Source organism: Parasteatoda tepidariorum, chromosome 6 (genome assembly GCF_982258835.1).
Source record: "Parasteatoda tepidariorum strain Cologne lab strain chromosome 6, Ptep-v5.0, whole genome shotgun sequence".
NCBI classification, from domain to species: domain Eukaryota; kingdom Metazoa; phylum Arthropoda; class Arachnida; order Araneae; family Theridiidae; genus Parasteatoda; species Parasteatoda tepidariorum.
This window is the reverse complement of record NC_141760.1, coordinates 72,824,189-72,896,277: the sequence shown is the minus strand read 5'-3', so window position 1 is coordinate 72,896,277 and position 72,089 is coordinate 72,824,189. Positions and strand designations below refer to the sequence as shown.

Sequence of the window (72,089 nt, the reverse complement as noted above, 5' to 3'; positions counted from 1 at the left end):
TCCATGGGAAAAGAAAAACGATGTCGATAAGCTTATGATAAGATATTAACTTTGATTAAACTGTTATATTTTTTTATTTCTCAAAGTTAATGGAGATGAAATCATGAGAACCAGACGTCTCAAATGTGTGTTTCGCTTTGACATTAATGGCAATAACTCCCAAAACTCCTATATAGTTATTGCCTTAAAAAGTAAATACTCAAATGCACGATTTAAATTTTCTATATTGTTCGAAATACATTGTGTTATTTCAGAACCGTGTTGAACAGAAAATTAACTTTTTTTACTTTTCAAGAGAAAAATCCTTCGTATTAGCTCCGTAATGTTCTGCGACAATGTCATTCCGATTCTGCCATGGGGCTACTGGTCTTAAGATAATTGATACAATTGCAGAAAAAAAAAATTGCAAAACAGAATTTTTACAGCGTTTTAGAAAATATTTGTTTCACATACAAAGATATTGTAATACTACTTTAATGAATTTGAATAACAACTTTAAAATGTAAATGAAACATTAAATAGAAAAATGCCATGTTCCTAAGAAAAAATTTTGTTTTTAGAATCTCAGCGTTAGTTATTAATAACAATAGATATCAACCAGTATTTTTAAAGAATTAACAAACTATATTAAACATAATTTAAAATACTCAAGTTTAAAAAAGACAAATTTTAGTTAAATAATTAGAAATGAAGACATTTCGTTTTGCAAATCCAGCAGGAGAACGTCCAGTAATAATTTTTTGGTATTCTGGTATCTTTAGTTGCTTTAGAAATTTTTCTATCTCTAGGTCCATAGGTGGCCCTTCATCACCTATAGCAAAATAAATTAAAAAGGTTAAGTAACTAAAATTTTTCTTCTTTAATATCTTGCTATCGGCTTTTTGATTCACATTTTCATGGTAAATCTATTGTGACAACTATTTACATCTACAACATATAACATTTTATTTAACATTATAACAGTCATTAAACAGCCGGCCAATTCTTTTGTTTACAATATTCAACTCTGCAACCTTGTAGTCTTGAACCCAGTCCAGAAGACAAGGAAACACCTGGATCAAATAATGGAAAACACATATCAAATATGAAAAGAACAGTTTATCTATTGTATAGAGTTATTCAATAAGTAAAATATTTAATTTTAAATGTAGAAAAAATAGTGCACTCTCTTTTTTTGTAGGGAACACAGCATAAGTTACAAAATATTTAAATATGCTGGCTTGCATTCGCATATAATTTTTACCCCCTTTAAAATCTTAGTAATTTTAAGCATTATAATTTTTAATCAATTATTAATAGGTAAATATAAACCTAAATTTAACAGCCAATTTAAATTAATATATTAAGTATTATTGTTTAGATATCATCAAATCACAAATTAATATAGTATTGCAACTTACTTAAAAATTACTACAAATGATTTTTTTTCATCTCTTTTTCTAAAGTTGCTCAATTTTTGAAAACATTAATTGATTACAAAGTCATTAAAATGATTGAAGTTTAGTAAGGTACTCACCTAAATTTAAAGCAATGTTATGAAATACGCAACATGCAACTATTATAGCTGAAACATTATCGATGTGGCATGACATGCCCAGGCTGAGGGAGTCTTCTTTTTAAAATGCCATAGCTTCGCTCTATAGAATTTCTTGTCAATATATGTGCCTTGTTATATCTGAAACAAAATACCAACCAGCCTAATTATTTTACAGTTTTTATATGTTTTGGATAGCTTCAGGTTAAAGTTACTTGACTCTGGGTTAAATTAACTCGCAGTTACGTATACGGTGGAATGAGATTTTTAACTCTAACCTGGAGTTGCTCTCACAAAACCTGTTTTGAACTCTGACCGAGGGTTTTGGTCAATGGTGAATACCGGCATAAGTGCTTAAGTCTACCCTGATTGTTATTATTGGACAATTATTATTGCCTCAGACCGTGGATAGACTTTCCAAGATTGCAAACTCTTCCGGAGTGATCATCAAAACCGTCGGATTGTGTCATGTAGATAGTTTCTGTCAAATTACCTTTAAAAAACGCAGTTTTTACTTTAAGAACTCGTACAAAAAGGGTTCGTAGTAAGATAAGAATGAATAGCATGCGTAGCTAATTACAGGGGCAAATGTCTCCTTGCAATCAATGCCTTGTTTTTGCTGAAAACCCCGGGCGACAAGGCGGGCTTTAAACGTTCCATTTCCCTTTTTCTTTAGTACCCATCTGCTGGAAAGAGGTTTTACGTTGAGGGGAAGTTCTTCCAACTTGCTCACTTCATTTTTCTTCATAGAGTTGATCTCTTCTGTAATTGCTTGCATCCAGAGTAATTGTTCAGGTGTGGTTAGAGAGCAAAGTTCATTGAGTTTCTTCAGCTGACATCATTGCGGAAGTATATACTTCCGGATCGGGAAACCTGACGGGTATCTTTTGTGATTGGGAAGTTTTCTTCTTGGTTTTTCTCCCTTCTCTGATTCTTGTAATATAGGAACAATTTCTAAATAAAATAGTTACTTTCAAAAATAGTTACTTACCCTTGTTAAGTTATTAATATAAAAAAATATTACAGTTTATTAAAAATAAGTATGGGTCAACATGTGGAATTTAATGTTCATCATGGAGATTGGTAAAATTATGTGATTAATAAGTTGTTTGACTGAGGATGATTAAGTGATAATAATAGACCCTAATCTGGGAAAACAAAAGTAATAGGATGAGAGAATGAATATAAATAACGGTATAGATAGAGTAATTGAATAAGATTAGGTAAGAATTGATTGATTACGGAATGACCAAATAGTATTAGATTACGGCCAGTAAACATATTTTGCTTGTATATACGTGGTGCAGCGGTAGTCGTTTGCCTTATGATTATGTCTAGGGGTCTCCAATCTATTCTGCTCGTTCCACTTATTGACGTAATAGCAGTTATAACAAAGACAGGACTGGGTGTTCTTGCAACTGTGGGTGTGGTGACCACGTGCACAATGCATGCAAATGGGCTTGCAATTACAGTTAGCCTCTCTGTGGGTTAAATTTTGACAATTGTTGCATTGAGTGATGTTAACGTATTTAGATACTCTTGATTTGCTTAAGTCGAAAAAAAGAAACCCTTGTTTACAAAGGATATTTGCTGATGCCTTAGTTACTGAAACGACCCAATGTTGCAGGTTTGGGTTCGTCCTGTGTTTGGGAAGTGTGTTTGAGTTGTATTTAGTGTTTGATGTATGTTATTTGTTAGTTGGTCTTGATTTATGTAGACAGGTACATTCGTTACAATTATATTCTGTCTCCTCTGCTTTGGGATTACAACCTGGAAGTCATTGTCGTTTAGAACATGTATAAGTTTTTGTTTGTCTGAGTCGGAGTTACATATTTTATGTATGAAGGATTTGTTAGGTGAAATTCATCATCCTAACATTTTCGCATTTCTGCGAGTTATTGGCATTTTAAATTGTATATAACTGTTTTATCTGATTTTATTCACTCTTATTTCTTATTCATGAACCGTTTTACTTTTAATGTGTATTTTATAGACTTACACTATTTATCGATTTTGATGAACTTTTAAAAAATACGTGTCTTGAGATAAACAATTTTATTAGTCTCATTTATTTTATGTCAATGAAATAATTGTGTGTAATTTGCCAATATCAGTGTGAATTGTCAGCCGAGGTTTGTTTTCTCTAGTTCTTGACCCTTTTCCCATGGGAGTCACAGCTTGTTTGGCAGTGCAGGAAATTTCACAGAATTCGTTAGATACAGTCAGATTCAAAAGTCTACGTATTTTGACGGAGGGGTGTCACAGACGTCGATGCCATAATTTTCCAATATCTTGCGTAGTAACACTCTCAGGGATTCCAACCTTTAGTCATACCAAAGGGGAGCACTTTTTTTGCCGCCAATGATCAGTCGCTTTATTACATTAAATATGCCTCATCATGCACATTATATGGTAATGAGAAGTAATAAAGCAATACTGAATATACAAAAAATTCATTAATATAACAATAAAGTATTAAAATGCAATGAAAATATTAAAAGAGTATAAAAATTATAACACATCATTTGCTTTGTAATGCTATAAATGTGGCCTTTTTAGCCTTAGTAAAGTCTCTTTCATACAGAGTTCATTTTTGATTTTTCAATCAAAATAGACTGCAACGTTGATAAACTGATTGATTTTTTCTCAGAAGACTAAACAACTTTTCACAAGGAACATTGCTGTGTGGGATTAGCAATATCCTCTTTCATAATAATAGGCAGAATGTTGTATTTTAAACAACCTTTCTGATCTTCATGGCTGCCAACATGGATGAGAAAAAATCCAGTAGATTCCAGAAATCATACATGTAGGGATTTTTTTAAGAATGTATAAAACAAGACAATCAAAACATCGAAGAAAAAAAAAATTTAAATTTTGAATTATCTATACTTGCATACAGTTAAATGTATATTTATTCTTTAAAAATTATTAAAACTAAAATCATATAGTTGGAAAATGGTACAAATAACTTTAATTTAATGAAATAATTCAATACAAAATTCTTGATTAAACAAGTACATAATAGAGGTAAAAATTTTACAATGTAGATAGATTGTTTTTAATATAAGTTGCAGATTTAGCTTTTTTCAAGAAATCATTAGAAAAAGTTTGCTCAAAACATTTTCCATTTGAAGAGCATTTCATCAATAGAAAATGTTCTAAATTGTCATTCGACATTGAGGAGCGAAAGTCAGTTCGGATTTTGCGAATCTTACTGAACAAGCGTTCACATTCCGCATTACTGTGTGGGATAGATAAAATATTTAATATCATGCTTGAGATATCAGCAAAAGGTTTCTCCTGCAAATTATTTTTGTAGTCCTTAACAAGAGACCATTGGTGGTCAGCTCTTTCCTCATTTAATATATGGTCTGGTAGTACAGTCTTTTGCAGTTGACAAAATTGTGATTGGAGATCATCTATAGAACAGTTAATCACTTGATTAAAGGTTGGAAACATTTGTAAAAAATATTTCACACTTGAGAAGGAGCACTTCTGAATAATGTTCAGGTTGCAGACCTCTGCATGCTTTAAGGTCAAATCGTTGAAAGGAAATTTATTAACCATGTAATCACACACTTTCACATAATAAGATCTAATGTTATCAAAAAACAAAGTTTTCTCTTTCTCACTTAGTTTCATCACAACCGAGTAAGTTTCATTTCCTATTAGTAGGTCTTCATCCTTTTTTTGGTTCTTCTTATTATGATAATCTAACTGTAAACAATCATCTCCAATGGTAAAATTTTGAGATAAAAACTTAGTCAAGGTTTGTTGAAAAAAACACAATAAAATCGAACGCAACTTGTGAATTAAAGTCTGCTGTGATTGCAAAAGACAGTTTATTTTATCAAAATGTGGACAAATAAAGGTAGTGAAAAGACAATAGGCCTTATTGGTTTCAGATGTTAAAATATAAAACAATCTTTCCTCCCTTGAAAGGACAGTGTTCTTAGTACTCAACACAGGTTCATCAACCTTTCTCTTAATTATTTGATCAGATTTTTTTTCATTAGCTTGTTTGTAGTTTTTTTTAGACCCATTAGTTTCCTTTTTAAAAATTTTCGGATCCACTTGCTTTGATTGAGATGCCGATTTTGTTTCTTTGTTTGGTACCAGCATGTCACTAGCCTTTCTTTTTTTAGGAATAGTGTAACCATCTAGTGTATTGAAATTATTAGAAGATTTCTCAATTTGATCTTTAAAAAAACTTACTAGGGGATTCCACTGCATTAGAAGTCTATCAAGACATTTCCCAACAGAAAGCCACCTTGTGCAGACATGCTTCAACAATTTTTTTGCCTCTGTATCATGCAATCTTTGAAACTCCCGTAATTTTTCAATCCGCTTAGAACTTCTTTTGAAATAAAAATAAATATCAACGAGGAGTTCATCAATATTAAGCGGCAACACTGAAGACCCTTTTTCGGCAGCTAAATTTAGAAGATGGCAGGCATAACCAACAGAAATCAAATTCGGTTGTAATTCTCTCAAAACAGTCACAACACCCGCCTTTTTCCTCACCATCTCAGGTGTATTATCAGACACTAAAGATATGCAATTTGTAATCGGTACCTCATGGTTCTTCAAAAGATCTATAACGAGGTTCCCAATATTTACCCCGGTGCTATCACCGTTTAAAGCTGGTAAGCCTAATAAATTATTTTCCACCGATCTTGATTCTGGATTGAAAAAAGTTACAATTACAGGATACAGCTTTGAGTCATAATTATTGCTACCATCAGTAGCAACTGAAAAGGGCTGTCTTTGTAAAATTATCTTTAATTTTTCGGTCACTTGGGTAGCAAACTCTCCAACAATATTGGAAGATTTTGTTCTACCACATCTATAGCTGTTTGCTAGGTCGTTTTCTGGAAAAATCTTTTTTAACAAAGGTCCAATGTGATCAGCGCAGCTTAAGGGCAGATTGTGCTCCACTAAGAAGGACGTAAATAAACATTCAGCCCGTATTGTTCTTAAATCATCTGATTTTTCGAAGAAAGTACTAATTTTATCGCTCTTCACATTGGCAGAAGTATTCCGTTGATGTTTCACACTTTGAATATGGTTTTTAATATCACCCTTACCAGAGTGAGAAATGCTAAAATCAACGGCACATTCCGAACAAAAGACATGTTTATCGCCTTTTCGTGACTTTAATATGAATGAAAATTCTTTGGAATATGCTTCTTTATAAGACTGATAGTATTTTTTCTTCTTCTTAGAGTCATCCATAATGAAATAACCTCGACTAATTCAAGAGTAGACTTATTTACCACATGCGATCGCGAACAAAACAACTCTTAGCATTGCCAGATTTCGAAACATAACTTTACTCTAATAATCTCAAACCCAAAAAGAGAAAAATAAGCCAACCACTCAGAAAAAAGGTAGGCGGAGCCGTTTAAACGTCATCGCTTCGAGGTTACGTTTAACTGGATCAACTTTGGTTTCATTTTCCCTGTTATAGGGATTTTTTTAAAAATTATTCCTTAAACATGGGGATATTTTCATAAACGTTAAAAAATCGGGAGAATTTTAATTAATCCGGGAAATTGGGAGATTCGGACGAAATCCAGTAATCTCCCGGAAAATCCGAGTTGGCAGCTATGGATCTTTAATTTTTTCGATCATAGACCAAACTTCAGCAGGCTTATTATTTTTTATAACAACCTCACTGAAGATATCAATCTGATACAGAGCAAATTCTTCCTCTAGTGTACTCTTTTGTATGTTTGAGAAATCTTCACAAAAAAAGATCTACGAAGTAGTTAACTGCACTGAAAGATTTTTCCAGTCTCAGGTTAATGTTCGCAACTTCTGCATTTAATAAAGCAGCATCCTCTAGTGGATATTTTTCGCATGGCTAGGAATAAAAGTTTCTGACACTTAGATAGATAAAATGTAGGCACAACATCTTCAGTCAGAGAATTCTCTTTTAAAAATTGTCTTGTTTTGCAGCCTGTAACTAAATCTTCGTTCAACTTTTGTTTTACGCATAAAAGACTTTTTAGATGAAAACCATCATCCTAACATCTTTGCTTTTCTTCGCACTATTGGTATTTTAAACAGTATATAAGAGATTTATCATGCTAACCATTTTTATCAAGCTTTATCCACATAAAAATACTTGCATTTACACTGTTTTAGAATTCTCATCATTTTTACTATACTTATTGATTGTGCAATTGTACTCTATTCTACCTTTTAATATGTTTTTAAAGCCGTGTGTCTGGCGCAGCATGTCCTCTCTGGACCTTGTGCCATTAAATCTTACATTCAATTCAATTCATATATTGATGTAGTAAAATAAACAGATAAGGCTCAACTTTAATCAACAAAGAAACCCCACTAAAAAAAATTCTCAAGAATTTCTTTAAAAAAAATCTTAAGTTATTTGGCCCACTTATTCTTAAGATTTTCTTAAGAATATTGTCTGAAAATAATCTTAAAAAAATCTTCAGAATATAATCTTAAGATTTAGGGTTTATGTGGGTCAAATAACTTGAGATATTCAACAGATTTCTTTTCTTCTAGAGAATCTTTGATATCTTAATTTTTTTTCTAAAAATTTTTTTCAATATGTTAGCTGAAAGTATATTTAAAAAATTCTATAAAAAATTTTCTTACTTACATATATAAATTTTTCTTGTTTACACAATACTTTTCTGAACTTTAATTTACAGACATATATGACAAATTTACTAAGAAAATAAAGAAGTTTATTATTTAATTTAAAAGCTTAATGAACATTTGTGTATTCAAAATCTGTAATTTTTAAATCAATAAGTCTCATATTCAAGAAGACGAAGCAATTAATAAAACACTTTGACTGATATACTTAAATAATTATTTTCAGTGAAGGCATATTATTCAAAAAACCTCTTGGAAAAAGAAAACAATAGGTTATAAATGCATTTTTTTTATAAACTTTAATTTAATTCGGGCTTAAATAGACTGAATGACTATCCTACATTCAAAAAATTATATGCGTTGAAAGTATAAATAATTCACATTTTGCTAAGCTCATCTATATAGATTGAAGCATTCACAATCATTTCTTTTCTTCGAATTATAGAAAAGTAATACTAACTTCTTTTTATTTAATAATTTATATAAAAAGGAATAAATAGATATTACTTACCTTTTAATTCGAAGGGACTAAATAAATTCACTTTAAAACAAATAATGCACAGTATAAAGTAATTTTTATTAATAACACACATTTATTGGCTCACCGCAACATCATTTAACATTTTTTTTGTATGCCTTGTGACATACATTTAGCTTCTGTCTAATGGCATTTCTCACTAGAAGGACAGGCACATTAAATTTTTTAGTTACATACAATTGTATCTCCATTGCAGTGTCAGGGTTTAAAACGGTCGCCTTTTGGCACCCTTTAATTCCTTTTGACACAAGTGCCCAGCACCTCTGGTCCAAAGACCACATCCAGCAAATCTTCCTTAAATTTAGAGACGTCGTTGATGCGACAACAACTGAGGCGATAAGTGTCCAGTGTCGGCCCTAACACAATGAGTTCATTCGTTTCAACTTTCGCCTCAGTTGTAGTAGTTTTCTTCAGTTGCTCCTTGACATTTTTATACTTGGATTTTAATTTTAAGTACTTTTCTCTAAGAACACTATGGGAATTTTTAAGTTCTTCCACTTCCTTCTCTTTTTTAATATTGTCTTTTAGCAAGACCTGAACTTTGTTCTTAAAGACAAGACAATCTGCACAATTATTACTGCTGGCAGTCATTACTCCAGTTTCCTGAACCTTGGCATGTCGAATAATTTCAAATTCTTCTTCTTTCACAGCAGATTTAGTGTTTTTTCCTTTTTTTCTAGAAGCAAAAAAAAAAAAATGAATAAATATTTAATTAACATCCATACACTTTTAGTAAACAGATATATTAATTAAACTCATAGCAGCAAAAACTGAACATAGTACATAAAACCATTTTGAAACAAAGAAAAATTATGTTTAATACTACAATTAAAATATTTTCCCCATGCACAAAAATTCAATTAAAAAAAGCAGCATTTTTCTTTTAAAATATTAATATTAAAGATTAAATCTTTATTAAGTACAAAAAAATTTAAAGAACTTTAAAAATATAGTTTTTCAGAATTCTAATTCAACATCTAACTGGTTTTTAGTTTTGATTACTACAAAGCTGTGAGTAGATGTTCTTTTTTCAAAATCAGCTCTTAAGCGTACAACTGGCTTTGAGCTGTATTATGTTATGCCAACCGGCATAACATTTTATCTATGTGTGTTAAAAGGTTATCCACCAAGATAGGGAAAGATCTGCAAAATTATCTACTTTGATTTTTGAACAAAAAGATTGTCACTTGTAACCCACAGCAGTTAGTACAGCACATTCACTTTATTACATCACATTATAAAATGCATCAAAAATATGATTAAGTTAAAGAATGTTTTCTTTTATTATTAAATTATTTTCTTGAATATTGAAAATATAACATCTTTTTAGTTATTTTATAATCACGACAAAATAAATTATAATTTTAATAAAAAAAAACAGAAAAAAGAAAGTTAATTTGTTAATCAAAATTTAAAAGTGACTAATGTGTAATGGAACAGTTTTCGTGGTACTAAATTTAAATTATAACTCTCATAATTTCTCTCACTGTCACTTTTCTCATTATGTTCTTGACAAAAACAAAAAGACTGCATGCGAGCTCAAGCACACCCGAACATCTTGGTCACTTTGTTATATTAATGATGGCTTATTTTAATTAACCATTGCTTCTGTATTTCTTGACTACAATTTGTCATACCCCTTGCCTGCCACAGATCTACATACTCACTTTGCCGAGCCGATGTGTTAACTGCTCTTAGCGTTTATATACACATTTCCCACTGCTTTCTTGCTTCTAGAATTTACATACTTTGCAGGACGTTCTGCTTTTAGCATGCATTTTTAGAATCATTTAAAAAATGAGAAGGCTGCTTTCCGTAAAACAATTCCCGCAGCTTTTACGAGCAATAGAGACCTAAAAAGAATTTCAGTCAAATTTACTCTTTTTTTCTGTCCAACACGTATCAAAACCCGTTGTGATGGGGAGGTGAATTTTGAAATTTTCTTCGACGGGCAAGGGGTAAATTCATGTAACGTCTGCTTAAAATAATTAAACCAACTTCCAATAAAAAAATAATTAAACCAACAATTTAAAAATAATTAAACCAACAACCGTAGCCCAACTTCTTAACGACACATTTTGCAGGTACAAGGAGCCAATCAAAGTCCCCAACTATAATACTTCGATTTGTTGATTGGGTATTTACACTATAACACGCGTTTTGAAGCTGCATTAAACATAATACAGTTTATATAAATAAAAGGCTCACTTTGAACTGCTGACTTTTTCTTTTACTTGTTCCCTCTTGTGCTTGGGGAGAACTTCTTCCCTTTCAACTAACTCGACATCTCATTAGAAATCAGTTTATCAACAATTTCTTCCCATGCTCTTTTCATTCGCTGAGAAATAAGATAAGGATGAAATAATTCTATGGGAAGAAATAAATGAAAATATAATATTTTGATAAATGTACAATTTTTTTATGATAAAAATTCCTAACAGACATACTAATATTTCAACTGATCAGCTAGGTCAACTTTAATACACTTATTGTGCTCTTGCTAGTATCTAAAGTGGATCACCCAAGGAAACTTATGTTCAAATGACCAGATATTTAAGCTCTTAATGGTTTCAGGGGTGGATCTCAAAAATGTAATTTTTATTTTTTGAGTAATAGCGTTTTTTCTGGGAACTTTAGTGAATTGAAAAGTTTTTGCACACAATCGTAAAATTCGTCTATCTTAAAATAATTCCATGCGGAAAATAATTTTAACAATTATTCATTATTTTATATGATAATAATGGAAAAGACTTTGAATATTAAGGTACACAATTTTTTATATAATTTTAAAGAATGTGGCAACATTCTTTGCTTGCAAAATATAAAACATGGCAAAATACAAAATTAGGGGGGGCTATCATAAATCCCAAAATTAGGACGAAATCAATCAAATAGTTTCTAAGAAATTAAATTTTTTTTCTTCGCGTACATACACGTTAAATTCAGCATTTTAACATATTATATACATGAAAATAATAGGTTGCTTTTCAGTTAATATAAAAAAAACACTACTTACAACCAAACTGTAGAAATTTTGCAGGATATATATCGTCCCTATATTTAGCCCCGATTTCTTTATTTTTATCCCTACAGGCTAAATTGATATCATTAGCAAAATAATGGGATGTTGTTGTTGTTAATGCATCCTTTAGGCATAGAACGCTGAAATTGTTCTCTTCATGAAAATTTACAAGCACAAATAAATTTGTTTGATTCATTTTTGAAAACTAGATGATAAAACAATAGTAAAAAAAGAAAGAAAACAATATTAGGAGAATTCAATCATAAGCCAAAAGATATGCGAAAATGCAAATGATGATGATTACTGTCGGGCATTTTTTTAGCTCTTTGCTTAGATGCGCTTCTCGCTTATTTTAGATTGAAAGATGGGATGAAGCTTATATAAGATGAATATCTTTAAGGAATTTTATTAATGATTGTAGTCTGTTGTCAGAAATGTCCATCAGAGATGCAAAGGACAGAGCTCCGACTCCAAGTTGCTTTCGGAATACGGAGCGCTGTTGACTCAAAAGTGGGCATATGAGTATTATGTGGTCAATATCATCGGGAGCACCGCATCTGCATTTATTGTCTGCTGCTAGGCCAAAGCGGATTAGTTTAGCTTACGTTGGATATGTTCTGGTTCGAATTCCAGAAAAGGTTACGTCTTGGTTACTGTAAACAGCTTTTCAAAAAGAATGTCCTGACGTTGGGAGAGTGCTTGCAATTTGGAATCGAATGATGTAACTACTTCTGACAATACATTCTTGACTATGGACTTTATATTTTTCAACTGTCGTTACGTGCTCAAATTTAAATATCGTCGCGTAGGTAGAGGTGTGTTGAATGGGCTTGAACTGGCGTCTAGCCTCTGAGAATGATAGGTGGATTGGATTGAATGTAGGGTTTAGTGGCACAAATTCCAAAAGAGGAAATGCTGCGCCAAACAATGCGGTAAAAATAGTTCAAAAGACATAATGTGTGCAACACTTAGTTTGTCGTATAATTATAACTGGTAAAATTTTATAAGTTGATAAATAAAATCATGTAAAAGGCATGAATAAAATCAGATAAAAGGTATCAATAAAATCAGGACATGTTAATAAAATATGATGAATTGTGAGAGGAGTGTTACAACCATGGCATTGAGGAGGGGGTTCTCCTAGCAACAAATGGAGGTGTGTCAACTGAGTATGACCCATTCGAAGACGGGTTAGTTTTACATCTGCTCTACGCAATCGCAGTACTGGGAAATGCTCCAAATCAGATTTGATGCTGTGGAGTTTATTAAGAACTTTGAGGTCCCATTGTTGTTGACATAATGATTTTACAATTTTTCGAACATGTAGTTTCATGTCAGAGAAGGGTACGGACAATGTTAAAACAGGTGTGGCAGATCGTGCAGCTGAGTCAGCTAGTTCGTAACCTGGAGTACCAACATGACTTGGTAATGATGGGTGGTGTTTATTTTGAATTCTAAGAATTTTGCTTCTTCCAACCGAGATGGGCATGTCAGGGAATCAACAGGGTGATTCCCTGCATAATTGATACAGATTGGTTGTGTACTGACAAATTCTGAGAAGGCATGTGTGCAACTGCAGTACGAACAGCTTTGTTGTTTGGTGGAGTAATTCTATGTTGAATGGTTGAACTTGAAACCTTTAGATCACTGCCTAGGTTGGCTTTACGAGGTTGTACAAAAATTTTACTTCTGTTGGTATTGAAGTGCCGAAGACCCTCTTTTCGTAAATCGGCTAATGCTATGCACAATGTCGTTAAATGATAATTCAGATGCCAGTTCAGTGAGTGAGTGATTAACAGGGATTTCTTATAGTAGGAATTTTGATGTGATGTTTTCTGTTAGGATGTTAGGTTGGGTTTGAGTTCCCTTAATTTTGGTTGGTTTGGAGATTTCGATTGCAGTATTCAAGTTCGCTGTTTTAATTAGCAGTTTTCCATTTCTAGTGTGCATGCAAAATATTATATTTCCGGGTACTGTAACAGCTGTAGTTAGATCATCTTTAAGCAAGATTGGTTTTTTGGGAAAGAATTGTCTTATTGGGGTAAAAATTATTGCGTATGTAGACACTCCACCGGCAGTTGCTTATTCAAGTTGTTCAGTGACCGTATCATTGAATTCTAAATATATTTCGGTGGACACTTTAGTTGGTCGAGAGTAGTATAGGTTTTTAGATAAATCCATCTCTTCCTCATGTTGAGGAAAGAAGGAGAAATTTTATATACTTTAGAATACTTGAAATTCGCTTACCTTGTTGTCGCCAACAGTTACTTCAACTCGCACTAGCGGGCGGTATACAAAATCAGAAAATCAATTTACTGATATTAATAATCTGAGATTCAGTATCCCAATGTACAAGATAGTGGTTTAATCCAATAGGTAATATTTCATCTACTAACCCGAGGTGGATGTAGACAGATGTTGGTACTAAGAATTTCAAACGAAATTTTCACTGCCGAAAAAACGTCCAACACTCACGACTCCGAGAAGTCGAAAGTAAATTTTATTTTACAAATTTGAGTTTTAACAGATCCCAGAATGAGCACAAAAGCTACAGCTGGGAAAAATATTATCAATAAATTTTAAGGCTCTAAATAATATTTTTCTTGTGAAAACACCATCTCTCAACCGAACAGTTCATAATTTTTAAATTTAATTAATGGCGGTTAATTTTCTGTTCAGTAGTTCTCTAATTGTGAACGTAAGTGTAAAGCATAAGCAAGTAGTAAATAGACATCTCTGCTTCTGTTATTTCTTGGCTTTTTGTTACTAGAAATTATTTAGATGATAGCAGCGAGTTATTTGTTAATATAACTCGATAGCAGCGAGTTATTTGTTAATATAACTCGCTGCTATCATCTAAAAATCATCATCTTTGAAATCTATTATATTTCTTTAATTAGAAATGTCTAAATTAAAGAAATATAATAGATTTCGAATGAGGACATTCCAAGAAGAACGATCTACAGACGTCGCATACAATAAAATTCTGTAAAAGAAAATGATGCAATATCTGAAATTGTGTACCCAGTTGATTCGAGGTATGTTTCATTTACGTAATTTATTTTATATATGAAAAATTTTTGTATTAAGATCGTTTTTTTTTTAACTGAATCGAATAAATTTATTATGATATTCAAAAAGCATTTTTAGATTCAGCAGATTCAATATCCGTCTAATTACAAGTAGTCGTATGAAACTTCGAAATCACTTTAATAAAGATAAAAGAATGTATCGAAAATTGAAGCATAAAAATCCTTACTTTCATTTTTATCCGCTCAAGAGATCAGCGATATCAGAAATTTGTAATTAACTTTAATGTAACTTTATTATTTTTAAGCTATTATTTTATCAATTTAGATTGCCTGTAATTATAAGAAAAATTTCTTTTATCATTAAATTTTTACAAATTACAACTCAATTATCTGAGATTTCTCAAAATAGTGTTAGGATTAAAAAGCTTAGTCATTTTATTAAACATATTCTTTATCACTATGGCAGAATTTTTACAAACTATATGCCACGGGATTCCGTATCATGATCTGTTGCGCCAATCACAATTGCCAATGTTTCACATTTTTGCGCGGTGGTGGCTATGAGTTATACCTTTCACGTTGGTCCCTTTCTGTGATTATTTTTTATTTATAAATTTTTTCTCGCAGGCCACCGCCTAGAATTTGCCAAGACTTGCCGATGATTTTTTGCCACATATCTTGATATGGAAATCTTCATTACTTGCTGTTAGATTAAACTTGCGGGGGGGAGGGATAAAAATCTCAAAATTAAATTTTCAGAATGCATTTTTACACCTTGGTATAGGTTTAACATACATTTAAAATTTTATTGGACCTTGTGCCACTAAACCCTACATTCAATCAATCATTTAAAATTTTACTTCTATCTATAGGGAGATTACTGAATCTGTGATGGATAGCGTGACTAGTGATTCCTGCGAATTTATGGATTTTGAAAATCTGTCAGAAGATGAATTCTGTTCCTCAACAAAGATGACTGAGGAGAAAGTTAACACTTTACCGACCGGTAGCGGTTCGAACATACTATGCCCTTTCACCGCCCGCTCAGCTGCAGATCGTCCGAGACACCGGCTCGGTTTCGGCCTAGACTGACGCGCGGGAATATATGTGCTTTTCTTAAACTCTGGTAAAATTGTACGCTTCGTGTTATTGTAGGGTAACGAAATTTAATAAAATCTTTTACTTTAATCATATTAGTGTTAAACAATATTTATTTTGTCTATTACAATCGTTTTCAGTTTATTATTTACATAAAATATGCCATAATCCATATAACAATATTTGTCGAAAAAAGAGGTTGTTTAATATTTTTTTAAACTATGATAGCGTTCGAAACAGTCACCTTTGTGTAGTGGGACGTTGCAGTATTTACAAGCGAAACCTGTTCTGCTTAGTTTTTTTTTACTTGCACAAACTCTGCATTGTCGTAGGGGTTTTTTACATTGACCGCTGGTCACTATATTTACTAGTTTATGCTTCCCGAAATTTGCGAGTCTTCCGGGATGATCAAATCGGGATGTGGTTCTTGTGGGTTCGGAATTAGGTAGATCCTTACCTTGTTCTTCAGTTTCGCAGTCTTCTATCAATGAAAGTGCCGCTTTGTGCAGAAAATTTTTATATGTAATCTTCTGTCCGTTCAGAGTTGTATATACTTTAAAGGAGTTAAAAAGTGCACAATTGATGAAGAACATTACGACACGTTTCGTCCATTTTTTTGTTTTCCTAAAAATGGAGTAATAGGACAGATATTGATCTGCGCGATCTACGCCCTTCATATATTTATTATAATCTATTATTGAAATAGGCTTCTGTATGGGGCAATGTGATGTCCTGCTTCTGTTTCTAGATTCCACCATTTGTGCAGAATGTATTGTCGATATCATGTTTACATTTCTTTTGCCATTATTCCATACTTGTAATAAAATATTGCCATTTCTAAGAAATTGATGTTGGCCTCTTGAAAGCTTGACCGTTTGAAGTATTTGAGGAAGACCTCTGTTCTTTCGAATCGTCCCGCACAATCGCAATTTATTTTTTAAAAAAATTTTAGCTATGTTGACACTATTGTAATAATTATCTTGATATATATGATGCCACATGTTCTTATACGGTCCAATGACCGATAATACTGTCTCTTCTAATTTTTTTCCATCAGCGGCATACACACAAAAGTTGGATACGTATCCTGTACGAGCTTCAGACAGCACTCTAACCAGTATTCCATATTTTGTAATTTTTGCCGGATTATATGTTTTGATTGAGAGTCTACCTCTCCACGGAATTACGCATTCATCTAGAGACAATTGTTGATCTGGTTTATATACGTTGTTAAATTTTTCCTTGAAATAATCAATGACAGTCTGGACCTTCACCAGCCTATGCGAATTGGGAGAAATATCGTTATTATTACAAAAATGCCAGCTTTGCATTATTTGTAAAAATCTGTTCCTGCTCATAACCTTCGAGAAGAACGGCGTTTCTATAGATGGGTCTGTAGACCAATAATCGTAGAGAATGTCCTTCTTTACTTGTCCCATGAGAATGATCAGGCCCAAAAATTTCTTCATTTCAGTCACCGTGACGTCTTTCCATTTTTTTCGTTTTTGATGTAATTCTATATTTTTCCACAATTTGATAATGATATCTATTAGACTCCCTCACGAAGTGCTCAATCAGGTCACTTCCAATGAATGAATTCACAATATCCATTACGCTTTCAGAGGAACTTGGCATAATTTTTACGCCAGAGCTGCCTTCGAAAGGTTCCAAAATTATACTCTTGTCGTTCGTTGACCATGTATCATTGTTGTCTTCAACATTATTATTCATGTCCTCGTCTTCTGAATCACTGTATATCAGCGGTACAGGACGTCGCTTTCGAATGACTATACTACTGCTATCACTTTCGTCATCAGAACTACTTGCTGAACGGCAGTCAAGACAATCTGACAGGTCGTCGAGATAACACTCGCCGAGACTATCCTTTCCATTCATTTCTAAGGGCTAAAGCTTAGAAAAAAGCACCGATTATCTGAATAAAGAATGCTTGATACTTGTCAATGTAAGGCCGTGTTCATTCGTCGCCTCAAATGGAGCGGTCACTTCGGGGCAATAACGTCACTGTGAACTTTGGTCTGTAGACCGGTCGAAAGACTCACTGGACAGTATGTCCCAATGGATCAGCATATAATGCTTTTCATTGGATGATGGAATCAGCGCCATCTGCAACCGCAACAAAACATTGTTATTTTGGAGAACTCCAAGGGAAGAAGCGAGACAATACTCCATGAGAACAGAACCGGAACTGCCTGCTTGACTGGTTGAGAACCGCTGGCTGACTGCGCTGCTTGGAGAACTGCTGGTGGGCTTTTATCCCCGTCCAAGGCTGGGAATTTGCATAATACAACCTTCATATCGATGAAAAAATCCCGACTTTCCTCGCAGGAAAATCTAGTCGCACCCAGCTGCACGATGAAAAATCCCGACTCTTTTCGCAGGAAAATCTGGTCGCACCCAGCTGCACTCGAGAAAACGACAGCTGAATTTTTTTCAGGGCATGCTGAATTGGTGGAAAACGTAGTCACCACAGATCGGTCAAAAGTCGATTAATCGACGACCGGTCGGTAAGCGCTGGGAACAAAACGTCGATTAATCGACGGCCGGTTGGTAAGCGCTGGGGAGCAAACGTCGAATAATCGACGGCCGGTCGGTATGCGCTGAGAACAAAACGTCGATTAATCGACGGCCGGTCGGTAAAGTGTTAATGATCCACTTCATTTTGAGAATAATTTTGGTGTGGAAGATCTTTTTTCTGCTCTGTATCAGTCAGCTGATATATCAAATTATGAAGCATTTTGTGTACGGTTTCATTTATCTGGTGTATGCGTTGAAGAATTACTCTGATTATTGAAAATTTTATTACCAGCATGTTCTATTCTAGGTACCAAGTATCTGTTACACAAAGCAATGAAATCTTCAACAGGTGACCAATCTTACAAAATCCACCTTTATTGTGCTAATTGCAATAATTACATTTCAGAAATGGAAAAAGGTAATAAAGAAGTTTTGTGCACGCTTTGTGAGAAGAAAGAATTATCATCAGAGCTCTTAGATGAAGGAAAGTTCTTTATTTATATACCGTTAGAAGATCAACTAAGAAAAAAACTTGAAAAGCAGACTCTCTTTGCTGATATAGAGAACTATCGTGCTCTCTGTATTAATCGAGAAGGTTACTATAAGGACATTATTAGTGGTGATAAATACTTGATGTCTGAAATGACAAATAATTTAACATTGCTGTACAATGTGGATGGTATTCCAATGTACCATAAAGAAAAATATGACCTTTGGCCTATACACTGCATGATCAATGAGTTACCTGACAAAACGAAAAGAAAATATAATGATGTGAGGACTATGGTTTGGTTCAAACAAACCTGTTTTCAAAACCTATTTAAAGCCTTTCGTAGAAGAACTTTAAGTTTTATGTGAAAAAGGACTGTCATGGAAAAATAATGGTAAGATATTTTCTTCAAGAGTAATTCCTATTATATGCACTGCAGATGCTCCTGCACGTGCAATGCTGTAAAATTTCAACCAGTACAATGGAAAATTTGGTTGAGGATTTTGTGAAAAGGGGGGAGAGAGAATTGAAAAGGGCGTGGTCACAGTAGAGTTTCTAAAGTTTAAAACCCTCTTCCTGCAAAACGGACATTTGGCAAATCTTTGGAGTATGCAGAAATGGCAGTAAATATGGATAAACCAGTAAAAGGTGTGAAGTGTTTGTCCTCGACTACATGCATTCTGTTTCGTTAGGCGTTACAAGACGGTTTGTTAATTTATGGTTGTCAACGTCTGATGAAGTTTATTGTCTGAAAAAGAAAGATGTTTCCGATGTAAATGACAAAATAAATAATTTAAAAGAGCCAAGTGAAGTCACAAGAAAACTCCGTTCCTTCGCAGATGTTATCCATTGGAAAACATCAGAATGGAGAATATTTTTGCTCACTTCACCTGTGCTATTATTAAATGTTCTGAATTCAACAACATATAATCATTGGATATTACTTGTGCATGCTGTAACTCTTCTTCTAGTCACAAATACCAAGTCTAGTGATTTGCGGACAGCTGAATCTGCCACTCAGAAATTTGTGACAGGTATGACAGAGATTTATGGTGAAGGGGAGCTAACGTGTAATGTTCATTTACTGTTACGTCTTTCTGACAAAGTGAAATCATGGGGTCCATTATGGGCCTCATCCTGTTTTGCATACGAGGATGCTCTAGGGAAATTGAAAATTTTCCTTCAGGGTACAAAAGGAGTTCCCATGCAATTTATGCTAATTTGAAAAAAACATTACTTCAAACATTAGTGTTAAAAGACATCAGAAATGAAAGAGTACGAAAATTCAATGAAGATATGAAACGTGGTAAGAGGGAAACAAAAAAGACCCTCATAGTAAAAGACATACTTTTTGGATCTGGTACAAGTGAAAAACTACCTAAAATTCAAAAAGAAGCTCTTGAAAATATTTTAAATATATCATTAGATAAAAATAAAGTCCTTACATTTAAAGAGCAATGCATAAAAAAATATTATTTTCTACTGAGAAATTTAATAGTAACAAAAATGCAAATTCTAGTAAATTACAATAGCACGAAGCTTTTCAGGATCTGGTTCATGTCTACCATCTCCTATAATACGACCTAGATACTTGATTTGTGTTTTTGCGAAAACGCATTTCTTGACATTAGCGGTGAATTCTTGACATTAGCGGTAGCTATATCATCGAGATATGCCTTGCAGAATTCACGATATTCACTTTAAGCACTGTTCATCAATTTCTGAAAAGAAGCTGCTGCGTTGCGGAGGCCAAATGGCATTACCTTCCATCTATATTGGGCTTGATAAGTTTTAAATGAAGTAAGATCACGGCTTTCCTCTTCTAAAGGAATTTCCCACCCAGTACCCTTTGAATACATCTAGGAAATATATACTTTTAGCATGCCCAGTTTGGTTGATGAGGTCTGCTGAATTTTCCATTGGGTAATCAAAGGGTTTTGTTACAGCATTTAACTGTCTGAAATCGATGAATAATCGGTTACTACCATCCTTCTTTGCCACGCAGACTACTGGGTAAGCAATGTCTGATTCGCTGTGCTCAATAAGACCTAGATTTTCTAATTCTGAAATTTGTTTGTCTACTTTAGTCTTTAAAGATTCGGGGATTTTGGAAATGTAGGGTTTCTTCCTCACAGCACCTGCTATTAATCGAATTTTATGTTCACCTCATTAGCGATTTGTACTTTACCGGAGAATAATGATGCATGCTTGTGCAAAAGTTCAAACAACTTTGTTTACTTTCTTCTAAATGACTAACATCTACATCTATATCATCTTTTTCTAACGAAGGTGTTATGATTGGTGTAGGATGAATTTCACCAAATTCAACATCGTCTTCCAAAAATGACTCCCACAGTTTGTGTTCTAGCATGGAAATGTCTAATTTTGTTAGCATGAATATGTCGCATATAGCCATCTGGTAATTTAATCTTATATGAGTTAGGAATAACTCGTTCTATTATTTCGCCTGGCCTCGTTGTTGTCGTGTCTATGCTAGTGCAAAGATTAGAGTCCTCCAAAAGTCTTGATAACATGGTTTGCAAGTTCTGGAGCCCGATGGCCATGGAGAATTTCGAATGAATAAAGTTCTATGAATATCTGTGCCTGGTCTCGTCAATCTTGCGTATAGTTTATTCGAAGAATCCGGAATGATTCACCTTTCTTAAACTCGTACCTCGATTAAAATAATGGGCGTAAGAATTTTGTTTCTTAGTTGTAGTCAAAGAAGCGAGATCTGCGAAATCTTTCCATTCGAATTGCGATTATTATTATAAGTCCTTTATTTGGTTCTCTTTTCGGTTATAATTTTTCCTCGAGATGTAAAATATAGGTCACATTCTTTTGCTAACTCAAGAGGTTTAAACCATTCTCGGCCTGCCTAACGTTAATATGTGAGGCTGTAACTCGATCTAGTGTCTGAAACAGTTTATCTGACACTATCAATTTCTTAAAAGTTTCAAAATCCTTTACTCCTCGCAAATTTAAATAGTAATCGAAACTCGTAGCTAAGCAAATTTTACATTTGTTTCGTTTTCTATTGATGCCCTTTTAAAACTCTCTAATATTGCCTGCTCGGTGAGTTCAAATTCTCTCAAAACAACTGATTTAATCACCTCATAATTGTTTAGATCTTTCTCTGTTATATAAGTTAAAATATTAGACGCCTTTCCCCCTAACAAGTTTATTAAAATCTCTGCTTTATATTTCTCGGATAGATTTTTTTGTATTAAGGGCTCTTTCTAAGAAAGTTAGAAAAAAAGCCCCACACTTCTGACTTACTTGGCACTCGAATTGTTAATGTTCTAACGCTTTTTATTAAATTATCGCAATCCGTTTCACTGGTCACTGTAGTCTTAGACGTATTAACTAGGTTACCTCTAATATTCGCAATTTCGAACTGCTTTTCTAATTGAACTAATTTTAACTTTTGTAATTCCATTTTCTGTTTTGATTCTCGTTTTGCTTTTTCTAACCTTTCCCTTTTTTCTTCCAAAACATTCTCAATTAGATCAAGCAAAAACTCAATATCAGTTTTAAATTCATCACTAGATTCAATTAAGCGCTTTAAATCCACTAGTTTAGCATTTTCTGGAATTATTAAAAACCCAATTCTTCTGCAATCGTAATTAACTCATCCTTTTTAAAGTTCAACTTAAGTGCCATTTTATATTTAGTTATTGAAAGAACTACACTTTAAAATCAGTAACTCTATCAACTACTCGCCACACTTTCATCGAAAGCAATTCTCTAAGCTAAACACTAATTAACAAAGTAAACTAACTCCACTAAAGCAATACACATAATAAACCAAAAGCATCACAAATTACAATTAATCAAAGACTCCACTTACCCCTATAACTTAAATCATACTTAACTAAGTTATTATTATGACTCAAAAGGGGAACGACATTGCTCTTTCCCTGTATCGGGATCGTTGTCCAACGAAACTAAAACTATCACTCGAAACACAGAATTAAATACTATAATCCACAACTTTGCATAAATCATCTCTAGGTCTACTGACCATGTTTTGGCCTTCGATAGCTCTATATTTTAAATACTTCACAAATTATATCACCACAAATGGATTGTATTTTTTCCCCTCACAAATCACAATTATTCTCCTCTTTAAGAAAATCACTTAATATTGTAATACTTCTCATAATTCAACTCTTAAAATGTTTTTCATAAACAGAATATGATAATTGTCATACCTTCGCATGAGAGCGTGCTGTGATATCGCACTGTCCAAACAATAATTAGACAGACTACCACAAAAAAAACGTCTTTTCTTTTCAGCTACTTCGTTTCGTGTGAACTCCTCATATCTTTATTTACAACATCTACCTTGATGACAGCTCCATCAGAACATGGAGGCATGGCAGTAGGAATGAAGGGGAAATAGCAGACAAATTATATTTAAAAGATTTATCCACCTCAAATAGTGGCTATCATCGTCAGTGCCAGAGATGCCAACTTGCTCCGGACAGCAAATATATATTTTAAAGTGGTAGTTTATCAATTGTGATTCTTGGTTTAGTAAATTCAATTTAGTGGATTTTTATCCAACACTATTTCTAAATAATTCGTAGGCTTATATAATTCACCACTTTGGAGTACTTAAGTCATGCTTTGCCTTTTAAAAAGCATGCAAAAATGGTCAAGTATTTGCAAAATTTACTTTGTCGTTATTTACCGTTTTTTAAATTATTTTGGCGTGTCCGGAGCAGTTGGCATCTCTGCAGTGCTACATGCGTTTTACGGATAAAACGAAAATTGAAAAAGCTAAAAATAAACCATGTAGAAATGAAGTACTATCATCGAATCAATGTAGTCAACGAAAATCTATTAATGTGAACAATATCGGTTTGTTTCCTAATCGTTGTTTGATTTGTAATCAGGAACAATTTTTCACGCAGAAAAGTGATGGTAAAAGAAAAACTCTTGCAATATTTAACATACAGTGCTGCCGAATCTTAAGCAAGATTTTAAAATTATGACAGAAATAATGGATATGGACTGCATAGCAAAAGAAGTTAAATACCATAAATGTTGTTATTCAAATTATGCTTCTGTATTTAAAAAAAAACAGATCAAACACATCCATTTAAAATCTCATTTGATTTGTTTTGTCAAACTGTTATTCAGGTAAGAGTGATTGAAAAGGGTGAAATTTTTTCCATGAACACTTTAATGGAAATGTTAAAGCGCATAATGGAAGACTGTGCTGATGAAAAAGAACTTTTCAACTCTGATAATAGGCAACTAAAAAGATGGCTGTTACGTGATTTTACAACTCACTTATGTAAAGCCAAAGCAAAGAAATCTTTCGGAACTCGTGCTGCGTTCTAACGGTAAATCTGCTGTGTTAGTTGATAGAATGGGTCTGTTTCAGTTGAGTTACCAACTCAACTGAAACAGAAAGCGAAGTTGAAGACTCTTTTTCTAAAGAAAACTATGATAAATTTCATGAGGACAGAAATTTTTTTCAATCTTCGCTTTATTTGAAAACATCTATAGAAAATTCGCCTCCGTTAAACTGCACTTGGCCTCCTACTGCAGAAGACTTCACTGCTAGGAATGTGTCATAAGATTCCCCCACTTATTTTCAATTTTTTAGCTTGGTGTATAAGCCAGAGGAAATCAACTTTGAGTAATTTGTTGATACTTCTGGAGTAACACAGAAAAAAATTATATCAATTCCCCAAGATATAATTTACTTATCATCTAGAGGAAGAAAACGAACTGCTAAGCATCTATCTTTAGCAAGGCAGTTCGACATATAACTGGCTCAAAGTTAATTGACTTATTAAATGGATTAGGTCACTCTGTCTCACACACTGTAGTTTTAGAATATGACGCAGCCCTCGCACACATACAGTTAAATAATTTTAAAAATCTGCCTATTGATATAGAAGGGGAAAAAATTCGCCATTTTAGTGTGGGATATTATTAATTTTAATGAAGAGACTCTAAGTGGGCTTAATACAACCCACAGCACAAACGGCATCGTCATTCAATATTCTCCAATTGATTCAGCATATATATTTCATGAAAATGGACATAAGACTCGAAAAAGGTTTATAAATCCTCCTGAAACTGTCATTTCTGAGTTTTATGCTTAAAAAAAAATTAGGCCCTGTGTTTCCTAGAGATGATTTGACAGTTAATGACATGTACTCAAATTTAAGATCACAGTTAATGACATGTACTCAAATTTAAGATCACAGTTTGCTATGAAATTTGATTGTGCCTATCTGACCCATCTACATTTGTTGTTTGGTGAACCACCTCCTCAATGCAACACTTATGATGTTTTACTTTCGATTCACCATATTTTAATCACTTGCCCGTATTTTAACAGACATCGTCTTGCCTTTTTTGGCAGTTCTATTTTATCTATGGGAGATTTGTTAGGTGACTCTCATCATCCGAACATTTTTGCATTTTTACGTGCTATTGGCATTTTAAATTGTATATAAGTTTATTCTGTTCATGAATTTATTCATTTTTAGAAGGATATTCTTACTTTTATACTATTTTACTGTGTTTTAACTTTGACGTGATTTTATTTCAATATTACCGTTTATTGTTTGTATATGATTTTATCAATTTTTAATTATATTTAGGAAAATAAGTATGCACTTCAATTTTGACATGTATAAACATATTGTTTGGCGCAGCATGTCCACATTTGGATTTTGTGCCATTAAACTCTACATTCAATCAATCAATTGATTGTGCCTATATTTTATGCAAACTCTATGGATCAGAATGTCAAATTCTTCCAGGTTGGTCTGGATTTAACGTAAATCGTGATAAAAACAATGTGCCTTTCAGTATTATTCGCTACTTACGGGTGCTGGAAGCTAACCCTACACAAATGTCCACAATCAATTCAATTTTATTGAGAAGTGTTGAGCTTGCTGATAAGGTGAAAGTTGAAAGCTTAGTAGTTGTTTTTGACCAGCCAATATATGCGAAAGCTCAAGAAATTCGTTGGAATGAAAAAATATTTCAACAACGTCTTGTGCTATGGTTAGGAGAATTTCTCGTGATACTGTCTTTTTTGTCAGTAATTGGTAAAAGATTTCAAGAGGCTGGGCTTCGTAATGTAATCATTGAATCTGATATTGTTGCTGAAGGATCCGTTAATGGTGTCTTATCAGGGAAACACTATAACCGTAGCATAAGAACTCATAAATTACTATTTGAGGCTTTGAGCAAATTGTTGTGACTAACATTCTTAGACACATTGCCTGATAATTTCAACAATAAAGTTTATGAAGTTTCTATACAAATTGTGAATAGTTATTTTAGTGGAAATTTAGGCAAATCTGATTTACCTATTGAATTAGAGGACATAATGCCGCGTTTCCATGAATTTATAAATAATTGTATAAAAATAAGTCCTACTTTTGCTTTATGGATTTCATATATAGACATTGTGAGTTGCCTTCTGAGATTTATTCGTGCCACACAAACATGTGATTGGTATTTACATTTGGAAACTCTGGACGAAATGATTCCTTGGTTCTTTGCATATTATCATGTTATATATGCAAGATATTTGCCTGTGTACTTGCTCGAAATGCTGAACTTGCCTAGCATGCCTGTAACGCATCCAAATAATGCACGAAGAAATAATTAAGAAACAAGAAGATTTTGGACTTTCATGTATTGCTTGTGATCAAGCAATAGAGCAAACTGCAAATATCCCTATTTGCAGTATTCCAAAACTAAAGGGGGACTTGTTGGCATAACCAAAAATAGTGTTGCAATTCACCGATGGATGCCGTCACACACCTACGAGCAGAAATTGCTACAGCTTGCCAAAATTTAGCTTGCAAACAAGATGTTTTGTCAGTTGACAAGATTTTTGAAGGATCTGTGTCACCATCGTATATCAAAAGATAAAGAAACCATTGACAGAATTATATCAACTTTGACAAGCATGATTAATCCTTTTACTTCATATGATGATGTATTAATTGACATTGCAAGTGGTGTAATTGCTCCGACAGAAAGTCAAAAGGATTTAGAGAATGCTTACGAAATTGGGAAAATTGCTTACAGTCAATATTGTAAATCTAAACAAGAAAATTTGAAACAATCAAACAAAACAAATTGTTGACATTTTCATTCAAAGAAATTAAAGAAAAAAAGGGGAAAATAAATATCTGCAATGCAAATAAGTTTTTTGCTCTTTTAACTGCCGTAATTCAAATTTTTACTTTTAATTTTTTGCTTAAATGACTAATTTTGCCTCTATAGCTAATCATAACATATTTTGGCAAAAAAAAAAAAAAAATTTGAAGTAGGTTTTTTACGATTTCCTATTTGGGAACATCGGCCGTTTAGAATGAAAAACGGGGGGGGGGATTTTTCTCTAAAGGTTATTTATTTTAAAGGTTAGTGGGTGGAAAAATTTGAATGTTTATTTCTTTTACATACCTTTTTTCTTTTGAATGACACTTTTTTCCCTATTGTCCATGAAATTGGGGGAAGCAAGATGAATGGAGTCGCTTTTCGCAGGAAGCGCACTGCTTTCGCACGTTCTTTTTTCCAACTGCGCAACGTACCTAAGAGAAGGAGACAGGATAATGGTTATCCGTTTTTCTATTTAGAAGTGGAAGATGTAGTTGAGGACCAGATCCGCTTGACACCTTCACCTGAGAGTTTAGTAAAGCCAGTATACTGGTTACGGCGGAATTGGAGGTGCAACAACTTGCTCTTAGAGCCCTTGTGGATCTGACAGTGAATCAACCAGCTTGCAACTACTCCCATATTTAAAGCATTGGAAGATAAGTTCCACCACCATTTTTCGCTCCTAAGCTGTGGACGGTAACTTCCTAATAATCTGTCTAATAGATCAACGCGGCCAATCCCTTCATTGTATCTCTGAATCAGAGCCGTCTGAGGAATGTCAACTCTTTTTCTTTTCTATTCCTGAGTATCTCTTTTCTATAGAGATAGGCTCGTGTGTAGTATAGTTTGAATAAACCTTTACCACTGAGCTATCATTCCAGCGGCAGACAAAAATATTTCCATTGGAACGGAAGTCATATGTACCTCTCTGTTTGTTTTTTTCATATCCTTGGCTGATCCAAAAGGACATTCTCCAGTTCTATTTTCTCGAATAGTTCCAACAGCTCTTATCTTCAGAGAAGTCAGTTAATTCATCAAATTGTATGATGTGAAAAAATTAACAAAAACAAACCTCGTACTGTTCAGGAGCTTCAAGTAAACCGGAGGTGCATATTGGCCTGTATGCATCAACCGGCTAGTCACAAATGTCATCTGTTAGCCAGGGTCAAATCTGGGGTCACTTACTGGGCACCTCGTTAAGGGGTGAGGCTGCTTCCGGCGTGACTCACGGACGTATTGTTATTAGTCAGCATCAATGTTCAAGGAACAGATTGGTCTCAGTACCTATCTATTATTTGCATTCCCTAAGTCGGACTAAGTGGTGGGTGATGCCGCTGATAGTTGAAACTTTTAATATTATCTATGGCTGAAAATAGTAAGGTGTTCAGTTCCTCACACCATCGCAAAAACAGCGGAACAACCCTTTTACCATGTGATATACTCGATACTATATAATTAAATTAACGAATCCTGAAGTACCAAATACTCCATTTACTAAAGTCTCTCCCTTCTTGATTCACAAGGCCCTAATCTCCGTTTTAGAAGTGGTAACCTCTGTGAAAAAACTACATTTCGGTGACCTGTTAATACAAATCATATCACAACAGCAAGCCACCTTGTTAGAAACGTGCACAACCTTATGCTCATTTGCAGTCGATGTTACACCCCACAAATCACTCAACACCTGTCGAGGTGTTATATCCGATTCAGAATTTATCCATATGGCAGAAGAACTAAAAGATCAAAATGTCACTGCTGTCCGTAGGATAAGGATTCGCAGGGATGGAAAACTCATAATACGATACACCTTATTCTTACTTTCAATATATCATATCGATCATGCCTTTCAAAACTTAAAAAGACATACAGGAAAATTCTAAGTTGCTTCATTGAGAGCTTCGATTTCTATACGATAGATTACTACACACAAACATTGCATGAAAAAATTCTTTGTTGGTTCAAAATACATGTTACTGAATATTTTTTCCAGATTGGTTTGATGATGTATCATAAGCACCTCTTGCGGCAAAGCAAATCAACGTGATGCAGGAAATATCTTATTTTATCTATTTAATCATGATGAATCACCAAGAAAAGTTTGATGACGAGTAATATCATGTTTTACCTTGCACATCTGAGGTCAATGACCTCTGCACAGGTGATTTGTTGAAAAAAATCATATTTCTAATTTAAAAATAATTAAATGTCTAAAATGAATGATCTAATATAAATAATAAAAATAATTTTAAAAAAACAACCAACTATACCCTGCAAAAAATGTACTGCAGTTTTTCTGCAGAACTGAAGTAATTTTCTAGAGTTAACTGCAGATTTTCTGTAGTGCAATCTTAACTGTAAAAATACTGCAGTTATTTTGTAGATAATGTGAAGTAATTTACTTCGAAAAAACTTTTAGCTATTGTGTACAAAATTACCTTAGTTTAAGTGAGGTCACTTTAAAATCATAAATTTAGAAAAAACTGAAACTTTAAATCCGTGGTTATTCTGCAGTAAATTTGAAGTAATTATACAGTCATTGTTTCAGAAGTATACTTTCTGATGAATCTGCAGTTACTCCATATTGTTGTTTGATGTCTTCAACTTTGCTTTCCTGGTTGATATATCAACTTTTTATAACTTTTCATATATGTTTGTCTTTTTTTTCCCTTTCTTTTTTTTTATTATATATTAATTTCTTATAATTAGGTAAAAATTCTAAACATATATATATATTGATATCGGAAATAACGTACACTGTCTATATTCATAAAAGTTAAAATTTATAAAATACATTCTTGATTTAATTGTAATTTTTTATAATTCAGAGGCGTCAAAAACTTTTAAATAAGATTTTCAAACAATTTAATTAGACTAAAATATTTCTGTATTTTTGTAATTTTATTTTTGTTAATTTTTTTTTATTACTTTCCTTTTGACTTAAGAAAACTATGTTTGAGCAAAGTTTATGGTAAAAACAATATTAAAGTAAAGGCAAGTAGTTAATGTTAATTGTTTTATTTGAAAGCTAGGATTATTGCAGAACAAAAGTTATACTTATTTTGTCTAATCGAAACAAATATTTAGTTTGGATTTTAAACAAATTTATATCAAAAGATATCAAATTTGTATTTAATCTAGATTTTTTAGCTTCAAACTTCTTCAAAAATTTATTAATTTCACTATCAATAAAATATGTTCTTGTTAGTTGAAAATTCTTTGTTTTGTTTTATTTATTAAGTTTATCACACTTTTATAGCTTTGATTTTCCACAAACTATATTTGTGATAGGAAGAAGGTAGTAAATCTTACCTTGTAAAGGCGATGAGTAGGATGAATGGCTGAAAATAAGTTCTTTGAAATTGATTAATTTGTAAATGAGTTAAACTAGCATCATTGAAGAATCATCTTTTTAAGCAATATAGAAATTTAATGATGCATTTTGACAAAACATTTTTACAAGCAGTGAGGAAGGAAAAAACTTCTCCCTCAGTTGACGATACACAAAGAGAAAGTGAAATCTGAAAAACGATGAGTAATAAAACATTAAATATAACATTAATATTCAGAACTTGAAAAGATACATGCGATGAGAGTCACATGGCATGAAAGTTTCAGTTCTCAAAAACTACACTTCCTGGTTGTAAAATATAGCTTCAGAGATCATTATATCCAACAATCCCTTGATCTCTGAATCTATATCAGGTTGCAAGTTCAGTTTCATTCTATGCTTTTGAAAGTCAGGCCTGGGTAAAGGTTTGGTGAGTATATCGGTTGTCATGACTTTCGTTGGACAATATTCGAGCTTTATGGTTCCATTCTGCTGGAGGTTTCTTACACAGTGCAGCTTGACGTCGATGTGCTCGGTGCGACTTGCGTATTTAGGTGATTCAATCACCTTTATTGTAGATTGTCTTCAAACAGAGTGATAGGTAATATTTGAGTTAATTCCAATTCTTTGAGAAGTTTTATAATCCATAAAGTTTCTTGAGTGGCTTGAGCTGCTGAGATATATTCAGCTTCAGCTGATGATAGTGCTACGCTTGTCTGTTTCTTAATATACCTCTGTATTGGTGTTTTCCCGAGTAGAAATAAATTTCCTGTGGTTGATTTTCGATCACCACCCCAATCAGCATCTGCATATAGTGTTGGTGAACAATTGATATCTAGAAACAGTTCAAAGTTTTTTGTTGTATTTAAATATCTCACTGTATCATATGTCTGGTCGACTAATTGTGGCAATGTAAAGTAATGATCCTATTGCTTGTCTGTATTTCGAGTTGTTAGGAAGAAGATTTTCTTCAACATCTGTCTTTATGTAGCCTGGTTCAATTGGAGTATTGCAAGGCTTTGGTTCTTGAAGATTGAGTTTCTTCACCAGATCGTTTATTTTCAATTCTTGATTGATAGCGTAGAGTCAATCTTTATTTATTTTTTAAAGCGGGAAGATACTATTTAAATTTTTCAATAATGTTTTACTTTTTTTTGTAATTCTTTTAAGTGAAAAATGTGTTATTTTCTGTTTTAAATTATATTGTGTGAAGAAGTTGCTAATGTGAAGCTTAAAGTAGACGATCGGGGAAGTTGGGAGGATTTATGTGTTGGATGTTTATTCGTGATTGGAGGTGAAAGTATTGGTCCTTTTTAATTAGTTGAAAACGCGCGCCGCGAAAAAAAAAAAAAAAAACATGCACGGAACAGCAAAAAGTGCTTCAATCTAATCTTACCATTTCATATATTTTCCCCTACAGAATTTTCCCTACACAGGTAACTTTTTTACCGGGACCTTTTTTTCCCAGAATCGCTTTCGTAGTTGTGGTCTGCAAACTTTTTATGTAATTTATGAATTATTATCTATTAATTACTCTACATCTGTAATTTTTATTGGAATTATATAATTCTCAGCGTTTGCAAAATTCATGATTTTTTTATTTATTAATAACCAAACAATCTGATAAAATGTTTTTAGAGCATATTATACATCGACAGTATTGTTATAAAATGTATTATAAAAAAATTAATTTTGCTAAAATTGTTGATATTTTAAATTGGCTTAAAGGCATGTTATTTAATAAGTATATTACGTAAAATTTTTACTTTTATCTACTGCTATTGTTTGTTCAGAATGGACATTCTAAAATATTACTAAAATGTCATGGGGCATCCTCTATTAAAAATAAATTAATTGGCATTCTTCACTTTCTACATCTCATCTATGAAAAAGTTACTACTCAACTTGGTTAAAAATAAAATATCTTTGCTTTAAGAACAAAAATTTAACGAATTGCAATTAATTAAACTAATTGCAATTAGCTAGTAATTTTTTATAAATGAGTCTTTATCTCTATTTTAATAAAAAATAATAATAATTACATGGTTATTAATTTTTTATTTACAATATACTATGTCGTAGCATCCATGTAGGCTCTTAAAGATATGTTTTGGTTTATTAATCTTTGTTTTAAAGCAAATAATCTTTCATTAACTTTCCTATAAATAGCTTTTTGCTGTAGAGGATTCTCCAAGCCGCACAGCAATATTCTTCTTTCTGCAATATTTTGTTCCTCGATTTATTTAATTTTATTTACAAATATGTAAATATTAGGTTTTGGTGGCATTCCACTTTTTTGAAGCTTGGAATGCCATCCTTCAACGTTGTTATTTGTGCGAATGTTGTCTTCTGTGGAAAAATGGTTCCAAATATCCCTGAAAATAAAAAATATATATATTGAAAGATGTAAAAAATTTAGAACAAGTCATTTTAAGCAAATATTTTTAATCAAACCATATACCACTATACCGATAAATATTTGGTTTCTAACACAAAATTAAAGGTTTCAGTATAGTGTATAGTAAAGATTTCCATGTATACCATTTCCATAAACTTAAATCTCTGTCAATGTTTTTTTTCTATACACTCCTATTAAAACCGATATTTCTTAAAGTGCACTGATATTTATAAACTCATTGTGACTTGGCTACAATGTCTTTTTTAAAATTATTGTATTCCTAACTTAGTGTTAAGTTTAAAAACATAGTTACTCAACCGAAATTAGTAAATTCATTAGTGTTACTGACAGGAAGGAAAAAATCTAAATTTAACTTCATCAGAAGGGTAATACTGCCAGTATATTGTCGTAATTTTGAAACTTTACTTTTTTAGAACTAAATAAAATTCTATGTGTAAAAATTAGTAGAAATGAACTACTGGATAATTAGTAGTTAATTTCTAAAATCTTAAATAACATGCATAATTTATTAGAACATAATATAATGTTCTTATAAATTCTGCACAATATCATTATGCTTGTAACATAATTTTCGTAAATACCATTTATAATTATATGCACATAATTTATAAAAATAAAAGCCTCTGTTTTCGAATGAAATTCTTTTACTATACCATAGTACTTTAAAGTTAAAACTCACGCAGTGAACAAAGCCTCTTCTTCTAACCAAGTATCAGTGTAATAAGAAATCAAATGTGTAATGGGAGCTGCCCAGGTTACTTCTCCAACTAATATCAGGAATGCCTCATCCACCTGGGCCATGGGTACAAAAGGCATTGCCATTAAACGACGAATAAATTGCCTGATTTCTGCATAGTTAATGTAATGAGATACCAGTCCCAGCTCTTGTACCTGGAAAGAAATTTTTTAAACAATTCTAAAAGTTTCAAGAATTTTTATATCTATCGTCGTAAATTGATATTAAGGAGTGTTAGGGTTTCAGATATTGTTTTAAGTTTAAAATCTCTGTGGATTGCGTTATTTCTTATGAAGTAGGGGACACCACTGAGTTTCCTCAGCATCTTGTTTTGAAATACATTTAGTTTTTTCGTTTGAGCTTTATTTAAATTGCACCAGGCAGGGGATGCATACGTAATAATTGGGCGTATGTACAGTCAGTCACAAAAATCTACATACACTGATCAAAATAAAGGTTTCTCAAAAAACAATTAAATTTCAATTTTAAAAATCATATCACTCCATCAGTTTTCTCTAAAAAATTTGTTTTCCATAATAAAAATATTCAGAAATAATAATTTCAAGGTAATTTTGTGATTCGTATAGTAATTATCAAGTCGCAAAAGTCTGCATACACCTGATTGGCGGACGGAAAAAAATTTGCATACGAAGTTATTTTGGAAGATTGTCTTAGTTTGAGGTTACATGTTTCGTTATCTATTCTAATCTTCATTTCCCGAAATTTTTTGACATTGTAACTTCAACGAAATGAGTCAGGGAAAGGAAACATCTTTAGAACTTTGAAATATGATAGTAAGAATGAAATGTGAAAAGAAATCATATGCAGAAATTACAAAAATTGCAAAAAAAAGTCGGTCAACTGTTCAAACAATCTACAGAAATTATGTTATGCGTGGAAATGTGCTTAACAAATATCGATGTGGTCATCCAAGGAAGCTTAATGATCGTGAAACAAGAACCATAGTAATAAAAGTGAAGAAAAATCTGAAAATTTGTGCTCCAAAATTAGTGAATCAAATTGCAACAGCTAGTGGAAAGAAAGTGCATCCAGAAATTGTTCGCAGAATTCTTCGATCAGCCGGTACAATGGTAGACTTTCTAGACGAAAGCAGTTCATTTAATCTACTAACAAACAAAAGAGAAGTGATTTTGCTTCTGCACATATTGACCAAGATTTTAATTTTTGGAAAACAGTTGTTTTTACAGACGAGAGTAAGTTCAACGTGTTCGGGAGTGATGGCCGCGTAAAAATCTGGAGGAAAAAAGACACAGAAATGAATCCCGAGAATTTGACTCCATCTGTGAAACACGGTGGAGGCAGTGGTATGGTTTGGGGAGCAATGGCGGCCCGCTGGAGTTGGTCATTTAGTGTTTATCGATGGCATAATGAATCGATTTGAATACCTGAAGATTTTGCAAGACAATCTACTTTCATCGGCTCGAAAATTGGGACTTGGGAACAACTTTGTCTTCCAGCAAGGCAACGACCCAAAACATGCAGCTAAGATTGTTAAGGAATGGCTACTCTATAAAACGCCTAAACAGTTCCATTCGTCGCCACAGTCCCCAGACCTTAATCCCATCGAGCACCTTTGGGAGGAAGTTGATGGGGGAGTTCGGGAGCAATCGGTAACAAGCAAGGAAACCCTAAAGAAGGCAATAGAGCTCGCATGGTCTCAAATTACTCCTGAGTCGACAAAAAATCTGGTTATGTCGATGACAAACCGAATTCAGGCAGTTGTTACTTCAAAGGGAGGTCCTGCAAAGTATTAATGTTACATTTTTTGGCATTTAATTCTAAAAGTTTGCATTGTTCTGTCTCTGTATGTAGACTTTTGTGAGTATATAATTTAATATGTTGTTAATTTTTGTTATATTTTAACGAATTTGTTCATAATTTTTTTTGTTAGATATGAGTTATTATCCAAGATGTTAACGAAAATAAAGTCGTATATTCAAAAATACGGGTAAAGTGCTAGATCTGCGAATATTAGCGGGTGTATGTAGACTTTTGTGACTGACTGTATGTGATATAAATATATTTTTTGTTTTTAAGTGACAATTTTGAGTGTGGTCCTAGTAGGCATTTTAATTTATTGTAGATACTTAGTGCTTTGGCTATAATCGTATTAATGTGGTCTTTCCAATTTAAATCTTTATTAATTGTTAGCCCAAGATATGTGGCTTTATCAACTATGGGAATTTCGTTATTGAAAAAGGTTAATTTATTGTGAATTTGTTGATTACGTGGCTTTTTAATTAGGAGTAGATTTGGTTTTTGAGCGTTAATTTCGATTTTCCACTTTGAGCACCATTGCTCGTAATCCAGGATTTTGTCTTGTAATTTAATTATTGCGTTAGGTAAGAATTTGGATTTGACTACAATGCCTGTGTCATCCGCGAAGAAGGCAGTCAGGCTATTGTAGTCATTTTTATCAACTGGAAAGTCATGTGTGTAAAAGAGATATAAGATGGGACCAAGGATACTTCCCTGGGGGACCCCTGCTCTTATTCGTCTTTTAGTAGAGAGCGTATCGTTATTTATTTTAATTTTGAAGTATCTATTGATGAGATATGATTTTAAGAGAAGTATAATATCAGTGTTAAAGTTTAGTTTAATTAATTTATTTAATAATCCAGCATGCCACACACGGTCAAATGCCTTGGTGACATCTAGCATCAAGAATGCGGATTTTTGCTTGTTATGCAAGCCTTGGCCTATAAATTTTAAGATACGGGTAAGCTGTTTTGTAGTATTAAGTTCACTTCTAAACCCAAATTGTTCATCTGGGAGTAGGTGTAGTTTATCTTTTAGTCTATTGTAAATAATTCTTTCAAAAATTTTACTGATGGTGGGTAAGAGGCTGATCGGTCTGTGGTTATGGGGCATAACTGGGTCTTTAAGTGGTTTTGGGAATAGGATTATTGTGGCTTCTTTCCACTGTTCGGGAAAGTAGCACTGTGTTAGGCAATAATTAAAGATATTTGATAGTTCACTGATGTAATTTCTTGGTATTATTTTAATCATCTTATTTGTGATTTTATCACCGCCTGGTGCTTTATTATTTTTAAGTTTTTTGATTATCATGCTGATTTCATTAGTGTCAGTGGGGCTAAGATTATTGTTTGGAGTAGTGTTATTAAAGAATTGTCTATTTTCTTTTAGTATTAGTTCTTCAAAGTCATCATCAACATGATTCTTGTTTTCAGAAAACTGCTCCTCCATGGAGTCAGCAAAGGCTTCGGCCTTTTCAAGGGCCGTGTATACCAGCCCTCTTTTGCTATGAACTGGTTTGTTAATTATTTTATCAGATTTAAGGTTTTTTGTTAGCTTATATAATGAGTGGTCCTCAACGTTAAGGGATTCAATTTTATCCGACCAGGTCTCATTTCTATGTTCAAGACATTGCTTTTTAATTTGTTTGTTAAGTTTATTTATAGTATTTTTTAATTGGGGATCCAGTGATTTTCTCCAATGCTTGCGTATATAATTTCTGTAGGATATTAGTTGTTTTATGTGCAGAGGTAATTTCATGTAATGAGGATTATTTAATTTTTCATGTGTGGCCTCCTGGTGGGCATTAAGTATTATTTTATTGAAGTTGTCTATTGATTCATTAAGTTCATTATTATTGCTGATATTGGAGTTGGGGAATTCTGTTGTTTTTAGTATATTAGAGTATAGTTGCCAGTCAGTAATTTTAATCATTTGCTGTTTGTTTGAGTGGGTATCAGAGAAATTTGCGATGACTGGTAGGTGGTCAGAGGAGAGATCGTTTATTACGTCAGCAATAAGTGGAATGTTGGAGTTTGTGAGGAAGAAGTCAAGAATGTCTGGTCTATGATTTCTGAAACTGGGATAATAGGTTGGTGATATGGGTGCAATTACTTTAATATTATTATTTCTTAGTATTTTATGTAGAGCTACTCCGTTACGATTATCATTTCTACAGCCCCATATGGTGGTTTTGCTATTAAAGTCGCCACCTATGATGGTATCGGTGTTATCGTTAAAAAGGGAATCAATATCAATTTTTTTAAGTATATTATTGGGGGGGTTGTACAGTGAAGTTATTTTATAAGGTTTGTTGTTTAATTTAAATGTTATAGTAACTTGTTCATAGCCGTTGTTGTTATTTGTATTGAAGAGGGATGCATTGATGCATCTTTTTGCAAGTATCGCGGCCCCGCCGCCTTTATATTTTTCTCGATCGCATCTAAAGGTATCATAATTGGGCACTGATAGTTTTGTTTGGGGAGTTAGGTGGGTTTCAGAAATTAGACATATGTCTATGTCTAATTCCAGCAAAAAGTCTTTTAATTCATCAATTTTGTGTTTTATGCCATCGGCATTCCATATCATAAAGGTTAGTGTTTTTAGATTATTTTTGTTAATGAACATGGTTGGATGAGATGTTACTATTAGGTATTGAATTGAAGATTTTTTCGAGTCCCAGATTTTGGATGTAATTTACTAACATATTTAATTTTTCGAAAAGATCATTTGCTTTATTGATCGTTTCTTCGAGTTTGTTTTGAATGGTTTCGGTTTTTTCTGTTTCAATGTTTTTGAGTGTGTCGGCATAAGATTTGCCGATGACCACTCTGTTTGGATAGAATTGTGGTCTTGTATTTATTTTTGTGGTTTTTGGGTTGTGGGCCGGTCTTTTTGGATATAGGCTATAGTTGGCTGTATGTTCCCCGTTACATAGGGCGCAGGTAGCCTTAGTATCGTTTGATTTGGTACATTGGTTTGTTAGATGTTTTTCCGCACACTTCAAGCACCTAGGCTCGTGGTGGCAGAAGTTTGCAGAGTGGTGAAACTGCTGACACCTGTGGCATTGTGTAGGGCCAGGTTTTCCGCGGTACCTTTCTATAGTGATATCTAGGTTCGCTAGATCTTTGATGTTGTAGATTTGTTTTGATCTATCGCATGATGGTAGGGTTACTAAGAATAGGGGAAGGGGAATTTTTACACCGTCGCGTCGCCTCGTCATCTGGGTGACTGTGGCATCGACTAGGTCATTGTATTCGTTAAGTTCACGTTGTATGGCTTCAATGTCCATACTTCGGGGGAGTCCTCTGATAACTACTCTGATATTCCTATTCTCTGGTATAATAAATGAATGATGCTTTATTCCTTTTGCAATGAGGATGTCTATAATTTTTTGGCAAGTGATATTGTCATGGGAGTAGATTTTAAAACTGTCAAAGTACGACTTGCCATGATAGTTTGTTTTGCTGATTTCGTGGTTTTCTAGTGTTTCAACGAATTTCAGCCAATCAAAATCAGGGTCTTTGATAATGATTGGGGGGGTCTTTGCCTTTGATTGGAAATTAGAATATTTTTGATTTGGGACTTGATTACTTTCAATGTGTGTGGCATCGACATTTCTGTTTTGATCATGATCATGGATGTTGGTATCCATTTCAGAGTTATCGTTGTTAGTTAAGAGCTGAGGAAATTCATTTTCCCCTTTGTCACTTTCATTATCACTCGTTTTGTCATTTAGTTTTTTAGAAGAACTATTAAATTCTCCTGAAAGTCTTCTTTTTGGCTTATTTATTCGGTCTTTAATATTATCCCAGTAGAGATTTCTGGGTATGAACGAGAGTTTATCATTGGTTGCTCTATGAGGGGTTTCGGCTCTCTGATTCGCCGAAATTCTCTTTTGGGGGTGGGGTCTTTGAGAAGGGCTTGATTTTGGTGAAGTTTGAGGATATACAATATTACAATCTTGGATTTGATTAAATTTATTTCTTAATTCAATTTGATGTTGAATTATGGGTGTTTTGGGCTTCACTCCATTTTTAACAAGCATGAAATCCTCTCCCGTGGGAGTTGCATTTGGTTTTGATTGGGGTGGCGTCCTTTTGGGCGCCATGTTAGATTTGGGATCATATATTTGGATATGTCCACCGTAAATATCATTTTTAACTGGTGATATTTTAGGTTTTGCAGATAATGAGAGTTCCTGGCTAAGGAAGTCATATCTGACTTGTGCTGAGCAGAATTGATTTATAATATCTGCAGTTTGCTCTTGGGAATTGAGCAAATTCATTTTAGCTATGAGTTCGAATAACTCATGAGTTTGGGCTACCCTTTTGGGATCAGAAACAATAATAGTATTATGTTGCTCTAGTTGTGTATCCATAATAAGGCTATAAATTGACCTGACACTATTTAGTCCGACAACCTGTGGTTGTAAAAAGTTAATCTGATAGTTATCTCCTGGGAGTGATAGTAACGCTACGCCGCAATGGCATTGAAGTAACGCACGATATACACTCCTGGAAATCAGTCACCCTGAGCCACTTGGGCGTTCTTGACAAGGGAAAGCTTCCGAGATACTATGTACCCCTAACAATTATGAATGGATACAATATAAGATAACAATTAATAAATTTAAATGAGCAAACATAAATAGAAAAATAACAACATACGTAATAGCAGCTGAAGAAAGTCTAGAAAGACTTGATAGTAGATGTTTGATGGTCTTAAAAAAGACCTTTTGCTTTGAAATAATCCACAGTGCCGGCTGGCACGATCAGAAGCACGGTTGCCGGCCCGAGAGGGGACCGACTATCCAAGCGTTATCCAAGATCAAGAGAGAGCTCCTACTCGCACGAAGGCAGAGAAGGGAATATATATCTATCTTACTAATATTACTTATATTTTAATAAATATAATTTTTTTTCTTACTGGTGATTTCTTTACGTTTCACTAAATAAGATACTATAATTGAAATGCATTCATGTTGTAGTGTAAGCATATATGTAGTAAGTCCATAAAACTTACATTTAATTATGTTTAGTGCAACACTTGTTTCTAAACCTTACTTTATCGGCCATTTAGGTATGAATCATAACTTATTTTTAATAATGCAAGATTCAAATAAATCAGAAACAATGTGGTGTTTTACAGTCAATTTCATTGAATTTATTGATCCATTGGTCTAGTATTTTTGATTTGATTAAGTCACCTGGCAGAGTGACTGCCAGATACATGTTTGTTATTTGTTCTGTGACTACAAAAAGTAGTGAAAAATCAAAACTTACCTTTCACCAAATTGATTGCAAGTAGTGGAAATGACATCCTTTAATCTTTACAGATGGAACCTTTTCTTTTAAGCATTCATGGCCCCTACTTCAAAGTCCATCATTGCATATGAGGGGCGAAATACCAATCCATTACTCTCAGCCTTAAGTTTTATTTCAGAAAACAGTCTCTTATATGTGATTTTCTGTTTATCTGGTAAAAGGCTGTAAAGTAATGGAAATATTTTCCCCTCATAAGCCCCATGAATGGTATAGATTCGCGTAAAAAGTCTTGGGGCCATTTTAAATGTTCCATCTATAAAAACCTTATTACAAGAACACAGATTATTTAGGCCCTCCATTGTGCAAAATGCCTGAAAAATAAATACAATTCTCTTTATTCAAATTAGCAAGTAATATTTTAATAATAATAGGAATATTAAAAATTTTTAATCATGGCAAATAATATCAATAATTTTTTGAAAAATTAAAAAAGTATGATTTTGTTATTTGTGGCTAAAAAATTTAAAAGTAAATGCTTCGATAAGGATCTGTAACGTATATACTTTTAATGTGAAAATTTTTTTAAACAATTGGTACTTCCATTTGTTTATCTTTTTTCCACCTAAAATTGTAAAGGTTTACTAAGTTTGCGATCAATGTTTATATTAAACCAAGAGAGGTCCTAAATTGCATGTTGCCTTATGCATCTAACATCAGAGCAATTTTTTAAAAAGCTGAATATATTAATTACATTCTTTTAAAAACTATTTTTTTAAATTGTTTGCATTTGCATATTTAATATAGCACATATTTTTAAATTTCATCTAATTAATATTTCCATAGCATTGATTAGAAAATTTTTAAATGATATTCTTACCTTTCAATAGGTATTCTGAAAACACTTATAGAGGAGTGTCTGGTACCCCAGCCCACTGTCAATTTCATATGTATAGAATATTTTTTCAAGTCATTGGGCCATCGGACATTAATTGTTATAATAAAAAAATATTATTTTCAAAGTTTCAAGCATTTTATTTATGCAGCTGGTAACATGTTAAACAATAGTTTTGAAAATATGTTGAATACAGTAGTCATGAAAGTAAGAAAAATTGGTTGATTGTTTCGATTAAACTTCATTTTAATACTGAAAAATATTTTTTTTCTATACATGCAGCATTAAAATATGTAGTCTTAAGTTTAATTTGCACAGAGAAAGAAGTTTATATGTGAAAAATTGGATTTCGGGTAGCCCAGCTCACATGAATGTAATTTCGGGTGTCACCGCCCAATTTTATTTCGATAAATGTGCGGTTGCAAAGATTATTAATTTATTGCTTCAAATTTGAATGTTATATGCATTTTTAACAACAAATATATGTATGACATTTGTTATTAAATGATAGAATTCACTGAAAGTATATAAATATGTAATAAATAAAAAAAATTTGTGATAAAAATGATAAATGAGGTTTATCTATTGTCAATACGTTGGTCATTTTCATTTACACCTGAAAAAACAGTAAAAAAACATAATTTTTATAACTGGGCGGGGCTACCCGACACATTTTGAAGAGAGTTGAAAAACATGTTTTTTTATATTTCTATTTTTTTAAGTTAAACTATTCTTTTTTTGGTTCATTCCTTTTGTATTTAATTAGATGATAAAACAATAGAAACACGCAAAAATATTGATTATTACTCAATATTAGCAAATATATAAGCAATACTCCTTAAGTGGGCGGAGCTACCCGACTCTCCCCTAAACCTATAATGTTCATTTAATAAATTATATTGTTTAACTTTAATTTTTACTTTCATTTAAAGTATCACTTGCTTTTTCTTTTCATGAAAAATTGTTCTCTAAAATAATCATATTTTTTTAAAATAATATTTAAAAAGATTCATTTGAAAGAAGAAAAAAAATAAAAGAAAAAAAAACTTTTCTAAAGGTGACGAAGTTTTGTATTACTCATTTTTTTAAAAGTCAAATTCTGCAGCTGTTTTTAATATTGATTTGGCAAATAAGAAAGATATTAATTCATAAAAAATTGCATTTGGGTTACACTAATTATCACTTGTTTTATATGAATTAAGGAGTTAAATATTATGCATATCCAAAACAGAGATGTTATACGGCTATGATGCGATGCACCATGGTATCAACATCTAGTGATGATGAATTTGATTGACCTAATAGATGTGCTAACAGCAAACCGTTAATCAAAGTTATGGCCAGGACAGAGACACATGCTGCATACTATGATATAAATTCATGTGTCATATTCTTATTCATGTAAAAAAGAAAACAAATTGAAGTTCACGTTTTCTACAATTAATTACTATTGAACAAACAGAGGAGGTATAGCTAATTTTCACTAACATAAGCAAGCATGAACTATACATTCACAAGCAAAAATATTTTTTTCTTTGTAAAGTCCATTTTAAATAGTGGGGCAATCAGAATAACAATTATTTAAATATGTAAAATAAAGCAATTTAAAATATACTTAAATCTTTTTTATGAAAATTGAAAAATATATTTTGTGAAACAAAAAGATGCACAAATAACTCATTGAATTATTCCATAACATCTCCATTTTCTTAAGAATATTGTTAAAAGTGTATGAAATTTCAAGTGAGAAAGAGCTGTGAAATAGAGAATAAATATAAATAATATGAGGTTTGTCTCGTGCAAAGAAAATTATACATACCAGTATTCTGTTGTTTTCTCCATATCCTTCATCAATTAAAAGGAAGTCTTACCCACTTTTTGTTTGTCTCCAGCCATCTGTTAAAATAATTTCTTCCAGAGTTGTTGGCATTGGCGGCCAAGCATCTGATCTAGCCCGGTACATGGGTGTCATCGCTGTGTTCATGTTTGGCAGGTATGTCGCCTCCTCTATGGATGAAGAGTAAAATGAGCTTGAGATTATGAGTATGCCTGAGTATATTGTTAATTCCATAAAATACTTTTTACAGATATGTATAATTTTTTTTTCAAAATAAAAAAAATGAAACTAAGTAAAGAAAAAGAAGTAAGAAAAAAATGAAACTAAGTAAATTTAACTTACCTGTATATACTGGGCACTGATGTTGAGAATTCTGTCCTACATTTTTTTTTCAGTTCATTATAAAAACTTCTTCTTACGTTCATCAGGGACGTGGGTATGCTGAGCTTTATGACGTACTATATGATCATTTTCTAGAATTAAGGAAGCTTTGAAATCATCTGAAATACACTTATAATAGATTTTCGCCTTGTGTTTCATCCTTATTCTAAATAAAAATTCATTAAATAAAACTAATTTGCCACCTCGAATTGATTCGACATACTCAAACTGAGCCATTTTGTTTGCACGTAAATCTAGGAGCCAACCTTAAAAAGTGATGGTACTGGTGTTATCTCTCTCCTCTTTTACAAACAAAACTGGAAATTCAACTCCTTATCAACCCATACCCAATATAACAGGTGCTCATAAAAGAAATTTTTTTTTGTTTTGTTAATTTTTAATACTTTTTATTCCTGTACTGATTCATTCTTACTCTTTCACCTATTTTACTCTACAATTGTGGTGATATTTATTAACAACTACACTGCCACCTATATTGTAACACCTTAATCTAATCATCTTGCTTTAACTGTAACTGTGCCTTGATTTGATTGTTTACTATTTATGTTTCTAAGTATGTAGTCATCTGCGGCTAGTCTAATTTTGTTAATTAAAGCTTTATTAAGCTATTATGTATGCCTATTGATTATCACAACAACATTTTAAATCGTTAACTTTTTGACTCGGAATTTTTACATTTTTCTCATTATTTTGTAATAATTTAAGTCAAAATAAGTGAAAATATTATATTTAGCATTTTAATATTTTATGGTAACGAAATACAACATGAAACACAGTTTTCTTTCCTGCGTTAAAATTAAAAATTCCCAAACAATCTTCAAATGTGCACTTATTTAGATTTAAATTAAGACAAACAATTATTCATTATTGAAATTACAAAATTACTTAAAGCCATATCACACGTGCAGAAATTTGCCCAACACAACACACAACTTTCGTTCAACACAACAGTATGCAAACTTTTAGCGCAACTTGGAAGTAGAATCATCGTGTGATGTGCCAAACGAAGTTGAAGCAACTTTTTTCCTCCTCTTCGAAAAAGTTTGCCCAACATTTCGCACAACAACGCTTTTGACCAATCAGGTGAGAGCAGTCCACAACATTTCTTTCAAGAGAAAACAAGATGGCCAACTTGTGATGGTCTTCGGTGTTGATGTCAGATATTTGTTATTTCAGGTGAGTGTCAATACTTTATGTTTAATGTTACCCCAGACCCATTACAAAAATTGAGAAATTTTGTCCTGATTGCCTTGGCAACAAAGGACCCCTTTCTTCCATCCTTAGCCAGAGAAATTAAAGGTTTTGTATCATTTCTCCAGCTGCCTTGGAGAATTTTCTTTTGGGCTAGGTCTTCTCAATCTAAGCTGGGTATCGGAGAATACAGCTCAAGGCATCTTGACCTCAAAAAATTGTGCAGTGAGCATGCAGCCCAAACAATTTGTTTTGCCTTAGCAGGACCTGTCAAAATCGGAGTTTGAAAAATGCGAAATCGAGATGCCAAACGCATTCTCCGATACCCTTCGAGCTCTAGACAGCCTATAGTTGAATATCCTGCACGTTAAATCCAGGAATTTCCCCGGATACGGCCGGCTTAAGAAGATACTCCTCCAAGGGAAAGGCGTCGTCTGCCACAATCACAAAAGGAGCAGGTTCCTCTGTGTCTGGGAGAAACTGCCACCCTGGAAGGTTTAGGTTTTTTTGCTCAATATTATTTTTCAGAGTACTTTTGTGGAAAACTCCACCGTCACTAACTCTTCCATTGGTACCAATGTCCACGTAAATAAATTTCAAATTGGCATCCACCAAGGCTAGAAGTACGATACTATTAAAATGTTTATAGTTATAATAAAGTGATCCAGAATTTGGCGGAGGAACAACGCTGATGTGTTTCCCATCAAGCGGTTGGGAAAATTCCACTATCTATAAAACTCGTCAGAAATTTTTAGCCACTCTTCCAATTTATCTGGAGCCTTAATTTCCTCTTTTAACACAGAGAAAATAGCCGTGCAAACAGCTGGAATTATTCCAGATATAGTGTTTTGTGCCACCCTAAACTGGAAAGCTAGAGAACTTTGAGTCTCCCCTAAGAAAAAAACATTGGAATTAACAATATCAATATTTTTATATAGCACACAAATATTTTGCTGTATGAAAGCAAAGGGTTGTGAAGTGTTTAACAAAATTATAATTGATAGCAAAATTTTAATAAATAAAAATGTTTTTTTTTTCAGTCAAATACACCAGTACTTATATCGATTATATAAGCTGGTGGCTCAATTTTTTAAAAAAACTCATAACCAAATTAACAAACTCAAATAAGTCATATCTTGAACATTTTAAGGTGAATCCCATCAATGTTGATTAAATAAATATTTTCGGTTACAATTCACTTGCTCATACAAATGATTTAAAATAGATTAATAATTGGCATTAAATATATATTTACTTTCTCATTGGATTCAAATCATAAAATCCCTGACTGTGTAACCGCTACAAGATACCAGAAACACATAAAAAATATTAAAGAATTTCAATTTTCAAACCATTTTTTTATAAACATGAAAGAAAAAAAAAAGGTCAACCATAGGATTAATAATGGTACTATGAGTCCTATCATTGCTATTGATTTCCAATTAAAACCAAACCTTACAAATTGGTCATATTTACCTGTTGCTAGGTATCTCAGGGTAATTGCTAACCTTTCCCCAGCTGGTATAGCTTCATGCATGCATGTATTTGTTTTATTTATCATTGGTTCGACTTTCTTCAGCAAATACTGAAAGCTATCGGTATCCATTCGTAAATACCTCCTGGAGCTTTCCTGATCCTAAAATAAAAGTAAAATAATTTAGAATAAAAACCCAAAAGAGCCCATCTTCTAAATTAAATTTTTCCTACCACTATCTAGCAGGCACCAAAAAAAAATTTAATGCAAATAATATTTTGCTGAAAACATTTGGTAAAAAGTAAACATTTATAAATTTAAGCTATTAATTTCACAAATATATAAATAAAAAAATTGGACAAGAAATTAAAGTAATTCTCGAAACCACTTTCTTCCCTTTTAGTTATTGCAAAGACATATACTTTATTTATATAACAATAGACTATCTATAACTCCCTACAACAGCAGCAGTGCTCAATGTTTTTTACTCTTGTGACCTAAAAACAAATTAGATTTAAGCAAATATCCTACAAAACATTGTCCAAAATCAATAATCAATACACATAATTTTGTTACTAATAATTACAACCCCCCTCCCAAAAAAAAAATCAATATGGTTACTACGCTACTCCCATCACCATCATCAGCCTGTTAGCAATGGCCACTTTTTAGTTATAAAAAATTACAAAATACAGATACAAAAATATTTAAAACATAACTAATAAATATTTCCTTTTCTATTTTATTGAACTTCTGAAACATTTCAATATCAATATAAATAATTTGTTTTGTCGGAAAATCAACAGTTAATAATTTTCTTATTATGATTTAAAAACGAAGACAACATTACAATACTTAAAAATTTTATCGCGAAATTTGTTTACTGTAATAAAATATATAAGCAAAATACATATAAAAAATCATTATTAATTTGGAATAGTACATAGTTATTATTGATCGTTCAATATTCAGAATGATACAAATAAAATTCATGAATAATTATAACTAAATGCAAACAAAAGCTCATTAAAATTATTTTCAATTCAAGTATAAAAAAGGTTTAATTCAGATTTCAAAATGAACATTTTGTATTCCGTTTACTATACAACACTTAACTAAGTGAATTTGCTAATCAATAACACGTAGTTATAAAATTGAGAAACAAAGATTTTTAATAATTTAAAAAAGAAAGCGCTATAATTTAAACAAAAAACATTCTTACTTCAAGAGCCAGTTCTCTCAGCAGATTTTCATAACAACCTAGCCGTTTTCTTCTTAGAAGCCATTCTCTTGCCCAACATTTCTTTCTCTTCTCTTTAATTATCGATCCATAAATTACTAAGGCTGGAATTGATAAATATGCGAGATCCATTGTAAAATAATACACAGAGAACAATCGCCAGGTAAAGAATACTGATTTTCACCTATGAAGAATCATAGATCGACTGTATGGGCGCTAAATTGCCGGGATAGAAGGAAGGTATCGGCGCGTTTACGATAAACATTTTCATGAACTTCGGCAACCCTAGAACAACTTTTTCCGACTTCATCTTCGTTTTTTAATTTCATCTTCTATTGTTTTTATTTTAACTTTCTTTAATAGATTTTGACTTGATACTTTGTAAGGCCAGAAAATTTTAAAAATAAATCTTAAACATTTGTTTTGAAAGGTTTCTAATTTTTGTATTTCGATCTTAGTCTGTTTCCAGGTTTCTGCGCCATATAATAGTACTGCTCTAACAATAGCATTGTAAACAACTATTTTTGTCTTTATTTCAATATTTGACTCTCTCCAAAATTTATGTAATCCCTTAAAACATGTTCTTGCTTTGATTATTCTCTGTCTAATATCTTCACTACTTCCACCTTTTTTTTTATCTACAATAGAACCTAAATAGCTAAATGAATCTATTTCGTGATTTTCGATTTTAATTTTGTCATTTTTCTTTTGATTTATTCTCATTACTTTAGTTTTCTTCTTGTTTATGAATAAACCTACACTATTTGAATATTTGTTGAATTTGTCTGTTTTAAGCTGAAGGTCTGTACATTTGGATGAAATAAGTACGATGTCATCAGCAAAATCAAGGTCTTCTAAAGTAGTTGTGAAATTCCACCTTATTCCTCTTTTTTCATCTTTCAAGCTGTTTCGCACAATCCAGTCTATCACCAGTATAAATAAAAATCCTAATAAAACACTTCCCTGTCTCACGCCAGTTTTTACCAAAAGGAATTCACGAATATCTTTTTCGAAAAATATTTCATCTTTTTGTTTAATTATTATTTTGTAAAAAAAAAATTTTTTTTCATCAAGTTCTTTAATCTTTATGAGTTTTTTGAATATTACATAGTAAGAAAATTTTAGTCATAAAGCATCTTTATAGTAATACCATGCTACTATTCATAAAGCATCTTTATGAACGGTAGCATCTTTACGAAATAACTATCATTGTGGTATACTGATTTTTTTTCACAATCATTTTAAGGCTTCAAAAAAAAAAGCAAATGCTATAGTTTGATTATTCCTAGCATTTTCAATCGGATCATGCAATGCAGTATGCCCTTTAAATTTAAGTATAAAAAATGCACGAAAAATCTTCCAAAAGTTAGCATCGGAGTTGGAGTTCCCCCCCTTCTCGTCATTTGAACGGTACCCATGACAAAAACACTCGAAACGTCGTGTATGTTTTAAGAGTGAATTTTATAGAGTGAAAATAAGATTATTATTTTGTTAAAGAGATGGAGTGATCGAGAAAATAATTTTACGAGAACTGAACGAACAATTTAAAGCTTGCGTCTTGAATTGCAGATGATACTAATTTTTTATAAAATTATTTTTAAAATCTTAATCTTAAATTTCTTTACTTTTTACTGATTTATCCCTTCTCATACGAGAATAAGAGGTGAATAAGAAAGCTTTTCTCCTTAAAAATCACTTGCGCCTCCGAAAAATTCCGCAAGTTTCACTCTCCGACTAAAGGAAGAATTAATCAACTATGTCGCTTAAAAGCGAGGTAAATCGGTTTTCCATTTGAAACTCTTTATCGTCTTTGGCATCATAAAGATTTGGCGAGTAATGATCTACGGGAGCAGGGGCTGTTTTTCAATAGAGATCCTCCGCCCACTCCATCAATCATTCAGATAGGGGAGAAACTTTTTGGCGAGGAAAAAGTATGCATCACAAAACAAGAAGTTCGAAACATAGCATTACAGAAACAAGGCTCTAATAGTTGGATTTGTGAGCGTATAACTGGGTCTGCTTGATATTCCCTTTTCACTTATAGGAGGAATAGGAATCCTGACTGGAAAAAGAAAGTTGCCTCTGCTACAGAAGATTTTTTTCTTGGAAATGCTTCGACTTTCCATGGACAACAAGTGGAAGAAAGAGCGAGATCCATCTTTTCCTCTGATCAAAATGTCAAAGTCTTCTGTTTTGGATTAATAGTGCGTGACCAGATGACACGGTTTGGTTATAATCCTGATCGACTTTATTCTGAAGATGGTAATTTAATTTAATGGAAATAAAATGTCCGCAAGATGAGAAATAAGACTGTAACAACGGCAACAAACTCCTTACTATATCTCTATAGTAGGTAAGTTTTGACAGTTCTGGAACATGCGGATCGAGTGGAGGTGAGGTGTTTCCCTCCTGCTGCTGAGTTGAGTTGTTCACCTCCTGCTTTAGTTTTGGTTTCGGTTTCCAAAATTATTATTTTCCGGTGGCAACACTGAATTTAGTTTTGATTTCGGTTTCCAAAATTTCTAACTTCCGGTGGCAACATCTAATTTAGTTTCGTTTTTTTTTAAAAAGCAGTATATCACCTATTTCTGCCCGCTTGAATTTATTATTTTTAGTTTTGATTTCAGTATTATTTCTTAGCGATGGCAACACACATTAATTTAGATTGGTTATTTATGGGTGGCAACACTCAATCTGTTAACAAAATAAGCAGGCGGCTCAGTTTTGGTTTCCAAACGAAATTATTGCATACTAGTGGCTCCATCTAGTGAGGGAAATAATAACTAATTCTAGATATAAAGGCTTGGTGATACTAGTGGCGCCATCTTGTGAACAAACTATTGACTATTTATTATATTAAAATAGAAAATCATTAAAATATTTAATTAAGAAATTATTTTTATATTTTCACTCGGGATTCGAACCCGTGTCCCCCAGGACAAAATGCCTCCATTGGATACTGATTTGTCAGGCACGCTAACCGGTATCCAATGGACGCATACCGTTCGAAGGAAAACTTATGATTTTAATAAAATAAATTTAAACTCGCAGGCGGTTATGGGTAATTTTTATTTTATAAATTCCGTGTGACTTTTAACGAGGAAACTTTTTATTATACATTTACCTCATTTTAAAACCATTTGTTTGGCGCAGCATGTCCTTCTTTGGACTTTGTGCCATTAAACCCTACATTCAATCAATCAATGGGTAATTTTTATGTTGATCTCAGAATGACCGCACACAACAGCTTATTTCTGCCCATGTTACCTACTGTGCGGATCGAATGTCAAAAGTTTCTAATGACGTCATTTTTTTTTAAAAAAATATTTATATATTTTTGATGGCAGCGAATTCGGAATGGCAATTCTTAAAACTGGTAACGTGTATTTCCAGACTCGTTTCAAATCATGGTGTATCCGGTTAAAACAAGATTGAGGTCTTGGTCTGTGACGTATTTTTTATTAATATTATACTTTTGATGGAGACCAATTAATTTAAGAGTTTTCCGAAAGGCTATCCTTTATATTGGTAACGCATGGTTATTTTAAAACATGTTTCAATACGTCATCACATATCAGATTACAAATAAATTTAATTGTATTAATTAATGGTTTCTTAGAGAATATCTAATAAACTTCATATAAAGAAAAGGACAAATTTTTAAGAAACTGGAATCGATGCCAATGTTTAAATATTTGACTTAATTATGAATACATTTAATTTCATAGAGAGCGATTTCATTATATTTTAATCAAGAAGAATAAAATTAGAAATACTTAACTCTTAAAATGTATAGCAGCATCATTTCTCTAAACTTATTTATTAGATTAGATTAAGCAAAAATCTAATATACCTCACGTTTTTTTTTAATATTTCAAATACTATTATTTTTCTTTTAATAACTAAAGGAGAAAATAAATAATAACACGCACTATCTGTTATCATTACTAAGTGATTTATGCATCACAACACTCCCGTTGTAAGAAGAAGAAAAAATACCTGAAAATCCCGGAAAAATCAATACCGATTTACAATACAATAGCTCCACTATGTGGTATATCACACTGTGTGGTATGTCACTACTTGGAAACCTCTTTCTCAAATAAGTTTTAACCTGACTAACCTCTAACAAGTTTAAAGATTTTCACAAATGCAGTTTCCTTCGTTGTCATAGTGTGTGTGAAGTTATTTTAGCATTTGTTGATGTAGTTTCATATAATTTTTCAGGAGTTTTTCTATTATGCTTGTCATATAGTTATATTTTGATTTTTTATTTCTAAAATTCTTACTTTAAAAAAAAATGGATAAATATCATCATTGTAATGAGTGCAATTATACTTTTACTGTAAGAAGTAATTATTTAAGGCATGTGCGTACTAAACATGGAAATAGCGAATTCAAATGTTTGGACTGTGATAGAACATTCAAAAGAAAAGACATTTTAAAACGTCACTTAAAAACGCATTCAAAACCACAAAAAAGGAAAGGTAGTCCTGTAAGAGAGGAATCTTCATCGAAACGCCCAACATTACAAGAAGCATCGACATCAGCAGCATTCTCATCAGATCCATCCAAAGTAATTAATGAGTCCGTGGTTTAATGCCTACAGAGAAAGAAAAATGGATTCATTTTAAGAACTTTAAGCATATACATAAAATACCATTCGTAATTTATGCTGATTTTGAATGTCTAACCAAACCTATAGCTTCATGTTGTCCAAATTCACAGAGTTCCTACACGGAATTATATCAAAAGCATGAAGCTATAAGTTTTTGCTACTATGTATCATATTTTGGTAAAGAATATAAACCTCCAGTAGTCTCTCGTGGTGCTGATGCCGTACCCGTCTTCATGAGGATGCTATAAGATGAAGCTAAATTAATCGAATCCAAATATAAGAATCCTTTACCAATGTTTCCTTTAACAGATGCTGAATTTGTAGCATATACAATGGCAGAAACTTGTTATATGTGTAACCGACGCTTCACGGAATCTAATTATAAGGTATGTTTATTTTTATAAAGTTATTTAATAATATTTTTTTTGTTAAGATGTACTTCTTTTCTGTGTAAAATTGCGTTTTATATCTAACCAAATAATTTAAGTATTAAATTAGAATTGCGTTTGGGAAATTTTTTTTTTTGAAAAAAAAAAAAAAATAGAGCTATATATTTAATACAGTGTTTAACATGTTTATAAATATGTTTACACATTAGAAAATCATAAAAGTAAATGCTAAATAGAACTTTTTTTAAAAAAAAAAAAAAAAAAAAAAATATTTTTCGACTAATTCTATTCTTTTAAATTAAATTTTTTTTTTCATACAATTTCTTTATTTTTGTAAAAGGGTAAGTGTACATGATTTTAAGTGATCTCATTATAATTAAAGAATGGACTATGATATTTATAGTCTATAAGCATGTTTACATAAATAGCAACAGCATTAATTTTATTGCACAAACTCGAATTATTATTATTATTATATATATATATATATATATATGGTTTCATTTACATTTAGAAATTAAAGAAAAGGCTATGATATTTCTTTTTAGTTGACCGATTAAATATTTTATATTTTAGGTAAAAGACCACTGCCACCTGACGCAAAGATTTAGGGGACCTAGTTGTAACGAATGTAATCTTAAAGCAACGGTACCTGATTTTATACCAATTATATTTCATAATTTATCAGGTTATGATAGTCACCTTTTTGTTAGTGAGTTAGGCTCTGATGATGGGGATATTTCTATCATTCCCGAAAACACCGAGAAATATATCTCAATTTCTGAAAAGACGCAAGGAAAAATAACTCTTAGATTTTTAGATTCGTTTCGTTTTATGTCAAGTAGTTTGGATTCTTTAGTAAAAAATCTTGCAGAAACTCCCGATAAATTTAAACATATCAAAAGTCATTTTCCTTTAGAAAAGGTTCCTTTACTTTTACGCAAAGTTATATACCCATACGATTTCATTAACAATTCGGAATGCTTTAATATTGAAACTTTACCCCCTAAACAAGATTTTTATAGTAAACTAAATGAGTGTCACATTAGTGATGAAGAATATCAACATGCTCAACAAATATGGGAAAGCTTCAGTATTAGAAATTTGGGGGAATATTCCGACCTATATGTCAAGACTGACGTTTTGCTATTAGCAGGCATATTTGATAATTTTAGAAATGTCTGTCATGATACATATGGTTTAGACCCCACGTGGTACTACACTGCCCCAGGCCTTTCGTGGGATTCAATGTTGAGAAAGACTAAAGTGGAAATAGAGCTTTTAACCGACTGCGATATGCTTCTTTTTATTGAAAAAGGTGTAAGAGGAGGTATATCACAATGTTCACATCGATATGCCATAGCAAACAATAAATTTTTATCTGATCAATACGATAAAAATCTATCAAGTAATTATTTACTTTATATCGATGCCAACAATCTCTACGGGTGGGCCCAATCCCAATATATCCCTTTAAAGGGATATAAATGGGTAAACAATAAAACGATAGAAGAAATTTTAAAAATTCCCGACGATAACACGATTGGATATATTCTTGAAGTGGACTTCATGTACCCTTTCGATCTCCATGATGATCATTTGGACTTACCCCTTGCGCCTGAAACTTGTATACCTCCTGGTTGTAAAGAAAAGCGTCTCTTAACTACTTTGAATGACAAAGAAAAATATGTCTTGCATTACCGAAATCTAAAACAATTTGTTAAATTCGGTTTAGTTATAAAAACAATTCACCGCGTTTTGGAATTTGAGCAATCACCTTGGCTTAAGGAATATATTGATTTAAACACTCAACTCCGTCAATCAGCGACAAATGATTTCCAAAAAATTTTTTATAAACTAATGAATAACGCAGTCTTTGGTAAGACAATGTAAAATATTCGCAAACGTGTTGATGTAAAACTTTCCAATAATTCAAAAAACGCAGAGAAATGGATTACGAGATCAAACTTTCAGGATAGAACAATTTTTTCTGAAAATCTAATTGCTCTACATATGAGAAAAACAGTTCTCAAATTTACGAAACCAATAACAATTGGTATGGCAATTTTAGATCTTTCTAAAACTTTAATGTACGAGTTTCACTATGGTTATATGAGGCAGAAATATACAAATTCCTTACAACTGTTGTATACTGACACGGACAGTTTTATATATAATATTCAAACTGAGGATATATATAAGGATATGCTCGAAGAAATAGATCGATTCGACACATCTGAATATCCTGCAGATAATGTTTACAAAATTCCCCTTATTAACAAGAAGGTATTAGGTAAAATGAAAGACGAGACAAAAGGGAAAGTTATGACTGAGTTTATCGGACTAAGATCAAAAATCTACGCTTACAAAGTCGGAGGTGAGGTAACAAAAAAATTAAAAGGGGTTAAGCGATCCGCAGTTGAAAATAAAATTAATTTCGAAGATTATAATAAAATGTCTTTTTGAAAACAAAGAGCAGTTAGTAAAAATGAATTGTATCCGTTCAAAGAAGCATAATTTATTCAGTTTATCAATGAATAAACTAGCCTTATCCCCGCATGATCAAAAACGTCACGTTAATGAAGATAAAATCAGTACTGTTGCTTTGGGTCATCACTGCCTTCTGTAAGTCACTTTTTTTGTATATACTACAGTCATTTGAATGATGTTTTTGTACATACTACAGTCATTGAAAGTAACATTGTTTTGTTTTCTTTCTTTCTTAAAAAAATAATAAAAAAATTATTGTTTAAATAATTTTGTGTGTAAATTAAATTCACTTCATCGAACATAACTCTTGAACAGACTTGCTACATATTAATTATTTCAACTAAATACAAGTCTTATAAATTTTTCCTTAGCTGTTGAACGTAATTCCTTATATTATTTTAAAAGTAAGATCTCTGTTTTTTATTTATTTTTTTTATTTCATTCTTTCTTCCAGTTTTTATTTTTCAAATGATTATTGGTATTAGTTTCATTGATATTCACTTATTTCACAATTAATAATCAAATGTGTTTACGATGAATACGTTAAGATTAAGATCTCCGTTCACGATGATCGTGGCAGGTCCAACAGGGTGTGGTAAAACACATTTTGTAAAGGATCTAATAAATCACAGAATGATTAAACCGTTTCCAAAAAATATAATCTGGTGTTATGGTGTTTTTCAAAAACTTTATACTGAAATGCATGGGGTTACATTCAATGAAGGAATCCCTTCCAATCTAAATAAAATGACTGATACTTTAATTATCATCGATGATTTAATGAGTGAGCTAGGTAATGATTCGAAATTAACTAAAATGTTTACAAAAGGTTCTCATCATCAAAATCTTTCAATTGTTTTCATAGTTCAAAATATTTTTCATTAAGGAAAAGAAATGAGGGAAATTTCTTTAAACTCACATTACTTAGTAATATTTAAAAATCCAAGAGATCGATCTCAAATAGCTCATTTAGGTAGACAATTATATCCATCAAAATCGAAATTTTTTCTAGAAAGTTTTGAAGATGCAACATCTAAACCATATTCCTATTTATTACTAGATTTAAAAAGTGATACGGATGAGTCATTACGCATGCGTACAGGTTTGTTTCCAGGAGATACTTATTACGTGTATCAACCGCGATAATTTCATTTTAGTTAATGATATCAATCACTCAACATGTCTGCTGTCGTTATAGATTTCGAGGGGTTTCAATTACCTTCAGGGGGCTATATCGTGAAGGAACTTGCTTTTCAGGCCGTAAATAGTAATTCCTTCGTCGGTAATTTTCATTTTCTTCCCCCTGTTCTTTCGAAGATCTTACTTATCATCAAAAATTTCAATATAAATGGGTAACAAAACATATACATTTAATAGAATGGGATGAAGGAGAACTACCATATCACCAACTACACACCGTTGTGAATTTTTTGTCTAATATATTCACTCAGATTTATGTTAAAGGATTAGAGAAAAAGAGATTTATAGAATTTTTGATTGGAAGATTTTGTAAAAATTTAGAAAATGTAGTCTGTCCAAAAACTGATCAAATAGGTATAAATTTAAACTCTTGTTCCGTGCACACTTCTAATTTTAAGAGGTGCGCGCTCAATAAGGTGAATACTTTTGCTAGATTCTTAGAGAACGATAAATAGACTCGAATAGTAATTACATCATTCATTTGATTACAAGATGTCAGTGTGTACTGAACAAACTTTACAGCTCTTAAAACTAATTTCTAAAACTAAAAATTCTAAGTCGCTTTTGAAAAAGTGTTCAAAGAGTGAGATAAAAACTTTTTGTGAATGTGTATTAAACGTGTTGTCTGGATACATTATCCTAACAAAAGTTCAAAAAAGTCGATTATACGCTTTTAAAGAAAGCTTGCGAAAACTTTCAAATAAAAAGATACCCCTATATAAGAAAAAGAAAATTATTATTCAAAAGGGGGAAGGATTATTATCTATTTTATTACCAGCTGCTATATCAATTATTAGTTCTTTATCATCGCTGATGATACTCATAGCTACAAGATCCCAGATATTTGTTCCGTCTTTACTGCTGAATCTGTTGCCATCCTTTTGGCATTGCGGCTGATTTCTTCACGCTCCGAACGAAAGTATTTGATATACTCCGATAGTAAGAGCGTTTTGAGCCAGTTAGAAAATTTTCGCAGCGATACTCATCCAATCTTATGCTTCATTAATCATTTTTTAATCGCTCGTCACAAGAAGGGATTTGATATTTCATTTTACTGGATACCAAGTCACGTCGGTATACCAGGGAATGAGTTGGCTGATTCTGCTGCACGATCAGCAACTACTGAATTAACAATATCTGTACCATTCTCAGACATTAAACTTCATGTTCGGCAGCTCATCTCGTCCCTTTGGCAACAGCATTGGGACCTTCAAACTCAAAATAAACTCTATAACATCAAACCATATATAGATCCATTACCTGTATTGCGTCTACGTAATGCAGATGTAAAGCTAAATCGTCTCAGAATCGGCCACACTCGACTTACGCATATTCATCTGTTGTTTGGAGAATCTCCTCCCAAATGCGACTCTTGTAATGTTTTACTTACGGTTCATCACATTTTAACCATTTGTCCTTGTTTTAACCGACATCGTCTTACCCTTTTTAACAGCACTATTTTATGTATGAAGGATTTGTTAGGTGAAATTCATCATCCTAACATTTTCGCATTTCTGCGAGTTATTGGCATTTTAAATTGTATATCTGATTTTATTCACTCTTATTTCTTATTTATGAACCGTTTTACTTTAAATGTGTATTTTATAGAATTACGCTATTTATCGATTTTGATGAACTTTTTTAAAAATACGTGTCTTGAGATAAACAATTTTATTAGTCTCATTTAATTTATGACAATGAAATAATTGTGTGTAATTTACCATTAGATCTGACTCAACAAATTGTTTGGCGCAGCATATCCTCCTTTGGATCTTGTGCCATAAAACCTCTACATTCAATCACTATTAGTTCTTTAATTCATGGAGCACAGTAAGAAATTTGTATTAGTTCCGGAAGACAGGGTTCAAGTTCAAGAACACTTATCAGAATTAGATCAACAAATGAAAAATATTTTACAGAATAAGGACTTAACAAATGACGAGAAAGCAGCTCTGTATTTGCAAATATTGCAGAAATATACACATTTTTCAATTTTGAAACCGAATAAACCAGAACCTCAAACGAATGAGCAGGAAATTCCGAATAAAGAGAATCCTATAGTTGCGTCTGCAGAAGAGGATACTTTAAATATCAAAAAAGAAACGGAGGACTTGGAGGAAAAAATTCTAACTGTAGTTCCTCCTCGATTTCAAGAAAAAGCTAAAGATATGTACCAATTTTTAAAAAATAATGAATTTCTCCTATGGAACAATAAAGGGGAGATTATTCATGAAGATAAAGCTGTTCCTGGAAGTAATATAGTAAATCTTATAAATGACTTTTTACGAAATAGAAAATCAGCTCCAGTGGGGAGAAATGTATTTTTAAAAACATTAAATGATGCTCAATTACCAGCACATTTTGATGTAAATAAAAAATTGTATAGTAAAAATAAAATTGTTAAGAAACCTGTAATGTATGCTCGCAGAAATGCCTGGTTGAAACTTTAAAAAAAAAAATATTTATTGAGTTAAACTTTTTGTCTTAGTCATTATCTTCAAAGTTTTCTTTTCAGATAAAAATTTTATATTTAGAAAAAAAATAAAATCTTAAGTAAAATATAAAAATATTTAAAAAAGAAATAATAATAATATTTATAGATTTTGGTTTAATCAAAATCTTTTCGAGAAACTTTTTCTTAGGTTTAATATCCTATCGAATTTTTTTTCTTTGTATATGAAAAATTTTAATCAAAATATTCTTTTTCTTGAATATAATTTCTTAACTAATCATTTTCAAATTTCTTTTTAAATATAAATTTTTCGAAAATAGTTTTTTCAAAAAAATTATAATTTAATAATAATAATTTTAATACAAATAAAAATGTTAGACTTTTTTCTTAAGTAATGAAATAAAAATGAAACAATACAAAAACATACAAAATTTTTAAATTTTAAAATTTTTTTATTTTCTAAACACAAATCTTACACCATATCTTTTTTTTACAAATTGATACACTCGAAAATCATTTATATACAACTGATTTAAAATATGAAACATAGAATACCCTTGACAGCGTTTAAGTAGAAAATAAATACAATATTGACCACACACATTTGAAGTCAGTGATTGATATACTTTAGAATTCCATTGTACAGCTGAGTAAGGAGATGCATTCATGCCATAAAAGCTGGGTGGCCTTCCATACGAATCATACAATTCTAACTCGTTCTTCTTATTGATAAATATACCCAGCCAGTGAGTTCCAGGCTGTGAGGATTCGTCAGAGTTCATTATCGCACACGAATTTTCTTGTAGAATCGGTAGGGTGTCTATAGAATACACACCTCGAAAATAAGGGGACGTCATCTTTTCTTTAGATAAAATATGAAATAGCTGTAATCCATCCATTCTTTAGTTTCCGAAATCGTATAAAATATTTCTAGATTTGTTTATTTCAATTAAGTTTTCAAACTCAGCAAAAATGATAACACATACTGTGTGTTCTAATGATTGACTGAATTTTAGTTCTAATCGCAAATTACTGTGCTTTATTAAATTTAAATGTTCTCCTGAACATAAATGCGGTGAAAGATTAAATCCGAATAATGTATTAGAGTTCTTATATTCTTCTCTGGAAATAAATATTCCTCTGTCTTGACCTATTCGATCTGTTCCAACAAAAAGAGTTTGATAGGCACGTATATATTGATTTTGAGAAAAATCAAGTTCCAGAAGATTGTGTGGTACGGGTTGTCCGTCTACATACACTCCGATAAAATTTAAATTAAAATGTTTAAATTCGTAGGGAGATTTTGCAAATGTTCCATGAAAAGCGTCATTTTCTACACATCCTATAATAATTTTTTTTTGGCATTTGTCCTGAAAATATGTTATCTTGAATGAAAGACATGCTTCCTTTAGGAATCGAATACACTTTGCAAAGAACTCTATTAATAGGATATTTTGCACTTGTTTTCTCCAGTGCTTTAGCATGACCAAGAATAACTCCGGGGTTAACACGAACTTTTCGAATGAATAAGGAAACATGATCTAATACAACTTTAAAATTCAGGCTTGCTTCGTATTAATTTTATTTTCAAATCCACTAAATTAAGTAAGAGACGATCTTGATAAAATAAATCTGAATGAATACAGCCACTCATTTCTACTGTAGCACTTTCTTTAAAAAATTCAGTTCTTTTCTTGAGTCCATCTTCATTATCTTTGTAAAATAATTCAGCTGTTAATTGAGAAGTTTTGCTATCATATCCATGATTTAAGAGAGTCTCAATATACGCTCGATAAGGGTACGTATTATTTAAATTAGAAACTACGCGATCATTTAAGGATACGTCTACTTGAGAAAATAAAGAATGTAGAAATAAATTCACAGGCCTTATGGTATCATTTGTTGTAATCGACGTATTATCAGCCTTTACTATTTTCGCTTTCACATATAGTTGTGTTTGACTGAGATCTATATAGTCTTCCAGAAATGTGAAACTCCACAGGTGCGTTATCGAAAACATTAGAAAGTGGATGAATTGTATCCACTGCCCATCTTGAATAACTGTTTGAGTTCCGGGTAAATTAAAAAGTTCCAATTCCAACTTCACGCATTCGGGGAATCTTTCAATAGAAATGTCATTATTACGGGTCGAATATATCGCGTCCACTCACTTTACGTGCTTTGGAGGAAATGATTATTTTCTTTTTCTTACGCTTTCTTTTATATCCTCCTTTCCCTACCATTGACTGTACTTTATCGAGGGCTTTTTGTGTAAAATTCTTTCCGCTTTCTTTACTTCTTGTTTTTAGTGCTTCTTTAAAATTTTCTCCTGACAATACATCCGACGCGACACGACTGCCTGTTATTAATGCTTCTTTTACTAAGAAAGGTAATGCCGCTCTAAATAATCGACGAAATATCCCTCCGATTCCATAACCCTTTTGGAAATTAGCACCTTTATAATTGGCTAATCCCAAGCCAATTTGACTCGCATACTTTCTTCAAACTTTTTAGCGCAGCAAACATATGGTGTATTCATCTTGATGGCTATATCATTAAATGAGGATACAATAATTGTGGTATACTATTTATAGTATTTGCCTCAGACGAAAATGTAGTACTATAATCACTTTACCTCTTTCAAAGGGAACAAAATCACCTGAATTGAGTCTCAGCTCAACTTGAATAGTCTGGAATGATTGCCTCATTAACGGTAAGTATTGTGGTCTATCGTAATACTGACTAATCGTTTCCCTGTCTTCTCCTTTGATTCGAACGATTCGTAATAAAGGGGCTTGTATATCGCCTACAATTTGTGGTGAAATTAAATCTGAGTAAACGTAAAAAACGGAAAAGTTAGACAATGCATCTGCAGCAAATTCACTTTTCATGTTACCCGTTATGATTGTATCACGTTGAAATCCTAGCAATTCACCTAACTTCTCTAAATGAAGACTGCTACCTTCCATTGCATTAATTTTTTCTCGTTTCGTAGCTTTATTATAATGTAAAGTAAACCGACTAGGATTTTTTGGTAAAGAGAGTTGTATAGCTGATACAATATCGAACATTGATTTATAACAACCCACGTCAATTGTTTTCTTAACAGTCGATGTGATATTGCCATTACTAATTTTATATAGAAAACAATTATTAGTTTCATTAACGTTATACCATGAATGAAGATAGATTATTTCAGACAGTCCTACTTCCTATTGCCCATTTAAATCAACTGGAACAGGTAATTGAGCCTTAAAATGAGATAATTTGTTTTCAGGAAAGAATTGCATGGAACTATCATAAGGCAATGTTACGTAGAAAGACATTTTTGAAAATGAATCTGTAATAAACAAGTTCTACTATTTATACTTTTTGAATATCAGTTACCCAAGCATTAAATTTTTCGGGATAACCCATAAATTTAACAAAATATTCAGTTACCCCTCGTCTCTTTCTTTAAGCACTTTTTCGACAGGATAGAAGTCTGAATCTTTTACTTTTTGCAGTTCTGCTTCGTAGAAAGTACCTTTTATCTCCTCACCCCCCAAATCTTTCAATTTATAAACAACTGGAATTCTTTGCATGATTTCATAAATTTTAAAAAGTTCTACACTCCAATTTTGTTCATATCCCTTTTCAAAGTGAAGTTTTTTCTTACTTATGCGTACAAGATCACCAATTTTAAGTTTGGGTATTTTAGATTCCTCGTTTGTTGGAGTACCATACAAATTATGTAATACCTGTTTCATATTTTGTTTATTTACGGAAGCAGGTTCCATTTTAATCGATCGATGATATGAATGATTATAGCTATATATTAATTTATCCATAACGTCAATGTAATTTTTAGTATTAAATTCTGTGAAGTATTTCCACATTTTTGTTTTTAGCGTACGATTAAACCTTTCAACTATACTGCCTTTAGTTTTATTATTCGTCGAAAAATATTTGACATTCATATTTTTCAAATAATTCTGAACTATTTTATTTGTAAATTCTGTGCCAGCATCTGTTTGTAAAACTTTAGACTTTCTTTTTTTAAAAATAGATTCTAGAGCAGACAGATGCTTAACTGGTTTATGAAGTGTATAAGAATCTTTTTGAGTTAACCATTTTTTCACATCTTTCCTACTATATTTTCCTTTTAAAGCGCGGTGTAAAGCTTCCGGACCACCAAAACTACTTGGAGTTGAGGGATTTTTATAAAAATTAGCTAAATCTTGATTCATTGTCACTGTTAAACAAGACTTTGCAGAATATGTTAACAATAATAATAAATCGTATCAAGAATAGAAATATAAAGCAATATTAATAATAATTTTAAAAAAATGGTAAGTAAAATTAAATATTGGCAGTATCAAATATAGTAAATTAAAAAAAAAAAAAAAAAAAACAGTATAATCAAAACAGAATAATATTTATTAAATTTAAAAATTACTAAAATATTTCACAAGAACAGAACTCATTTTTAGCTTTTAGTAACAGTTGATCCAAATGGATCTCGTTCAAATATTGTTCATTCATAAAGTTCATTAAAGGAAAATTTTCAGTATACTGTTTTTTCTCCGGTAGCTCTTTTTTTAAAATCGTGAGCTATACTATATACATTTAAATACATACATGATTCGTTAAAGTCAGATACCGAAACAACGACTTAAGAATCCAGTAATTCATCAGCTATGATAGGAGGACTTAAGCCCTTTTTTTTGACCTATATGACGATAAAGTACTTGTTTTAGACACTGATTCATAAGATATTCAGCTTCACTGTAGCGGTTGCTTTCAGGCTTCTCTTCACTTATGGCACTTTTGATACACATTTTAAAAGTTTCTTTAAAGTCTCGGCACTGATACTTCACAGTAATGAAGCTTGTATTCACTTCATCACGAATTTTTCGTATTTGAGACGGTTATGTCTGTAGGAAATTTGTAAACTCGACCGCTCCTACACGTGTATTCAGGGCCGTCTTTAAACTATTTGAGGCCCTGGGCACATTAGGATCATGGGGCCCCTATGACCTTGAGAAAACACTATTTAGTTACAATAGATAAAGAAAGACAAACAAGGTTCTAAATTTATTTTTATTTAGTTACTAGCTATAAAAAAATAGGAAATATAAAAAATAATCTACAAAAGTAACTCGCTTAACTTAAAATCCTTAGATTAATTCTATGTTGATTGCAAAGGTACCCTTCTAGATTTAAGATGAGCAAAATCGTTAATCACTTCTTCAAAATCTATGGTATTGAGAATATCACATTCTATGGACATCAGCGACAAACTATTTAATCTCTCTTGAAGCATTGTACTTCTTAATTCATTTTTTATTCGTTTCAATTTGGAGAAGGAGCGTTCTCCGCTGCAGTTAGTTACCATCATGCTTAAAAATATTCTCAATGCAATTTCTACGTTAGGAAATGTGTCTTCAATTTTGTTTTGCTTTAATAGATTATATACTTCCTGTACACTGTTAGATGCTTCATTTTCACTCTGAACATTTATTAAGTATTCTTTTAAATGTTGACATTCTATTTCTAACTCTTTTTCATTTACATCTTCGTGATAGATTTGAGAAAATTCTTTGCATCCTTGTCGTATCTCTTCGGAATTCAGAGTTTTTAAGTGAAAAAATAAACTAAAACGTTGACTGACTATCTCATATGAACTTTGTCGCTGTTTTAGATGAACACTCAAGGTATCGATTATTGGGAGAAAGGTTTCTACGTTGAATCGCTCTTTTCCATTCAATTGGACTGATGGCGCAGAGCCATCAAAAAAACTCTGCCGTGAGCTTCTACGTCTTGTTCTTTGAGATAGATCCTTGTAGTCAGATTCTGGGTTATTTTCTTTGGCAGATGATTCGAAGTTATCAAATTTATCCCTGAGGTTAGTAATAAAATCATAAAGTGAAGTCAACAAATTGGTTGCAACGTCCAGTGTTATTGTTTCTTTCTGAAGATAATTACTTGTTTTGTCTATTCTTTCCAATATAGTGCTCCAGATTTCCGTCAGTATAATAAATTCTAGATTTCCCATTTTTCTAGACAGACTAAGGGCTTCGTCTCTTGTTTCTCGTGCCTGTTCAGTATCGTTTGCGATGGTGATTAAAGCTTCTAATATTCTTTTATAACCCCCATGCAAAGCACTTACTGCATCAGCTCGGGCTGACCATCTGGTTTGTGAAAGACTCTTAACAACTTTTTTTGAACCTAAATGTTCTGTTAACATATTCCATCTGTGGGTAGAGCCCGAAAAAAAGTTGTACACTTTCTGAACTATTTCAAAAAACTGTGATGCCTCCGGTACACACCCAGCAGCATGGACACCTACCAAGTTTAGTGAATGTCCTGCACATGGTATAAAGGTGGCAAATTCACATTTTTCCTTGATTCTTGTTTGTAGACCACTATACTTTCCCGACATATTTGAAGCATTGTCGTAGCTTTGTCCTCTGCAATCTTTTATGGGAATATCATGTATCTCTAAAAAATTTAAGATGGTCTCCGCTAAATACTTAGATTTATGTTCTTTAATAGGTATAAATTTCAAAAACCTTTCAACAGGAACACAGGCTTTTACGTATCGAATGATGAAAGTTAGCTGGTCAATATGAGACAGATCGGGCGTACTGTCAACGCTTATGGAAAAATATTTTGCTGATTTAACTTCATTTATAATTTTTTTTAGAACCTGTTTTCCCATTACTTCAATAAACTCATTACAGATATTTGCTGATAAATAAGAAATGTTACCCTTTCCAGGATTCCCAAATTTTTTTAAGTGATCTGCAAGAAATGGATCAAATTCACTCAATAATTCCACACAACCCAAATAATTTCCATTGTTTGGAGATCCTAGGATTTCATTGTCGCCGCGAAATGGAAGCCCTCTCGATGCCAAAAATTTTACAACAGCTACAATCCGTTTAAGTACGTTTCTCCAGTAATCCACTTCCTTTTGATGTTGAGATAATAAGTCTATATCTACTCTACCAACCGCTTTACTTCGTGCCAGATAAGTCATCATAGATTGCTTATGCGCTGGGCTATTTTCATGTGTTAAAATTATGTGATTAATATGCTTCCAATCATTACATCCATTCCGAGAGCAAAGATTAACATCAGTTGGGTTAAATAAGCAGCATGAAAAACAAAATACAGAGCATTTGGAAGGCGAATACAGCAACCATTTTCTTTCGACGCTTTCATTGTTCTTTAATTTGCGAATAAATAATGCTTTGTTGAAATATCTCGTTACTAATTTATTACCATCTTTGTATGTTCTGGATGCCTCGGAAAAGTCAGAATCTTTATTTTGAAAATATACTGGTCCCTTACGAATTAAAATTTCGCGATTTATTTCAACAAACTTTTCGTGAAAATAATCGGCGGGATCGTGCGATATTAATTCTTCTGTGTTGGAAAACTGCTGTTCAATTGACACAGTTGGAGTTGTCGGTTTTAGTGAAGTCACTGAAGTCGTTGCACTTTCGTCGTAGGAATAGTCGCTTTCTGATTCAATCTCTTTTTCAAAATTGGAACATGAAGGTTTAGAAATTCCCGCAATTTGTAATTGAGCTGAGTCATCATGTGGAACATTTATGAGTTGATTGCTACTTACAGAAGTTTCTCCAGTAGTAGTAGTAAAATATGATGTTAATTTTGGTAACTTTTCAATTACTTCTTTCTGATGTAGAGCTTTTTTCCTTTTTTCAGATCCACTAGGATATGACCGTTTCGACATTTTATATTATAATTCACTATTTAATTAATTTTATAACGAAAATATTCGCTAACACAAAACAGACAAAACGACGATTTAATCAAACAATACTATTTTTTTTTATCAGAGCTCGAGCACAGTCAGTAACAAACTAACAACTACAAACAAAACAAACGCCACAACATCGCAGACAAATACTTGAAGGGAATTCCCGTTCGTCAAGTCAAACGACGATCGGGAATTCCCCTTTTTTGTCTTTGGTATTACGAATGACGTTCGAATAGGTTTCTTTAAGACATAAACCACACCGCATCAAATAATTCTTTTTTTAATTTAATAATTTTTTTTTAAATTGTATTCTTATACTTACATATAGGTATTTAAATTAACCTAAACATACTAATATCGGAAAAACTCATTTTTGAGAGAGAGTGGAGTATTATACCCTGTTTATTTATTAGTTTGATCTTTCTTTTTGACAGATGTCAAATCTGAAATCGATATAACTTTGCAACGACGAACAATATCTTCTTATTTTAATAATATTAAAAATTGATAATAATCATAAGAATAGACACACAACATAAAAGCACCTGTTAAGGACTCAAGCATTTTCCGAAAGTCTTAAGTGGTTTTTATTGCTTCGAGGTAAAATTTAAATAGAAAAACTGAAAACAATGGTTTCTTACCTACCCAATGTTTTTATGTCTAGTGCAATAAAATTGATTGACGAATGAATTTATTTATTTTGAATAGTTTAAAACATACATACAGCCACATATTTAGCCAACACATTTTTTACACCAATAGATATTTTCTGTTTCCCATCACTGATCCATCTGTCAAAAAGTTCAAGCTATGTTGTACAAGGTATAGCTATCCGCATGCGGCAAACTAAAGCTAATATAATAAGCGTAGGTATTGTAGTAAGTCATTATCATCAGATTTTTCAAAATTAATGTTTTTCGGTAATAATGTATCGGTTATCATTTGGTAATCTGGCAGGAACTAGGGGGCCCCATTCGATCGCGGGGCCCTGGGCACGTGCCCATAGTGCCCAGTGGGGAAGAGGGGCCTGCGTGTATTCGTGAGTGAGGGTGTAATTTCCACTATCACTCATGAGTAAATAAAAGTCTCTCACTCCATGAGGACTAACAGCTTCTAACTGTAGACTTATTTCTACTATATCAAAAATAGATGTTGGAGGTTCATGCGAGAAACACACATTATATTGTTCCGGCTGTAATGTTATTCCATCTGCTGAAGAATAATACATATCTCCATTTTTGTTATATCTCCGTATATGTATACTGATCTTTGATTTGTATTCACTAACAGTCAGAAAGAAATTGTCACCGAGAGGATACACATGGTCAGGAAAACATCCATCTTTGAATATTCCTTTTCTTGTTACTCCCTAATAAACAATAAAAATAAAGTTTTGAGTCATCACAATAATAACAGAAATCAACGCATCGAAGTTCTCAAATGTAGTGAAACATGTGATAGGACTGTATAAATTAAAGTAAAAATTTGGACTTATTTAGATAATTAATTATGAAAAAGCACATGTTATGATTTTTCAAAAGTATGAAATTATTTTAAACTATAGGGGAGAGTGGGGTCAATTGTAACAGGGTACGATTGTATCAGAGCAAAAATTTCGAGTGTCGGGTTCTAGATTTAGTTCCTAGGTGGTGCACAAGGTGTATTTAATAAATCCACATGTACACCCCTGATGGCAACCATTTTTATGTACTTTTGAAAGAGTTACATCACAAAAGATATTTTCACGTCACGCAAGTACTTTTTTTGGTATTAGAATATTATATTGTAACAAAGTAATTTTGTTTAAACAAATAAAAATTATTAACCGAATATGTAAGTGGACACCTTATTTAACATTTAAAGAAAAAAGATTAGTTTTGTTAATTAACTAGCATTGTTTTTAACAAATGAAGCTGAAATGGCGTCTTGGGGACGATTGTAACAATAAGCAAAGGGACGATTGTAAAAGCTGAAAATAAATAATCTTATGTTTACAAACCATTTCTTAACTCTTTAAGAACCACCAATAGTTTCCTATATCATTTATATTATGTTGCATGTGCATTATTGTATTTGTCACCTTTCACAGCATAAATTAAAATTTTTAACCTCTTAAAGTTAAAAGTTTAACCCTTTAGGTCTATGCTCATTATTATTTTTACTCCTAAAATATCACTACTATTTCGATCAATAAAGAAATATATCACAACTATGATAATATGTATAATTAACTATGTTTTAGTTGAATTTATGAACTGTTACAATTGACCCCGTAAGTGGGGACAATTGTAACAACTGCACGACTGTCAAAAATTGTTAATAACTAATATAATAATATTTAAAATCAGGTATTTATTTTTTTTTCTAGTAGAGGATAGTCTACTTTACTCGTTTGTCAAGTAATACTAATAATATATTGGATTTTTTGTTAGTTAAAAATAGTTAAGTAAAAAATGTTACAATTGACCCCACTCTCCCCTACTAATTACAGCTAAATGTTATGAAGCAAACTATCAGTAAGTAATAGAAAAGTTATGTTTGATAAAACATTTTATTTAAAGAAACGTTATTGCTAATAATAAATATCATTTACAAGTATGTTTTTTTTTCTTTTCTAAGAATAGAATTTTAAAATATCGAAATAAGTACTTACTTGAGTTTCAGCATATTTTCTCTTTAAAGATGTATTTCCGTCCATAATGAGGAAAAATATGCAATGTTAAAATTGCTATAAGATATAAATAAAAGTTTAAACAATTACTTCAAAAAAAAAATAACGTTCAACAAAGTGTGGTGAAATAAAACTCTGAGCACTAGAATGTGAATAAGAGAGAATTATGAATACACGACTGAAAGTAAAGACTTTGCTATGCTAACCGTTGCCAAATTTAAAAAAGTAATACTCCAACAACCTATGAAAAAACATTAAACATTCACATGCAAACTATTTGAAGAGAACTGAATTCAATACCTATACGTCACTAACATCAAGATCTAACTTGTTCAACCTTGTTAAAGCTGGAGAGTATGGCTCACAGCTACAGTTGTGACGTCATATATAGATTGCGGAGCTGTTGCCACAGTGATATAAAAATAAAGATGTTACCACAAAATAAATAAAAATCTCACGAGTTTAAACTATTTTAATTTAATATTTATGCGTTGCCATTTCAAAAACAAGAAAAAATGAAAGTACGTTTTTATCCATAACCGTCTGCGAGCTGGAAATTTATTTTCCTTAAAATCTTAAGTTTCCTTTCGTACTGTATGCGTCCATTGGATACTGGGTAGCGTGCCTGACAAATCAGTATCCAATGGAAGCATTTTGTACTGGAGGTCGCAGGCTCAAATCCCAAGTCGGAAAAATATATAATTTTATTTCAAAATATTATTTTTAAACATTTATTATTTTTCAATTATACACAATTATGACTTTGAAACCTAGATGGCGCCACCAATATCAAACATCAATAATGTGTAAAAATTAATAATTGTTTTAATCACTAGATGGAGCCACTAGTATGCAATAAATTCGTTAGGGAACCGAAACTGAGCCGCCTGCTTATTTTGTTAACAGATTGAGTGTTGCCACCCATAAATAACCAATCTAAATTAATATGTGTTGCCATTGTTAAGAAATAATACTGAAATCAAAACTAAAACTTAAAATAATAAATTCAAGCGGGCAGAAATAGGTGATATACTGCTTTTTTTAAAAAAACGAAACTAAATTAGATGTTGCCACCGGAAGTTAGAAATTTTGGAAATCGAAACCAAAACTAAATTCAATGTTGCCACCGGAAGTAAATAATTTTGGAAACCGTAACCAAAACTAAAGCAGGAGGGGAACAACTCAACTCTGCAGCAGGAGGGAAACAACTCAACTCCACTCAATGCGCGATCCGCATGTTCCAGAACTGTCAAAACTTACCTACTGTCGGCGCATACTTATCATCGTTGTCAGAAGACGAAAATAAATTTTATTTTACAAATTCTAGAATGAGCGCAAAAACCACAGCTGGGCAAAATATTTTCAATAAATTTTAAGGCTCTTATTTTTTTTTGTAAAAATACCATCTCTCAACAGAACATTTCATAATTTTTCTGCTCTGTATAAGTCAGCTGATATATCAAATTATGAAGCATTTTGTAATTTTGTGTACGGTTTCATTTATCTGGTGTATGCGTTGAAGAATTACTCCATTTATTGAAAATTTTATTACCACCATGTTCTGATTAATTGAATGTAGAGTTTAATGGCACAAGATCCAAATGTGGACAATATTACCACCATGTTCTATTAGATTCTAGGAAAAAAAGGTACCTGTGTAGGGAAAATTCTGTTGAGGAAAATATTTGAGAAGAGAAGATTAGATTGAAGCGCTTTTTGCTGTTCCGTGCATGGTTTTTTTTTTCGTGTCGCGAGTTTTCAACTAAATAAAAAGGACCAATACTTTTACCTCCAATCACGAAAAAACATCCAACACATAAATCCTCCCAACTTCCCCGATTGGCTACTTTAAGCCTCACATTAGCGACTTCTTCACAAAATATAATTTAAAGTAAAAAATAACACATTTTTCACTTAAAAAAAATTACAAAAGAAAAGTAAAACATTATCGAAATATTTAAATAGTATCTTCCCGCTTTAAAAATTAATCAAAGAAGAATAAATAAATGAAATAAAATTTAAAAAAAAAAAGCTTAATACAACCAGCCCATAAGTCCCCCCCCCCCTTATCCTTCTCCTTACCTCAATGATCTAATCTGAATTATTACAGATAAAAAGAATATTCATTGAAACAGCGAGAAGCATTCCCCTATTGGAAAAAATTCCCAGTATAAAATTTTTTATACCGGCTTATGAAACACCGGTTCCGGTATGATACTGGATCCAGTATTATACCAGACCCAGTACCATACCGGAACCGGTGTTTCATAAACCGGTATCAAATTAATCCCAGTATGATACCGGAACCGGTGTTTCATAAACCAGTATCAGATGCATCCCAGTATGTTACCGGTCCCGGTATCATACCGGAACCGGTGTTTCGTAAACCAGTATCAGATACATCCCAGTATGTTACCGGGACCGGTATCATACCGGAAAGGGTTTCTCATAGGCTAGGATCGCATATTGGCTCCAGTATGATATCAGATCTATTTATTATACAAGAGTCAGCATTTCATGAAACAATAATGCATACTGGCTCCAATATGACACAAAATCTAATTTCATAGTAGAACTTATGTTTCATTAAATAGCAGTATATGGATACAATATTTCAGAAGCACATCCAGAATTATATCAAAATCAGTGTTTCATAGACCCAAACCATAATAGTTATTACTGAAACAGCTACATAACCAACTACACTCTTAAACTGGAACTATAATAAACTATAATACAATACTGATTGCATATGCATATTGTAGATATATTTACGGAAAATAGGATTTGCTAAAAAATTTTAACTGAAAGTAGGAAACATAAAAATTAAAAAAGAATGCATTTTATTCAATGGCTTCTTGTAAAGATTGGGTTAAATTTTTTTTCTTTTGTTTAGTCAAGTC

At 32.2% G+C, this 72,089-nt stretch overlaps 5 protein-coding genes and 1 long non-coding RNA gene across 6 annotated transcripts in view; 2 read left to right on the top strand and 4 right to left on the bottom strand.

Moving 5' to 3' along the window:
* Window positions 1–32,186: 32,186 nt before the first annotated feature.
* On the bottom strand, window positions 32,187–40,930 carry LOC139426338 (uncharacterized). The gene is made up of 3 exons (XR_015434886.1): window positions 40,578–40,930; window positions 33,460–33,671; window positions 32,187–32,736 (listed from the first exon to the last, which is right to left on the bottom strand). It is a non-coding gene; the product is annotated as an uncharacterized LOC139426338 (long non-coding RNA).
* Window positions 40,931–45,206: 4,276 nt separating this feature from the next.
* LOC147808114 (uncharacterized) lies at window positions 45,207–45,867 on the bottom strand (the record flags this gene model as incomplete). Its single annotated transcript, XM_087166886.1, is given in 2 exon segments — window positions 45,207–45,591; window positions 45,594–45,867. Coding segments are annotated over 2 exon segments (639 nt in total), but the record flags the coding sequence as incomplete, so codon positions are not given.
* A 265-nt stretch (window positions 45,868–46,132) lies between these two features.
* On the bottom strand, window positions 46,133–47,837 carry LOC147808113 (uncharacterized). The gene is made up of 3 exons (XM_087166885.1): window positions 47,578–47,837; window positions 46,341–46,517; window positions 46,133–46,180 (listed from the first exon to the last, which is right to left on the bottom strand). The coding sequence occupies exons 1-3, from the start codon at window positions 47,725–47,727 to the stop codon at window positions 46,133–46,135; spliced, it is 375 nt and encodes a 124-aa protein (XP_087023011.1). The 5' UTR covers window positions 47,728–47,837.
* Window positions 47,838–48,905: 1,068 nt separating this feature from the next.
* LOC122268302 (uncharacterized) lies at window positions 48,906–54,495 on the top strand. Its single transcript, XM_043056233.2, has 4 exons — window positions 48,906–48,910; window positions 49,640–49,857; window positions 52,523–52,599; window positions 53,179–54,495. The coding sequence occupies exons 1-4, from the start codon at window positions 48,906–48,908 to the stop codon at window positions 54,493–54,495; spliced, it is 1,617 nt and encodes a 538-aa protein (XP_042912167.2).
* Window positions 54,496–55,546: 1,051 nt separating this feature from the next.
* LOC147808112 (uncharacterized) lies at window positions 55,547–58,839 on the top strand. The gene is made up of 2 exons (XM_087166599.1): window positions 55,547–57,088; window positions 58,102–58,839. Exon 2 carries the CDS (start codon window positions 58,113–58,115, stop codon window positions 58,740–58,742), a length of 630 nt encoding a protein of 209 aa, XP_087022725.1. The 5' UTR covers window positions 55,547–57,088; window positions 58,102–58,112; the 3' UTR covers window positions 58,743–58,839.
* A 13,161-nt stretch (window positions 58,840–72,000) lies between these two features.
* Window positions 72,001–72,089, bottom strand: part of LOC139427074 (uncharacterized) — a 6,488-nt gene continuing 6,399 nt past the window's right edge. The window contains exon 10 of the mRNA XM_087166597.1: window positions 72,001–72,089. This exon is cut by the window's right edge and continues 107 nt beyond it. Within this exon, the coding sequence (XP_087022723.1) occupies window positions 72,030–72,089 (60 nt within the window). The 3' untranslated portion in view covers window positions 72,001–72,029.

Coding starts and splice junctions, on each gene's coding strand:
- LOC147808113 (XM_087166885.1), bottom strand. CDS start 47,727: ATGGATCTCGCATATTTATCAATTCCAGCCTTAGTAATTTATGGATCG. Junction 46,518..47,577: donor TGAGAGAACTGGCTCTTGAA/GTAAGAATGTTT, acceptor CTTTTATTTTAG/GATCAGGAAAGCTCCAGGAG. Junction 46,181..46,340: donor CAGGTAAATATGACCAATTT/GTAAGGTTTGGT, acceptor GGTATCTTGTAG/CGGTTACACAGTCAGGGATT.
- LOC122268302 (XM_043056233.2), top strand. Junction 49,858..52,522: donor TCGACTTTATTCTGAAGATG/GTAATTTAATTT, acceptor TTCCTTTAACAG/ATGCTGAATTTGTAGCATAT. Junction 52,600..53,178: donor TCACGGAATCTAATTATAAG/GTATGTTTATTT, acceptor TTTATATTTTAG/GTAAAAGACCACTGCCACCT.
- LOC147808112 (XM_087166599.1), top strand. CDS start 58,113: ATGGAGCACAGTAAGAAATTTGTATTAGTTCCGGAAGACAGGGTTCAA.